Here is a 72089-nt window from a genome sequence, read left to right as displayed (position 1 = left end):
TGAACTATTATAACATTTGAACTATTTACTATTGTTGGATTATTACTATGCTTCCGCTACACTTTAAAACAATAACATGTTTTGAACACCTTTTGTATTGAACGGATGGTTTTCTTTTATCTTACTTAATACTATATGCATGTTCAATATGATTGGTGGCTTGATCCTGGTCAGTCACGCTCCCAAGCGGTGATACTCCGCAGGTGGATTTTGGGGGTGTGACAGATTGGTATCAGAGCCATTGGTTATAGAGAACTTGGTTTTAATATGGGAAAACGTTTTTATTAAAACCAGACTATAACCCGAACAGTGCTCTCAACGATCCACAACGACGCTTCGCTCCACGTGCAAGACTCAACTTCCTAGGTAATAAGGTTTATGTTTATTGCCTACATGCTAGAATTTGCATAGAACTTTGCTCATAGTATGCTTACATTACTTGCTCACAACTTGTCATTGCATGAGAATACTTATGTGCTTACACTCTTCTGTCATCGCACTATTCGCGAACCTTTCTCACTTATGTTGCCTTTGATGTGAAGATCAATGGCCGCACGAATTACCATGACTCAAGCCCAGCTAGAGGCTCTCGTTGCTGCGGCAGTTGCAGCCGCCCAAGCAGGTAGTATATCCTGCGGTATAGATTCATACAAGGATCTTTAGATCCTACAATAATTCTCGTATTTAACCTTGTCCTATTCGTACACAATAGGTCAACCCGCTCAGCAACAACCTGCGTGTACCTTCAAGACTTTCATGGACTGTCGTCCTAGCTCGTTCAGTGGCACGGAGGGGGCAGTCGGACTCCTCCACTGGTTTGAAAAACTCGAGTCGGTTTTCGAAATGTGTGAATGCCCTGAGGCTCGCAGGGTGAAGTTCGCCACTGGCACACTTGAAGGGATTGCGCTCACTTGGTGGAACGCACAAGTGCAGATCTTAGGGTTGGCAGCTGCTAACGCCACACCCTGGAATGAATTCAAAGAACTGATCAAGAGGGAATACTGCACTAGAGAAGACATTCACAAGTTGGAGGACGAGTTGTATAACTTGAAAATGGTTGGTTCGGAAATTGAAGCTTACACCAAGAGATCGAATGAGTTGGCTGTGCTGTGCCCAACTATGGTAGATCCTCCATACAAGCGAATTGAGTTGTATCTCAAGGGGCTCGCGTCAGAGATTCAGAGCCACGTAACGTCGGCTAACCTCAACAACATCCAGGAAATCCAGCGTCTCGCTCATCGCATCACAGATCAGGCAGTAGACCAGGGCAAACTGCCAAAGCGTATCAGTGCTACCGCTACCGCTACTGCTACTACTACACTTGCTACTCCCAGCGAAAGTAAGAGAAAATGGGAGGGGGATTCTAGCAAGGGATCAGCATCGGTACAATCACAGTCTCAGCAGCGAAAGACGGATAGTTACCAAAGTCCCAGTCAGCACTCATCGAGCAGCCACAGACAGGGAGGGTATCGAGGAAACCTTCCAAAGTGTAACAACTGCAACAGGCATCACAGCGGCCAGTGCAATAAGGGCCGTTGTCAAAGGTGTTTAAAGATGGGTCACGAGGCCAAAGATTGTAGAAGCGCTCGTCCTGCAAATCAGAATCAGCAGTCTCAGCAACCAGCTCCACAGAATCAGCAGAATCAGCAACAGGGCAACAGGGGGTGTTATAAGTGTGGGGCTGAAGGTCACTTCAAACGCGATTGCCCACAGTTGAACCAGAACCGTAACAACAACAACCAGGGCAACGGGAATAACAACAATCAGGGTAATGGTAACAACAACAACGGCAATGAAGCTCGAGGTCGTGCTTTTGTGTTGGGTCGAGGAGATGCAGTGAATGATCCTAACGTAGTTATGGGTAAGTTCCTTCTCGACGATATTTACGTTACTGTCTTATTTGATTCAGGTGCTGATACAAGTTATATGTCCATGAAAATGAGTAACTTATTAAAACGTACACCAACACCCCTAGACACTAAACACGTCGTAGAACTAGCAAATGGCAAAAGTGTAGAAGCCGCTCATGTAGTCAAGGGTTGTAGCATTGTTCTGGCGGGTCAGACTTTCACGATAGATCTTATACCCATAGTCTTGGGTAGCTTCGACGTCGTCATCGGCATGGATTGGTTATCTCAACATCACGCAGAGATCTTATGCAAGGAAAAAGTTATTCGTATTCCTCGCTCCAGTCAAGAACCTCTCGAAGTACAAGGTGACAAAAGTGGTGCTGTGGTTGGCATCATCTCTTACTTGAAGGCGCAGAAATGTTTACGAAAGGGGCATACTGCCATTCTGGCTCTCGTTACTGATGCATCAGCAAAGGAAAAGAAGCTGGAGGATATCCCAGTTGTACGTGACTTCCCTCAGGTGTTTCCTGAAGATTTACCAGGCTTACCGCCTCATCGTCAAGTCGAGTTTCAGATCGAATTGGCACCTGGAGCAGCGCCAATAGCCCGCGCACCATATCGTTTAGCTCCAACCGAACTGGAAGAACTGTCGAAACAGCTGCAAGAGCTCTTGGAAAAGGGCTTTATTCGTCCAAGCTCTTCGCCTTGGGGAGCTCCAGTGTTATTTGTGAAGAAGAAAGACGGTACGTTCAGGATGTGTATCGACTACCGTGAACTCAACAAGGTGACGGTGAAGAACCGTTATCCTCTTCCACGCATAGATGACTTATTCGACCAGTTGCAAGGGTCGTGTTACTATTCCAAGATCGATTTGAGGTCAGGGTATCATCAGCTGAGAGTCCGGGATGAGGACGTCTCCAGAACTGCTTTCAGAACTCGTTATGGTCACTACGAGTTTCTGGTCATGCCATTCGGGCTTACAAACGCACCTGCAGTCTTCATGGATCTCATGAACAGGGTGTGCAAACCGTATCTCGACAAGTTCGTCATCGTTTTCATCGACGACATTTTGATTTACTCCAAGAGTCAGGAGGAGCATGAGCAGCATCTACGTATTATCTTGGAACTTCTTCGAAAAGAGCAACTGTACGCAAAGTTTTCAAAATGCGACTTCTGGCTTCGTGAAGTCCACTTCTTAGGCCATGTGGTAAACAAGGATGGGATTCATGTCGATCCATCCAAGGTTGATTCGATCAGAAACTGGCCAGCACCACGTACACCGACAGAAATACGCCAATTCTTGGGTTTGGCAGGTTACTACAGGCGATTTATTAAAGACTTCTCCAAGATCGCGCAACCACTCACTATGCTTACACAGAAAGGTGTCGTTTACAGATGGGGTAATACACAGGAGACCGCTTTCCAGTACTTAAAGGATAGGCTTTGCAGCGCGCCTATTCTCTCACTGCCCGAGGGCACGGATGACTTCGTGGTTTATTGTGACGCATCAATACAAGGGCTTGGTTGTGTATTGATGCAACGGGATAAAGTTATCGCATACGCCTCTCGGCAACTCAAGGTTCATGAACGGAATTATACGACGCACGATTTAGAGCTGGGAGCTGTTGTTTTCGCGCTTAAGATATGGCGACACTACCTGTACGGTACCAGGTGCACGATTTACACCGATCACAGGAGTCTCGAGCATATCCTTAAGCAAAAGGATTTGAATATGCGTCAACGAAGATGGGTTGAACTACTGAACGACTACGAATGCGCCATCAAGTATCATCCAGGCAAGGCCAATGTTGTGGCTGATGCCCTCAGTCGGAAAGACTCTCTACCTAAGCGCGTGCGAGCGCTACAGCTTACCATTCAGTCCAGTCTTCCTGCACAGATACGAGCTGCTCAGTTAGAAGCACTGAAACCCGAAAACGTCAAAGCTGAAGCCTTACGCGGTTCAAGGCAACGCATGGAACAAAAGGAAGACGGTGCTTACTATGTAACGGGGCGTATTTGGGTCCCACTCTATGGCGGATTACGTCAACTGGTAATGGATGAAGCTCACAAGTCTCGCTATTCGGTACATCCAGGGTCGGATAAAATGTACCACGACATCAGCACTACTTATTGGTGGCCTAGTATGAAGGCTCACATCGCTACGTACGTTGGAAAATGCTTAACCTGTGCGAGAGTCAAGGTTGAATACCAGAAACCAGCCGGTCTACTTCAGCAGCCCAAGATACCGCAGTGGAAATGGGAAGAAATTTCCATGGATTTCGTTACGGGCTTACCTAGATCCCAGCGTGGGAATGACACTATTTGGGTAATCGTTGATCGACTCACAAAGTCTGCTCACTTTTTGGCTATCAAAGAAACGGATAAGTTTTCTACTTTAGCAGACATTTACTTGAAGGAAGTTGTTTCGAGGCACGGAGTGCCCACCTCTATTATTTCGGATCGCGATGCACGATTCACGTCAGAGCTTTGGCAAGCAATGCACAAATCCTTCGGCTCACGATTAGACATGAGCACAGCATATCATCCTCAGACGGATGGACAGTCTGAGCGAACTATTCAAACTCTAGAAGACATGCTTCGAGCGTGTGTTATCGATTTCGGCAACGGCTGGGAAAAGCACCTCCCTTTGGTGGAGTTCTCGTACAATAACAGTTACCATACCAGCATTCAAGCCGCTCCATTTGAGGCATTGTACGGACGTAAATGCCGGTCACCTCTCTGTTGGGCAGAGGTGGGGGATAGTCAAATTACGGGTCCAGATATTGTTGTGGACGCCACAGAAAAGATAGCACAGATACGACAACGCATGGCGGCAGCACGCGACCGTCAGAAAGCCTACGCGGACAAGCGTAGAAAGCCATTGGAATTTGAGGTCGGGGACCGGGTTTTATTGAAAGTTTCACCCTGGAAGGGTGTGGTTCGTTTTGGTAAAAGAGGCAAATTGAATCCGCGGTACGTCGGACCATTCGAAATCTTAGAAAAGATTGGCAAAGTAGCCTACAGATTAAACCTACCTCCTGAACTCGGTGCAGTTCACAATGTATTTCACGTGTCGAATCTGAAGAAATGCCTATCAGATGAGACCCTTATAGTTCCTTTTAAGGAACTCACTATCGACGAGCGGTTGCAGTTCGTCGAGGAACCAGTTGAAATCACGGACCGGGATGTTAAGGTCCTCAAACACAAGAGAATCCCTCTTGTTCGAGTTCGTTGGAACTCCCAGCGTGGCCCGGAGTATACATGGGAACGCGAAGACCAGATGAAAGAAAAGTACCCCCAGCTATTCGAACCCAATGCATCCACTTCTGAGGCTGAAGCTACTACTACTGAATTTCGGGACGAAATTCCAAATCAACGGGGGGATGATGTGACACCCCAGGAAAACCGGTGAACTATGTAACTTGCCTAGCTACCTCAGTAAGTGCGTACCAAATTTCGGGACGAAATTTCTTTCAAGTTGGGGATAATGTGACAACTCGAATTTCTAAGATTGATTTCATACGTATTACACGAGCATGTGTTTGACTAATTACTTAATTGCACATTGGATTGATATGAAAGTATATATATATGTTGATTGCTTGATTGTGCATAATTGTTTGATCGTGTATAATGGGTTCCATATTGTGAAACTTGTACTGTATGTTAGCTAGTTAGTGTGAATCATGGCCCAACCTACGAAGGATGTTCCACGAAACATGATGCATGAATCGAAGGATGTCGAAACATATGAAGGACTCGAAACATATCCTTCGCGCTCGAAACATATCCTTCGCACTCGAAACATATCCTTCGATATGTTTCGGCCCAGTCTTTCAATTTGGGCCTTGGCCCACTGCCGATTTAATATAAGTTGGATTAGAAACTTTACGTAATAACATTTTTGATCGGCGAAACCCTAGAGCTTTCGGTTCCCTTGTGTGTGTGACGGCATATAGCAGACCTACACTCTGTTCAAAGGATTTCATTACGTAATCCAGATTTCCGGTTAGTATGTGATGCTTTATGTGTATATGATCTCGTGATTTTTCCAGTTGTCTTGCAATATGTTTGTATGTTAAACAGACACGTATGTTAATCGAATATGAATGTTAATCGGATATAGATGCTAATCGGATATATTGTGATGATATTGATTATGGTAAACGAAAACGAAACAAGTGAACACGGCTTGGTTAGTTTAAACGCAAAGATCTAAACCTGCTATCAATTAGGATCTTTGGTATTCTGTTCGGATTATTAATCAATATTACAGATCGATTGTAGTGAGGAATCGTGCTTGTATGATACTCGTTATGTAGATGTACTGTTAAGAATTGGTACTTGTTGTGATTTGTTTGGACATGCATGATAGATGATGATTGTTATGATGATGACGGCTGTAGATGATTAGGGTTTCTGTTTCTGTATTTGGCTGCATGATATCCGTAACTGATGGTGATCAAACGTAACTGTTAATTGTCGAAAGATGTTGCTACCCGAAACATAGTTGTTGTCGAAGGATGCTTGTTAGTCGAACCATAAATTTGACCGAAAGATACTAGTTTGACCGAACCATTATTGGACCGAAAGATAGTTGGACCGAAAGATAGGTTGGCCGAAAGATGACATAGGATTCGGAACATAACATTGGTCCGAAGGATAATTGTGATTACTGTTGTCGAAAGATAGTGACTGGATTCGAAGGATGTTAGGGATTATGAACATACTTTGACTGATTGATTATATGCTGGATTATTTGACATGCCATGCTAGAGATGAATGTTAGCATCTGTATTCGTGCAAGGTGAAATAATACGTGTGTGTTGTTATGCAACTGACTGTTATGTGAACATTAACTGCATGCGTACAATTGTGAACATGAACTGATTTGTTATACGTGCATACACTAGGACGTGATTAATTACTTGTGAGTGCATAACTTAGCATACCGAGCAAACCGAGGTGAGTTCACACTCCTACTAAGGCATGGGATTCCCGGGTCGTGGGAATGGGTTAAAGGTTATTATTGAAAGGAACGTACTAATGCTTTACTAGACTATCACCTATCATGTCCTCGGATGTCAGGACGGTTACGTAGGTTGGGATAACACCTACGGGTTCACATGCCATTCTATCCTCGGTTACGAAGGATACGCACGTAAAACCTACGTGTACGCATTACTTACTCCTATCCTCAGGTTACGAAGGATACGTGCGTAAAACCTACGCACACTTTATACACACTTCTGTTCTCGGACGAAGAACAGGGATAATAATACGAATAGTCTAGTGGTAACTTAACATGGGAAGCCCCCACCAGCATAACTTACTATCGGCCCTGTAGAGCCACCTGTTACTTACTGTTACACATTTACTTACTGTGAACTCGCTCAACTAGTTTGTTGACCATTCTGTTACATGCCTTGCAGATCGTTAGGTACTTGGAGCTTGCACTGGAGAAGCGGGTCGTTGTGGACAAGGATTCGTGGTTTCTATGCTGAACTATTATAACATTTGAACTATTTACTATTGTTGGATTATTACTATGCTTCCGCTACACTTTAAAACAATAACATGTTTTGAACACCTTTTGTATTGAACGGATGGTTTTCTTTTATCTTACTTAATACTATATGCATGTTCAATATGATTGGTGGCTTGATCCTGGTCAGTCACGCTCCCAAGCGGTGATACTCCGCAGGTGGATTTTGGGGGTGTGACAGATCGCCTCCTGTCCTCGCCATGGGGGCCAAGGCGGGTATGTACCGGTCCTCTGGTGTGAGACCCGTATGAGGAATCATCCTCGTTGAGGGTGTGGACCGAACAGTAAGACGATCCCCGTTCTTCACGCCGGCTTCTTGAAGCCGGGCGTGAATGTATCCTGCCGTCGTATTGTAAGATACGCTCAACAGGGGTGTGCGGTGCTGGGGGAAGCCCAGCTCGTATGTTCGCTTCAGTGCAAGCGCGGTTGTATGCTGCAGTCAACGTAGCTGCTTGCTGCTCGTACCAGGCATGAATGGTCGTGCCTGGTGGGATCACAGATGGGAACTGTGATAAGTCATGTCCGAACATAAAGGAGGGGCTCCTTTGTGTGGACGTGCCAATGTGCCCGGGTTGGGAGGTCGAGGCATTGACCCCTACCGGGTTTGGGATTGGAGGATTTTGGTTATCCGCAGTGTTGTTTTGGTGATCAGTCATGATCGTGAGAGAGGAAAAAGGGATGGATTAGAAAATGCTAAGAGTAGCGGTGGGCGCCAATGATGAAACAATGGTTAACCGGGCAGGGTTAACACACTGGTCTCGTCAAGAAGGGTTAATCCCTTCCTCTCGAGGATCGCTGGCTGGATCACCGGTGGTTGATCTCCTGCACAAGGAAACAAGCCGTGACTCGTAACAAGGAGGATGGGGTGGGGGGTGCTCCTTGTTACCACTCTCCGGCGTGAGAATCAGTAGTTTGCTTGGGAAGCAAAGTAAGATAGTAGTAGTAGTGAGAGAGTTGTGAGAAGATACCTCAAACCTGGTTTGGGGTTGGTATTTATAGCCGAGGAGTGAAGGAGGATGATGATGGATGGACTGACGACGTGCTGCCCCTTTTCAGGTGTGTCAGGCTCGTCGGTTATGGAGGTTATGCCACGTCAGTCCATTGCTTACGTAGCTCTGACAGGTAACTGCCATTGGTGCCACTTGCACTGTGGTGTCAGTACCACTTGCTTGAGTACATAGGATGCGGTGCAAGCCGCATCGCTACGTGCGGTAACATCTGAAGTTACCGCGTCTCCTACTTGTGATCAAGGAATACGCGAGATGCGGTGTTAGCCGCATCGTCGTCTTGCCTGCATCCCTTGTCGTGACGAAAATGCCCGTATGGTGCGGTGTCAACCGTACCGCTACGTTCATCTTCTTCTATGCCTAAGGTAAGGCTTTCCTGTATTGGTAGAAGTGTTCACTGGATGCGGTGCGATGCCGCATCGCTGTGAATACTTCCGTTTTCATACACCAGATGTGATGCTATGTCGCATCACTCTACCGTTCTCATGTTCCATGTAAGTCCTTCTTTGTTACTAGATAGATTGGATCAACCCTTGTGTCGACGCGTTCCCGCATGGGCACAAGTAGGTTGTTAGTTAGTGGGGGTTTTGATAAGGGTAATGGTCACTCGCGGTCCATGCTGACGCGAGATCTGGGACCATACCCCTTCAAATATTATAGTGATTTTTACCGAAGAATAAATGTTTACTAAGACTATACAGAGTGAGAGGGTTGAAAACGAGATGAGGTGTCATATGGCAGCCACATCGTAACTGTCAAAAAGTGATGTGGTGCAAAAAAGGACAGGGTAGAATGGGGCGTGAAAGTGTGGCGTGGTGTGACACGTGACACACACTTTTTATTATTATTTTATACTTAGAAATTACAACAAATCTATTAAATTAAAAAACATCAATACTAATAAAATTCAAGATAGAGAATAGAAATTACATAATTCAACTTAAAAATTAAACATTACATAATTAAAACTAGTTGTACATCCGTGTGAATACACGGGTTTATTTAATAACGATCGAAATAAAATACTAAAAAACATATTATAATACATTATTTAAATTCTTTGTGTTTAGTTACATATCTTTATAAAACAATGTTAAAGACAATATGTGTTAGTGTACATGTTTGATATAGAAATAAACTAAGTAGTTTATAATGTGCAAAGTTTTTAGCTACATCTATATGTAAAATATGATGTGAAATTATTTAATGAATTCACATTCGCATTATAGTTATGAATTGACAACAACATCAGGCATATAAATCATAAGTTGAGCTACAAAACATTCAGAAACAAAAGTCCTCTGTCACTGTTTCAAGCCAAATATTGACCTTGAAACCATATCTACAAGTGGCGCTGAATTTCTTGATCTCAATACACAACCTACCTGAAATTGACAATTACTATCCCGTAAGTTTCAAAACCAAATTGAAAAACATATATAAGAACCTAAGTTTCGAGATGTATTAAGGAAAACCGTTACCTGAAATGTAAACGGAAAGAATGTGATGGCTCAATGATGGTTGCTGTCGTTAGGTGCATTGAGACCTAACGTCAAGAATTTAATGGCTTAAGTATAATTATAAGCTTATTAACGAATGAGACCAAATTATTTAAAATTTAACCTTATGATAACCAAAAGGCAATCTTTGTATAGTCTGAAACATAAGTCATCCTTGAACATGGATCATCAGCCAAATCAAATAATAAAAAACAAATTATATCCCTGCATGAAAAACAAAATGGATAAATTTAGGGAAAATGAGTTTGAAAAATGATAACCCAACAGTAGAGGATCTCATTCTACTAAATGCAAGGGTGTTCTCAAATAATGGTTCCTAGATATTTGAAAACCAACAAAGATCGACAAATGTTAACAGTACTTGTGACAACTCGTATTTAGAACCGTCTCTTGTATTACGTGTTAACTTGTATGAACGTTACGTGATTGTGTGATTATGTTAATAGAATGATTGTGTGATTGTGTGATATGTGAATGTGTATATGTGTTACATGAACCAAACGTTTATCCGAACATCAAACCTATTCGGGCCACGCATCCGACTCGAGACCAAGAGGGCAACCCGGTAAAGGGTTCGGCCCACTTCCCTTGATTCGCAAACACATACCCATTAGGGGTTTAGATTTTCATTTACTTGCCAAACATCCTCACACACACAAACCCTAGAACACACTCTCTCTCTCTCTCTCGATCGGAACCAAAGGCAGCCGAACATCCCTTTCCATCGAAGCTCTTGGATTCGGATCATTCCCTTTCTCATCTCAGTTAGTAGTATGTTTACCGATTTCAAGTTTTATATGTATGTTTAGATGATGATATTATTGTTATCTATCGGATTACATGATCTAGGGTTCTTGTTAGCATGATTTATTATGTTGTTGATTTTTAGTGTTCATGAAATCGGCTGCATGTATGATTGGCAATATGATAATTGGTCCGAATATATGCTTGTTAAACCGGCTGTGATATTATGATTTCGGGTTAGGATGGCATGATTAGTCTAGAATCCGGTTACATGATAGTTAGATGTTGCGGTTTATGTTTCGTATGATTATAATGATTAGCTGATGATGATAATATGAACATGTTTGAAGATGATATGAAACTGTGAACATTGTTGATTGATCTGATTTGAAACTGCCTAACTTGTTAGCTGAAATTACGGAATGATTGTTACTAATAATTAAGGAAATCTGTTACACTTTGTCTCGACCAGGGTTGCGAGTCGAGAACCCTTAGTCTCGACTCGAGACCACCTTACCAACACAAACAGCACAAACCGAGACCACGGTTGCGGGTCCGGTTGCGACTCGAGACCGTGTAGTCTCGACTGGACCATGATGACTCGAGATCTCCTTTGTTGCGACTCGAGACCCCGAAACCAGTACACCCCGAGACCGACTAGTCTCGACTCGAAATCGTTAGTCTCGACTCGAGACCGTGAGCACTTGGACACTATTGGACTTTCACTGTTACGAGCCCAATTGATTAGGCCGGATACTTGGACTTCGTTATTTACGTAACTGTTTCTGCTAAGGCATGGGATTCCCGGGGTGGGAATTGGGTTGGAAGAATTGATCTGGATAATTACTCGTACCTACGCTATTGCTAGACTATATACCATCGTCCTCAGGTTAGTCAGGACACTTACGTAAAACCTATGTAAATTAGTATCTACCACTGTCTCCCGGGTCGGGAGGACACTTACGTAAAACCTACGTAAACTCATACCTACTACTGTCTTCCGGGTCGGAAGGACACTTACGTAAAACCTACGTAAACCCCACGCGTACCACTGTCCTCGGGGAAGGGCACTCACGTAAATCCTACGTGACCTTGTACGTATTCCTGTTCTCGGATTAAGAAGAACACATGGTTGTGAATAGTCTAGTAAGTACAAATATGGGAAGCCCCCATTAGTAAGAATAAGCGTGGGAATCCCCCACTAGTAATAAATATGACCATGGGAAACCCCCACTATTAGTACATACATACATGGGAAGCCCCCACTAAATGAACATACGATATTGCTAATTTAAACTTACTTTATGTGAACTCGCTCAACTAGTTGTTGACTCTCTGCTGCATGCCTTGCAGGACCTTAGGTACATATGGAGCTTGCACAGGGAGGAGCAGGTCGTTGTGGGACATGGATCGTGGATGCCATGTTAAACGCTTAAACAATTGAACTTATGATTTACATTGGGTTTACATACTTATGCTTCCGCTACTCAAATTACGTTTTGATGAACACCAATTAAACTGTGATGGGTTGTGTTGTCTACTTTTAATATTTAAATGCTATGTTCAATATGATTGGTGGCTTGATCCTGGTCATGTCACGCCTCCAAGCGGTGATACTCTGCGGGTGGATTTTGGGGGTCTGACAGATTGGTATCAGAGCCAGGTTATAGAGAACTCGGTTTTAATATGGGGAAAACGTTTTTATTAAAACCAGACTATAACCAGAATAGTGCTCTCAACGATCCACAACGACGCTTCGCTCCACGTGCAAGACTCAACATCCTAGGTAATATGGTTTATGTTTATATTGCCTACTTGCTAGATTACATAGAACTTTGCTCGTAGTATGCTTAGATACACCTGACACTATTACATGAGAATACCTATGTGCTTACACTCTTCTGTCATCGCACTACTCGCGAACCATTCTCACTTATGCTACTTTTACTATGAAGATCATGTCTGGACGCGTTAACATGACTCAAGCCCAGTTGAAGGCTCTCATTAACGAACAAGTTGCTGCGGCACTTGCAGCCGCGCAAGCAGGAAGTATATCCTGTAGTTATAACTCACACTAGGATCTTTAGGTCCTACACTCCTAAACCAACTCTTGTGTTTAACTTTGCCCTATTCGTATACAATAGGTCAACACGCACCGCAACCAGTTTGCACTTTCAAGAACTTCATGGACTGTCGTCCAAGTACGTTCAGTGGCACGGAAGGAGCAGTGGGACTACTCCATTGGTTTGAGAAGCTCGAGTCAGTATTCGAGATGTGTGAATGCCCTGAGGCTCGCAGGGTGAAATACGCCACTGGTACTCTGGAAGGAATTACGCTAACTTGGTGGAACGCGCAAGTTCAGATTTTAGGGCTGGCAGCTGCTAACGCCACCCCTTGGAACGATTTTAAGGAACTGATCAAGCGAGAATACTGCACGCGTGATGACATCCACAAGTTGGAAGTGGAGCTTTATCACCTGAAGATGACGGGGTCAGAAATCGAAGCTTACACGAAACGGTCGAACGAACTGGCCATCTTGTGTCCAACTATGGTGGACCCTCCAATCAAGCGCATTGAGTTGTATCTCAAGGGATTAGCGCCAGAGATTCAGAGCCACGTGACATCGGCTAATCTCGACAACATCCAGGATATTCAGCGACTCGCTCATCGTCTTACTGATCAGGCAGTGGATCAGGACAAGCTACCGAAACGTATCAGCGCTACTACTGCTACCACATCAGCCGCTACTTCTGCTACCCCCAGTGACAACAAAAGAAAGTGGGAAGGGGATTCTAGCAAAGGTTCAGCAACAGTTCAGTCTCAGGCTCAGCAGCAGAAGACTGACCACTATCCCAGTCAGCAGTTTTCTGGTAGTCGTGGGCAGAGAAGGTATCAAGGAAATCTCCCAAAGTGCCACAACTGTAACAGGCACCAAAGCGGCCAGTGCAACAAGGGTCGTTGCCAAAGGTGTCTCAAGATGGGCCACGAGGCCAAGGACTGTAGGAGCCCACGGCCTGCGAATCAGAATCAGCAACCGCAACTACCAGCTCCACAGAACCAGCAACAGCAGCAACAACGAGGCAACAGGGGATGCTTTCAGTGTGGTGCTGAAGGTCATTTCAAACGTGATTGCCCTCAATTGAACCAGAACCAGAATCGCAACAACAACAACAATCAGGGAAATGGTAACAACGGTGGGAACAATAATGGCAATGAAGCTAGGGGTCGAGCTTTCGTGCTGGGTCAGGGCGACGCAAGGAATGATCCCAACGTAGTTATGGGTAAGTTTCTTCTCGACGACTTTTACGTTACTGTTTTGTTTGACTCGGGTGCGGATACAAGTTATATGTCTTTGAAAGTTAACCAAATGTTAAAACGTACACCCACACTTCTGAACACCAAGCATGTCGTAGAGTTAGCTAATGGTAAGAGTCTAGAGGCCACGCACATAGTTCTAGGTTGTAATCTTATCCTCGCGGGTCAGACTTTCTCGATCGATCTCATTCCCATAGTTTTGGGTAGTTTCGACATCTTCATTGGTATGGACTGGTTATCCCAACATCACGCAGAGATCTTGTGCAAAGAGAAGATTATTCGTATCCCTCGTTCTGGTCAAGAACCTCTCGAAGTTCAAGGTGACAAGAGTGGTGTAGTGGTTGGCATCAATCTCCTTCCTGAAGGCTCAGAAATGTTTACGAAAGGGGCACACTGCCATTTTGGCACTGGTTACTGATGCATCAACGAAAGAGAAGAGAATAGAGGACATTCCAATAGTTCGCGACTTTCCTCAAGTGTTTCCAGAGGAATTACCTGGTCTACCGCCTCATCGCCAGGTCGAGTTTCAAATCGAGCTAGCACCAGGAGCAGCACCGATAGCACGTGCACCGTATCGCTTAGCTCCAACAGAGTTGGAAGAACTCTCTGCACAGCTACAGGAACTCTTGGATAAGGGATTTATCCGACCTAGCTCTTCGCCTTGGGGAGCCCCAGTACTATTTGTGAAGAAGAAGGACGGTACCTTCAGGATGTGCATAGACTACCGTGAACTGAACAAGGTGACGATGAAGAACCGTTATCCTCTTCCGCGTATTGATGACTTATTCGACCAGTTGCAAGGGTCGAGCTACTACTCCAAGATAGACTTGAGGTTAGGTTACCATCAACTGAGAGTCCGGGATGAGGATGTCTCCAAAACAGCATTCAGAACTCGCTACGGCCATTACGAGTTTCTAGTCATGCCGTTTGGGCTAACGAACGCGCCGGCAGTCTTTATGGACCTTATGAACAGGGTGTGCAAACCCTACTTATACAAGTTTGTGATTGTATTCATTGACGACATTCTGATCTACTCCAAGAGTCAGGAGGAACACGAGCAGCACCTACGGCTTATCTTGGAACTTCTTCGGTCAGAACAGCTGTACGCTAAGTTTTCAAAATGTGACTTCTGGCTTCGTGAAGTCCACTTTCTAGGCCACGTGGTAAACGAAAATGGGATCCATGTCGATCCATCCAAGGTTGATTCGATCAGGAACTGGCCTGCACCGCGTACACCAACGGAAATACGCCAATTCTTGGGTTTGGCGGGGTATTACAGGCGATTCATCAAGGATTTCTCAAAGATTGCTCAGCCGCTTACACTACTGACACAGAAGGGTGTCACCTACCGTTGGGGCAACACTCAGGAAACTGCTTTTCAGCACTTAAAGGATAGACTTTGCAGTGCACCTATCCTCTCATTGCCAGAAGGCACGGATGATTTCGTGGTTTATTGTGACGCATCGATACAGGGGCTTGGTTGTGTGTTGATGCAACGGTATAAAGTTATCGCTTACGCTTCGCGCCAACTCAAGGTTCACGAACGGAACTACACGACGCACGATTTGGAGCTGGGAGCTGTTGTTTTTGCGCTTAAGATATGGCGACACTATCTGTACGGTACCAAGTGCACTATCTACACCGATCACAGGAGTCTCGAGCATATCCTTAAGCAAAAGGATTTGAACATGCGACAACGAAGATGGGTTGAACTACTTAACGACTACGAATGCGCCATCAAGTACCATCCAGGCAAAGCCAATGTTGTGGCTGACGCTCTCAGTCGAAAAGATACTACACCTAGGCGTGTACGAGCCTTACAGCTTACTATTCAATCCAGTCTTCCTGCACAGATACGAGATGCTCAGGTAGAAGCATTGAAAACAGAGAACGTCAGGGCTGAAGCCCTACGCGGCTCAAGGCAACGACTAGAACAGAAGGAAGACGGTGCCTACTATGTAACGGGGCGTATTTGGGTCCCACTATATGGCGGTTTACGAGAACTTGTGATGGATGAAGCACACAAGTCTCGCTACTCGGTACATCCAGGGTCGGATAAAATGTACCACGACATCAGAACAACGTATTGGTGGCCTAGCATGAAGGCCCACATCGTTACCTATGTCAGCAAGTGCTTGACCTGTGCAAGAGTCAAGGCAGAGTATCAGAAACCAGCAGGCTTACTTCAGCAACCAAAGATACCACAGTGGAAATGGGAAGAAATTTCCATGGATTTTGTTACAAGCCTACCTAGATCCCAGCGTGGGAACGATACGATTTGGGTGATCGTGGATCGACTCACCAAGTCTGCTCATTTCTTGGCAATCAAAGAAACAGACAAGTTTTCTACACTAGCAGACATATACTTGAAGGAAGTAGTCTCGAGGCACGGGGTGCCCACCTCTATCATTTCGGATCGCGATGCATGATTCACTTCAGAACTATGGCAAGCAATGCACAAAGCTTTTGGCTCACAGCTAGACATGAGCACAGCATATCACCCTCAGACGGATGGACAGTCTGAGCGCACAATTCAAACTCTAGAAGACATGCTTCGGGCATGTGTTATCGATTTCGGAAACAGCTGGGAAAAGCATCTCCCTTTGGTGGAGTTCTCATACAATAACAGTTACCACACCAGCATACAAGCCGCCCCATTCGAGGCATTGTACGGGCGTAAATGTCGGTCACCTCTCTGTTGGGCAGAGGTGGGGGATAGTCAGATCACGGGTCCAGAACTTATAGTGGACACCACAGAAAAGATTGCACAAATACGACAACGTATGGCGGCAGCACGCGACCGTCAGAAAAGCTACGCAGATAAGCGTAGGAAGCCATTGGAATTTCAGGCCGGGGACCGGGTTTTACTTAAAGTCTCACCCTGGAAGGGTGTGGTTCGTTTTGGCAAAAGGGGCAAACTCAATCCGCAGTATGTCGGACCGTTCGAGATCATAGAAAGAATATAGGCAAAGTAGCCTACAGACTAAACCTACCAGCTGAACTCGGTGCAGTTCACAATGTTTTTCACGTGTCGAATCTGAAGAAGTGCCTGTCAGATGAGACTCTCATAGTTCCTCTGAAGGAACTCACTATCGACGAGCAGTTGCGATTTGTCGAGGAACCAGTAGAAATCATGGACCGGGATGTTAAGGTCCTCAAGCACAAGAGAATCCCTCTTGTTCGAGTTCGTTGGAACTCCCGTCGTGGCCCAGAGTTCACCTGGGAACGAGAAGATCAGATGAAAGAAAAGTACCCCCAATTGTTCGCGAACAGTACAACCACTACTGAGGCTGAAGCTACCACGGAATTTCGGGACGAAATTCCAGATCAACGGGGGGAGGATGTGACACCCCAGGAAAACCATGCAACTTAACTAGCTTCCTCAGTGAGTACGCACCAAATTTCGGGACGAAATTTCTTTTAAGTTGGGGATAATGTGACAACTCGTATTTAGAACCGTCTCTTGTATTACGTGTTAACTTGTATGAACGTTACGTGATTGTGTGATTATGTTAATAGAATGATTGTGTGATTGTGTGATATGTGAATGTGTATATGTGTTACATAAACCAAACGTTTATCCGAACATCAAACCCATTCGGGCCACGCATCCGACTCGAGACCAAGAGGGCAACCCGGTAAAGGGTTCGGCCCACTTCCCTTGATTCGCAAACACATACCCATTAGGGGTTTAGATTTTCATTTACTTGCCAAACATCCTCACACACACAAACCCTAGAACACACTCTCTCTCTCTCTCGATCGGAACCAAAGGCAGCCGAACATCCCTTTCCATCGAAGCTCTTGGATTCGGATCATTCCCTTTCTCATCTCGGTTAGTAGTATGTTTACCGATTTCAAGTTTTATATGTATGTTTAGATGATGATATTATTGTTATCTATCGGATTACATGATCTAGGGTTCTTGTTAGCATGATTTATTATGTTGTCGATTTTTAGTGTTCATGAAATCGGCTGCATGTATGATTGGCAATATGATAATTGGTCCGAATATATGCTTGTTAAACCGGCTGTGATATTATGATTTCGGGTTAGGATGGCATGATTAGTCTAGAATCCAGTTACATGATAGTTAGATGTTGCGGTTTATGTTTCGTATGATTATAATGATTAGCTGATGATGATAATATGAACATGTTTGAAGATGATATGAAACTGTGAACATTGTTGATTGATCTGATTCGAAACTGCCTAACTTGTTAGCTGAAATTACGGAATGATTGTTACTAATAATTAAGGAAATCTGTTACACTTTGTCTCGACCAGGGTTGCGAGTCGAGAACCCTTAGTCTCGACTCGAGACCACCTTACCAACACAAACAGCACAAACCGAGACCACGGTTGCGGGTCCGGTTGCGACTCGAGACCGTGTAGTCTCGACTGGACCATGATGACTCGAGATCTCCTTTGTTGCGACTCGAGACCCCGAAACCAGTACACCCCGAGACCGACTAGTCTCGACTCGAAATCGTTAGTCTCGACTCGAGACCGTGAGCACTTGGACACTATTGGACTTTCACTGTTACGAGCCCAATTGATTAGGCCGGATACTTGGACTTCGTTATTTACGTAACTGTTTCTGCTAATGCTCATACGTGAATTGCCATGATTATACTTGTGTACAATACGTGTAGAACATGCGTGCTATACTTGAATACGAACCTAACTTGTATGATAACCATGCTAGGACGTGTTTGATCACCATATAGCTTGATTTACTTTCTGTGTATCTGCCGAGCAAACCAAGGTGAGTTCACACAGCCAAGGCATGGGATTCCCGGGGTGGGAATTGGGTTGGAAGAATTGATCTGGATAATTACTCATACCTACGCTATTGCTAGACTATATACCATCGTCCTCAGGTTAGTCAGGACACTTACGTAAAACCTACGTAAATTAGTATCTACCACTGTCTCCCGGGTCGGGAGGACACTTACGTAAAACCTACGTAAACTCATACCTACTACTGTCTTCCGGGTCGGAAGGACACTTACGTAAAACCTACGTAAACCCCACGCGTACCACTGTCCTCGGGGAAGGGCACTCACGTAAATCCTACGTGACCTTGTACGTATTCCTGTTCTCTGATTAAGAAGAACACATGGTTGCGAATAGTCTAGTAAGTACAAATATGGGAAGCCCCCATTAGTAAGGATAAGCGTGGGAATCCCCCACTAGTAATAAATATGACCATGGGAAACCCCCACTATTAGTACATACATACATGGGAAGCCCCCACTAAATGAACATACGATATTGCTAATTTGAACTTACTTTCTGTGAACTCGCTCAACTAGTTGTTGACTCTCTGCTGCATGCCTTGCAGGACCTTAGGTACATATGGAACTTGCACAGGGAGGAGCAGGTCGTTGTGGGACATGGATCATGGATGCCATGTTAAACGCTTAAACAATTGAACTTATGATTTACATTGGGTTTACATACTTATGCTTCCGCTACTCAAATTACGTTTTGATGAACACCAATTAAACTGTGATGGGTTTTGTTGTCTACTTTTAATATTTAAATGCTATGTTCAATATGATTGGTGGCTTGATCCTGGTCATGTCACGCCTCCAAGCGGTGATACTCCGCGGGTGGATTTTGGGGGTGTGACAGTACTGATTCTGTGGACATTTGTCGGTCTTCAAACATCTAGGAAGCATTATTTGAAAACACCCCTGAATTTATCGAGGCTATAGAATGAGATCCTCAAATACTGGGTTATCATCCTTCAATCACATTTTCACTAAATTTATCAATCTTGTTTTTCATACCTCATCGAGTCAACCTATTCGCCTGCAAATAGATGGAGAAAGCTTGAAGTATAAAATGTACTTAATTATATGGCACCGGATTTTCACTGATTCAAGAATCTCAAAACATCAGTTGACAACTTTGAACGAATTTACAAACATCTTAATACCAATCCATAATTCAGATTATTAACTTCTGAATGCACTAACCAGTTTTTCCTGAAGAATTGTTGTTTGGTCTGTGTGATGTGGTGTCAATTGTACTGTTACTCCGCTTCTTGGCTGTATTTCTCGTGTATCAGCCAACCAAAATAATTAAAAAACAAATCAAACACTACAACAAAATAAAAATCATTACCGCAAACAAAACGAATCAAAAAAGATGAAACATTTATCAAACTATAAATTCTTGAAATTACCAATCACGACTAAGAACAAACATACCAAGAGCATCTTCAGGGATGGAAAAAGTACCTTATCTTTCTGATTGAACAACAATCGAGAATTGAGAGTAACCAGCTGATCTGTAGGAGACAGTTGCTTCAACCTTAACATCTTCACCGTCACTGTATATCAATGGCCACACGAACCAATTTACAAACGATGATTCAACCAAATTCACAGTAAACTGGCCAATCAAACACCTGTAAAACAAAACACATGAATCGGTTACAAACGTCAATTTATATAACCGATCTACAAATGAAAAATTGGAAAACTTACCAACGTCATCACATACAACTAAATAGGCATCTCAGACCAACCAAACTCCATTTTTTTTGTATAGATGTAACAACAGTTATACACGATCCCTTTTCAAGAAAGAGAGAGTTGATATGATTACTTCTGATGTGCATTAAATGGCCAAACAACTCCCCATGCATTTTTCAATTTAATAACAAATAAAAAAACAGATTATATATACATAATATTATAAAAAATTCGGAATCATGACATCAGCTGAACCAATGTGGCATAGCTAATATAATGACACGTAGGCAATTCTATGTCATCATCTAAGCTCCCTTAATAGATAGTATAGATGGATAGATATATCACCACTCTGGGAGCAGCGCCAACCATAGAATTCTTGGAAAACAACATAAACTCATCTTGAAAGGACACTTTAATCTACAAAATCATTATATACAATAGTATTTTGATTAAATCGGAATTATGACATCAGTAAGAACTATGTGACATAGCTAAGAACTTGACACGTAAGCAAAATGAGGTCATCTCTCACAGGATGACCTCACTTTTCTTACGGGTCAACCTCTAAGATATCCCACATAGTCCATGCTGATCATATTATAAATACAATTTAATCAAAATAATATTGTATATAATAACCGTCCCTCGGTAGTAACATCACATGCAATGGATCTAACTGACCAAGAACTGTTGGTAAAATCACCAGAGCGACTCGACCACATGTAAAACAAAACAGGAATCAGGTCTAAACGTCAATTTATATGACCAATCTACAAACGAAAAATTGAAAATCTTACTGGCGTCCTCACAGCATCAGCGAAGGTCATTCATGGTGAAGTTGCAAAACATTTATATTGTCAGAATGCCAGGCTCAGATTGTGCATAAAGATGACAACACCATGGCTGCAAGAGAGGTTGCATGAACAACTACCATCCTACGACCTTGCCATACCATAATGCTACTTTCATTCAATTTTTACTCAGATCTACAAAATCATCATAGCCTCATGTTTAAAGGACAAGAAAATGTCACCATAATGCACTTTGCATTCATTTTTATTCATCATCACAGACAACACTAAATGATTTGCTAAAGTAATACAAATGATTTGAAAATGTCAGACCTCGCGTATATTCGGGCAAACATTTCCTTCATCATAGTTTTAGACTCAGGTGAGAAGCATCTCATTAACATCATTGACTGAATATACCTTAGGTAACATCGATCTAATTATCATCAACCAAACATCGATTACACCCAACGCTACCTAGAACAGCCGCGAACGGCAGCCAACAACGATTAGGGAATGTTGCAACAACACGCCAGATCTCACCATCATAGTCTCAAATGACAAAAGCATCTAAGGTGAACAAAACTGAACCGATCAATTTTCAAAATCAAAAAAAATCCTAATTGAATCTTAATGTAACAACACATACAGGTTCAATCAAAGCAGTTCAAAATTCAGATGATACAGCTTTAGGTAATAATCTGTTTTTTTAGGAGGCAAAATTTGAAATGCATAGGGAGTTGTTTTGGCCATTTAATGCACTCAGAACTAATCATATCTCCTTCCAACTCTCTCTTTCTTCTCTATTCATGGTGAAGTTGCAAAACATTTATATTGCCAGACTGTCAGGCTCAGATTGTGCATAAAGATGACAACACCATAGCTGCAAGAGAGGTTGCATGAACAACTGCCATCCTACAACCTTGCCATACCATAATGCTATCTTCATTCAATTTTCACACAGTTTGCAAAATCATTATAGCCTCATGTTGAAAGCCCAAGAAAAGTGCACTTTGAATTCATTTTTATTCATCAACACAGTCAACACTAAATGATTTTCTAAAGTAATACAAATGATTTGAAAATGTCAGAACTCGCTTATATTCGGGCAGACGTTTGCTTCATCATAGTTTTAGTCTAATGTGAGAAGCATCTCATCAACATCATTGACTGAATATCCCTTAGGTGACATCGATCTAATTATCATCAACCAAACATCGATTACACCCAACGCTACCTAGAACAGCCGCGAACGACAGCCGGCAACGATTAGGGCATGTTGCAACAACACGCCAGATCTCGGCATCATAGCCTGAGATGACAAAAGCATATAAGGTGATCAAAACTGAACCGATCAATTTTCACCATCAAAAAAATCCTAATTGAATCTTAATGTAACAACACATATAGGGTCAGTCAACACAATTGAGATGATACAGGTTCAGGTAATAAAAAGAAACCCTCTGGTGTAGAAGCAACCAGTGAGAGTGTTTTGATAGAATTTTTAGGAGGGGTCGGTGACATTGTCGAGGGTTGTCAGGAAATGCTATCACTTAGCATTTCCTGACAACCCTCGACAACGTCACCGACCCCTCCAAGTTTTCAACCAAAACACTCTCACTGGTTGCTTCTTCAACAGAGGTCATCCTCTAATCTCCCTTAATAGCTAAGAACGTGACACATAGGCAAATCGAGGTGATCCTCTAATCTCCCTTAATAGAATCCTGAATTCAAACCGTTACTATATAAAATTTGATAAACTAAATTTGATCAATTTAATTGATTTGAGATAAAGCAAAACCAAAACTGATACATTATTTACTAAATGATTTAAACTTCGAACTGATGTTAAAAGTGGCCATTTTTATGCAATGAAAACGGGCTGCGGTTGAAATGCACAATTTTTTTGTATAGTAAAAATCAACCATATTGGACAGGAATAGCTTATTAGCAACAACATTTCAAACAACGTCACCTCTGCAAGTGACTTCAACTTATAAGCAAAAACATTTCAAACAACGTCAACTCTAACCTGATGTAATTTAAGGACAACATGAGTTATCTCAAACTTACCGATATCAATTGCTCATGGATAAAATCCATTAACTGTTGGCTTGACATGCAATCCCTAAACACATGAAAGTAAAATAATTTAGTAATGATCCAAAAGATTAAGAAAGAATAATTGCATGGCATAAATTATAGTGCCATTTCATATAAACCCTTACCCGATACCAGCATATGTCAGCACAATAAACTCATCATCCTCACATAGCTGAAGCTAACAAAAAATAAAAATGCATGTCAAATAAAAATAATCCATAAAAAGTTGCATATTGAGTGTGCAGAGGGACTTACAGTGTTCACATCAGGATTATCCATATACATTTGTTTTTCAGGTTTCATAAAATTCCATGTCACCCGCCCAACCATCGCTACAATATTAAAAAACAATTAATAAGATGAACCAATCTATCTATCTCTCTATGCAGCAATTAGGTATTAAATGGCTGAATGTCTTCATCACCCTAAACCATAACAAACACTCAACCACCCCCAAAATCAAACACACAAATCAAAAGATATAAACAAAATACCAAAACCCTAAACACTTTGAGACATAAATGATTACCTGCAGGACAACTGCTGTAGAAGATAATGCCAACCCATTACCGATGACAATTGCAGCAGGTCCTAGCAGTCCGCATACAATATGAGCAACTAATCCCACAACAGCTGTCGCCAACACCTGTATCAGCGTATCACCAACAAAAATTAAAATAAACAGTAGCACAACACAAAATGTATAGACCAGATTATTTGTAGTTACCTGAGCAGAACCCAATCCAAAAACGTATTTCTTCATGGAACTCAGCCTTTCAACAGAAAGCTGTGAACAATAACAATACACAGTTTCAAGTTTCAACTCATGTAATACAAAAGAATAATGAAATTAGACTTATTTTCACACTCAAATTCGGTCAAATCATCTGCTAACAAAAAACTGTAAACTCAAATTCTGAAAAATAATCAACAGAAATTTAAACGTATCCAGATGCAGCCGTCACCCAACCTAACAAATTTCGCAAGAATCAACTGCTGTTCCAAATACAGTATCTAAAAACCATAAACACACAAATCAATCACTTAACCCATACCTTAACATGCGGATCTACAGAAGTTTAATCATACCTTCACTCTCACAACACGCCTTACACCCTAAAACATAACTACAACAATGGCTGCTTCACACAGATCTAAGTAATAAAGCCGGCCAAAAAAATATTGTAAAAACTGGAGAAAAAGTTCCAAATTAGATCTCACATTTCATGGCTGCAACGGTGGTAGCATCTCACACACCAGACAAAGGCTTGGACACCGTCATGGCTACAACGGTGGTTGCATCTCACACACCATCCGGGTTGCCCCGCCAATATACGGGCCAGATCTAACCCTTAGACTGATTATGATGTTCGAAAAACAATGCATACAGAAACTAACATTATCGCCATATCCAATCATAAGTTTCACAACATCTATACATCAAGAGAGAGAAAAAAAACAGAAACCGAAGTGATGATGATGCGGATTTCTTCTCGGCTGAAATTTTTCGTGTGGAAGCTTTGTAAAACAAAACCCTAGAAATCGATTAGAGAAGAAAAGAGAGAAGAAAGAGAGAAGAAATAAAATGTGGCTGTAAGTTTGAATCGAGAAGAGAGAAGAAAGAAAGATTGATATGATTACTGATATGCATTAAATGGCAAACAACTCCCTATGCATTTTCAAATTTTACCTCCTAAAAAATTGGCATAATCTACAAAAAACAGATTAATTCGGAATTATGATGTTAGCGAAGCCAATGTGGTATATCTAAGAAGATGACATGTAGGCAAAATTAGGTCAGCGTCTAAGCTCCTTTAATAGAGAGTATAGATTAAACATTAAACCTAAACATAATGAAACATTACATAATTAAAATTAAACATTAAATCTAAACATAAATTAACACCAATAAACGCAAAAACATAATTAAACAAAAAATCTTATTATTTGTCACGCCGAAACCTGTTTAAAGACACGCGGGACGTATGTTTGTAGTCGACGAGAGCCACTTGAATCACTCGTCTTCCGTGAGCTCATCATCGTCGTTTTCCACAGCGTTGAAAATCATCTCAAATCTTGAACTTTTCAAATGAATAGTCCTAAAACGTGAATAAAGTGCATTGACGGTCGGAGTGGTGTCCCCCCCCCCTAATGAATACAAAATTGTTGGAAAATCCGTTCCCAAAACAGAGCCAAGGGTTCACGAGACGCATTTGTTGTTAAAGGTAGCGAGCCAAGACGTAGCCAACGCAATGTCTTCTTCGGTCGTCCATGGAACCATTGCCAAAGTTTTTGAAGAGAGAAATGAGATGATAGTTGAGAGAGAGTTTTGTGTGGTTAAAAAGGGTAGAATGACTTAGATTAAATAGGAGGAGTTAATCAGGAGGGGGTGGCTATAAACCACCACCAACCAACCTTGCCACGTGGCCTCACCAATATTCACCACGCTAGTGAAAATATACGGCCTCCATCACCACGCCATACGCGGGCCAGTGTGCCCGGCGTGGAAATGCTTCTACGCCATAATCCAACGCCCACTATGTATGGTCTAAGTATTTGGACGTTTCATTTAGCGCCCCACAATAATGTATACGTACATAGACACACATGCTTATACATATACATATACACACAGTTTGTGTATACCAATTAATCCGACAAAAAAATACAACATTAATCACGAACATAACATTACAACTTTTAAAAACCCAAATATATTCTTGTTAAATTTGAAATGCTTAGAAACAGTGGCGGATCCAGCTCTGTTTTATGGGTTCACTTGAACCCACTCAGTATGGAAAAAATAGAAAAAAATAGTGAGAATCTTGTATGATATAGAAAAATTTAGTGAGAGTCTATCAAAACGAACCCACTGGAAAAAGTTTCTGAATCCGCCACTGCTTAAAAACTAAAAAAGTTTCTCCTCGTTCTATATTCGATATGTTCTATTTTTAGATATAATAATGTGTGACACGTATTATTTATTGGAATTATCTACTTTTTTATTTTCTCCTCTTTCTTTCCTTCTTATCTTATCTTATATTAAATAAAAAAATAATTTTAAATCTTATCCTACTTTTGAATTTTGAATATAATCCTTCTATTTTTTCAATAATATATTATCTTCAAGTTTGAATTTTAAATTTAAGATATTTTCCAATAAAACAAATCATCTATCACGAAAACCAACCTTTGTATTAATATATTATTTATTTTTTATTCATTATTATAATAAATTGTTATGTCGATTTTATTACATAATTTATAAATCAAATTGTCAGAATTGGTACAATATACTATTTATTTTTATTTCCATTATTAAGAAAATATTATATCGATTTTATTACATAATTTATAAATTAAATTGTTAGAATTGATATCAACATTTTATCACATAAAGGGCTGCTAATTTTCTTCTTGAATAACGTATATTTTATACAAGAACTTTTTTTAAGTGAAATTTTATTATTTTTAAAGATATAACTTTTTTATTATTTGAAATATAAAATTAGATTTATTTAACTCTTTTTAAAGATATAACTTTTTATTATTTAAAATATAAAAATTAATATGATCCGTTTAATAAAAGAAGTGTCTAAAGAAACATTGTTTTATTTTTAGAATTAGAATTATATTAATCAACACGTGTAATACACGAGATTCTAACCTAGTAATAAACTCAACTAAATCATTTTCATTTTAGACGTTCAACCAACCAATTAATAAATAAAAACTATAAACCAAATACAACAAACTTAACTTGTTTACGTTTATTTTAATATATTTAAATTAATACTATACAATTATCGATAGACACCGAAAACTGACTTTACATGCAATGATAAATACACATTCGACAGACTGTAACGTGTAGCGGTATAAACGGACCCATCCTCCTTGGACCGGTTTGGATCACAAATTCACTGACCCTTGGTCCCGGTTCGATCCTGCAACTGGTGATATATAGCAGCATAAATTGTTCCTTTTGGTTTCTGAATTAGCCAGTTTTCAGCAGCCACAAGTGTCAGAGAAGTGTCGCTAAATGGATGATGAAGGAGTCATCTTAATGGAAGGTTGGCTTTATCTCATTCGGTCTAACACTATTGGCTTCAAATACTCACGAAAGCTTTATTATGTTCTTCAAAATTGTCGTTTCAAGAGCTTCAGATCTATCTCACATTCATACAACAAGGTTTGTTTGTTTGTTTGATCGTGCGTTCGTTTTCAGCTCGCTAGCTTTGTTTAATCGTTACCATAATTAGAACATATGATTTGATTATTTATGTTAACTTTATAATTTATTTATTAGTAGTAAATAATATCTTATGGGGTTTTCATTAGCAATATGCTCCTTTCCGGCCCCTTTTAAGGATGATATTTAATAAATTTCGCCGTTTAGCTTAAGATTGATTTGTTGTTTGATAACCATATATATAATCTTTATCATAACTAAAAGATATGAATTATTAGTATTAAATAATACCTGACGAGGTTTTCATTAGCATTTCGACTGATATGCTGATCTCCCCATTTGTTCTATATGTGGGGATGTTTTTTAAATAAATTTTATGATTTTGTTTAAGATTGATTTGTTTATGAGAGCAACTTATGAATCGTTCTCCAGGATTTGCTGTAATATTTCGTGTGTTTTGATTTTTTTTTTTTTTTCAAGAAACATCATCCTTCATGTTGTGTTGAATGCTACTCATTATTATAGAACTAACCATTAAAAAGTAGCCTAGCCCGACTAAGCTTGGCTCGTTGACTCGCTCTTTAGGCTTGTAAACATCAAAATCCAAATTTTAATATGTAAATTATAAACTCTTTAATTTGTTCACAAATTCTGCATTATGTTTATTCGAAAAATATTATTGCTTAATTCTATATATTCAATATGTTAAGAATATAAAAATTAGTTAAAAATAAAAATAAACAAGACAGCTCCAGCTTTTTATGAGCCGAGCTCAAGCTTAATATTTCTAACTCGTTAAGATAATCGAGCCGAGCCAGAGCCCGCCAAATTGGTCGCTAAGGTACTTTGTGACTGATTTGCGACCGAACTTTTTAGCACAAAATAACTGTTTAACGACCCCCTTTGGCATTAAGATGGAAAATTCTGCTAGAAGAGGTCTTTAACACATACCTTGTAGTTAAGGTTCACCATCATAGTCATTGTTTAGTATTAAATTTCATTTGTGGGTGTTCTATAGGAAGAAAAGATTTGGACATTTTAATATTTTATATTGTAAGATGTGGACATTTTAATATTTTATATTGTTTAATAAGAAGGTTGTAGATATGTGTCAAACGTTGTTGTTGTTTGTGGACCGACATATTAAGTTTTCTACAAAGGGTTGGTTCACTAGATCTGCATTCCCTTTGGCATCATCTCGATCATCAATTATTCATGAATTTTAAATAAGTTTTTTAAGATATAATAAAACGATTTTAGTTTTTTTTTAAGTTTGTTTTTGGCACAGAGCAGAAAAATAATAAGAATTCTAAAAAAATAGTAAATTACTCTACTATAAATTACCAACATTGTTATGCTATATAGTGTTGTAATTCATGCATAGGGAGTTTTCCAAAAAAAATTTGATTTTTCACTCCAAACCCAAAGGTTTTCATCTTTTGTATTTTAACCACTTTGATTATTTTACATTTGACCCAAAGCTTTTTATTTTTTACAATTTAACCCCAACACTTTTTTATTTTCACCTTGGGTCTCCATACTTTTCATATTTCGCAAGTTTTTCGTTGTATGTCTCCTTTTAAATTTTGCGAGTTAAAACGCCACAACATATATGTGGGGTTCAATGTTTTTTTTCGTCTATTTTTTCCGTTTGACAGGCCTGTCGCAACGCGTCTATTTTTCCCCGTTTGATAGATTCGTAGCAACGTGCGGGTCGTAGATCGAGTTAGTTATTTTTTTTTCTACGTTTTTACGTTTCCGTCTAATTCTACGCATTAATACGCCGCAACGAGCGTGCGCGGTTCAACGTTTTTACGTCTGCTTTTCGTCCAATGTTATTTTTCTTTTCATGTATTTTATTTTTACGAGCTTTTCTGATGCTGGTGGTCGTTGGCAGTGGTGTGGCATTGGTGCAACTTGGCACGGTTTTATGGACATTTTTAACATATTAATTTTTTTACTAATAATTTGTTTCGATTTTACCCTATACTTCTTTTACTAAACAAATTATTTATGTGCATATTTTTATGTACGTGTCCGTATAAATTTGATTTCTTCTACGTTTTGATGTAAACATTTTCCGGAAACGAGTTACCTCAAATATAATACATTTTCTTTAAAAATATAATTTTTACGTGCATATTTTTATGTACGTTTTGGTATAAATTAGAGTTAGTCAACGATTCGACGTAAACTTTTTTGGGAAACGAGTCAGGTCAAATATAATATATTTTCGGGCTTATTTTATGGATGTTTCGAAAATTTGTTTCGAACCGAGTGAAGTCAAATTGTGATTTCCTTTTTTTTTCAAAAGCTCTAATTAATCGCTTTTGATTACACATGTCAGTTTTGTCTTTTATACCAGTTACATTTTCTATGTATGAATCGGGTCGCATACACGTGTTAGTTTTTTCTTTTATACCCGTTACGTTTTCTACGTACGAGTCGGGTCACATATAATATGTTATGATTGTACGTTATGATTGTACGTTATAAACTCGATTGACTTTACGTTTTGATACAATCGCAATGCTTATATAGGTTACATTGAGTTCAATTGAATACGTCGAAATGTGTGTTTTCATATGGTTAATGCATCGCATAACGATTGAACTAATCAATTCGATATTTATGATGTACCGTGCCGCAACGCGCACGGGTGTTGTTACTAGTTATTTTGAATTAATAAAACATTAAAGGGTCCTTTTATAGGGAATTTTAAATTGATAGGTATTATTAAAAATATGAAATAGACAACCAACAATTAATTAATTAATGAAATTAAAGACAAAAATAAACATGTAACGCCGTGGGGTATGGGGCGGGGTTGGGGCGTGGCTTTGGGGCGTGGCCCCAATGGCGTGGGTTTGAAGCCGGGCGTGGGGCGGGGTAGTAAATGACATGGCAAACTCTCAATGGCCAAACCAAAATCATGCCCCTAAACCTCAAGCCCCCAACCCAAGCCCCACCATACCCCTTGGGCGTGGGTTTGAGTGGTGGGGGACCTCCCATTTCACGTGTCAACAAATGCCCCAACCCAAGCCCCACCATACCCCATAGCCTAAATTAAGACAATGAGTGATTTGGGTGTCTTAGATCAAAAGGGAAAGAGTTAGACATGTCTAAAGCTGGGGAAAAGCCTTTACTGCTGAACTCGGAGCCTTAAATAATGGAATTTGGGCATGACAATTAGCCGAACCGCCCATGGCATTTGTCACATGATATAGCTCGTCAAAACCTTTTCTTCCATTGCTTATGGGCCCTATAACTTCACCCGTAGCCCAAGTTATATTCTTTTTATGTTAGGCATTTCTTGTCATGTTTCATTTTGTCTAGTTGGTCTAAGTTTTCTATGGATCAACTCTAACCCCATTGATCCAATTAAGATATGCATTCTTTTGATGATGCATGTTTTTGGTCTTTACGAGTAGATTCTGATTTTTTTTAAAGAAAAAAAAAACGAAAAGAAACAAATTTCATGTTTAACTCTTCAGTTCTATGCCACCTTATATTAAAAACCAATAGGAATTTGGTTCATCGTTCTAGGATCCTATTCAAAGCGCAGTTGTGGACTCCAACATTCGTGTAACGGACGATGGGAGGAAATGCATACGAGGAAAGGTATTGAACAATTTATGTATAGTATCATTATTAGATAACTCTATTCGTGTTCGAATGCTTATGGTATTTCTCATGTTAATTGTTACTCATTAAAAACAACATTATGATGTCTAATTCAGGTGTTCTTTGTTTTCACACTCAGTGATGCCTCAAACCATAATGTTCATGTAAAGGTACATTCTTTCCTTTTGGCAAATCAAAGTAAACTTAATTATAAAAGGTGTGTACATATGTTAATTATTGTTACATCCCATATCACATAGTTAGGGGCAAGCAATCCAGAAGAAGCTGCAAAATGGATTAAATCGTTTCGAGAATTGTCTCATAAGGTACAAATTACTTAACATTTAGAAATTAGCAACCATTTTTTATTGTTGGTCATGACTCAATTGCTTTAATAAATGTAGGTGAACCGGAATACTGGAAACCATTTGGAGTGTCCTAAGTATGTGTAAAACAATATTATCTTTGGAATTTTAACTGACAACAAAGTTGTAATAATAATTGTTTTCAAAGAGAAATCTTATCAAAGTAGATTTAGGAACTAAAAGTGGTAAATCCTTTATTCTTAATATGAATGGCTTGATGTTCAGGTCAAACTATTCTAGTAAAGTGTATGATAAGAACGACGTTGATGGCATCCTCTCTTTAGCCTCAATCATGGATCCCAGAACTGCTGCCATGTGTGAACCATCATATTGGACAATCCTCGGTTGTCGCAATGGTAAACATTAAGCAAATGATATGTTTCCTCAATAAGATCAAACGTAGACGCTTAAAAAAATCATTTGCTTTAGGTCTCAGGCTATTTAAACAAGCAAGATATGAAGAAGGTCATAATAAGGTTAGTACGATACTTACATCCTATTATCTTACACCCCCCTTTCTCGAAAACACCTAAGAATTTTAAATTTATATCGTGTTGTAGAGAGATGGGCGTCCGGCATTAGCAGCTGTTAGTGTGATAGAAGAAACTCCAGAGGCAGTTTTCCATACACTCATGTCTCTTGGTTCTTCAAGATCACAGTAACGATAAACATATTTTCCGTTTTTGTATGCCTGGAACATTGATTATATTCATATATAATCATAATAATGTATCATCATGTTATATTGCAGGTGGGACTTCTGTTTCCTGAAGGGTAGTGTGATAGAAAACATAGATAATCACACTGATATTATTCACAAGCAATTAGATGGTGATTGGTTGCCCTGGTATAAATGACTTTGACTTTGTCATAACAATATCTATGCTTTCTTGCCTATGAATCCATATATAAAATCCCTATTTTTATTTCCCTAATTTTTAGGTCTATGAAGCGACGAGATTTATTATTGCAACGACAGTGGAAGAGGGATGACAACGGGACTTACGGTACACAAATTTGTTGTTTATATATTATGGCTTTCGGATAATGTCTACTCAAGTTCTAGTGACCCAATAAAATAAAAAATGATTGCGATTATTTATTCCATTGCAGTTATTCTTTATCAATCTGTATTTCACAAGAAGTGCCCACATCAAAAAGGCTTTATTCGCGCATTCCTTAAATGTAAGTGTGACATATATTACGAATATAGAAACGCTGTTTTTCTTAAATTGATTTATACTTTTACAGGTGGTGGGTATGTGATATCACCTGGGAATCAATATAAACAATCAGTTGTAAGACACATGCTTGCTATTGACTGGAAATCCTGGAAACATAATCTTCGTAAATCTTATGAGCGACGCCTCACGATTCACATGCTTGAAACACTTGCTGGTTGCTCCTCAACATGAGTGCATTTTTTTCATTTTAATGTTCTTTCTTATTTTGGTATATTGAATCACTGTATATGCATATATTTGTAGCTTTGAGAGAACATTTCAAAATAAACTTCGCTGATTACTTATCACCTACATTCTCGTTACAAGAACCGAAGAAAGACAATATGTTGCATAAGACAAAAGATGTATCAGATGGCAGAATAGGTGATGAGTCAGATGAGTTTTTTGATTTCGAAGAACCACTGTTTGATGATGAATCAGAAGGTAGTTGGGCTACGGATAATAAATCTAGAATTTATTCTACGGTAGGTACTAAATATTTCTTTAAAATTAACATACAAATTTATCAAAGCATAATACATGATACATGCAATCAGTCATATTCCTTTTGCTTTTATATATATTTTCAGGATGCAAATGCTGTAGTAGAAAAGAAGCATGATTTCGTGTGTGAATTCACGTTTGATACAAAATCTATATGCACTGCAGCGCAGAAAAAAGGTTGCCCAGATTCAGAGAGAATTGTGTGGGAGGAATGTGTATCGCACAACTACACAATCTCTCTCCCAGAAGATCAAACTGGTGAGCTGCCCCACAGTTGGTCAACATCAGATGCTTCTTTATTTCAAATTCGAGGAGAAACTTTTTTGGAAGACCATAAGAAGGTTAAGTTCTGTTGTATTCATTAAATTGTTGGTTATTATATGTACATTGTTGTATAATAATGTTAATATTGGTCCTCCAGATTACAGCAGAAAATACATTGCTGCAAACTGCTGCAGTTGACTTGCTAAAATCCGACAAACGAGAAGATCATCTTGCTAGTAGACCAGGGAACATTGTTCAGGTTGGTCTAAAAATTTACGTTTCTTGGCTTGAAATAATAAAATTCACCGTATTTAATCATTCTGCAGAAATACGCAGCCGATGGTCGCCCAGAATTTTTCATTGTTGTTAACTTCCAGGTAGTCAAAATGTTAAACTATGTTTTATGAAGTGTTTAACACAACAAGAGTAGTTCTAACTCGAGTTCATTAATATTTTGTACGAATTGTGATTATTCAGGTCCCAGGTTCAACAAATTATAATCTTGCTTTTTATTATACAACGCGTACACATATCAAAGATGTACCGTTGCTTGAGAGATTTATAGAAGGAGATGATGCATTTAGGAACTCAAGATTTAAGATCATCCCCCAAGTAGCTAAGGTGAGCACACACCATTTTATCAATATATGATCAGATGGAGTAGACAAATATTAAATTCGTGTTCTTACAAGCGCGAAATTCCTTTTTAGGGACCATGGATTCTCAGACAGGCTATTCGCAGACCGACTCTAATTGGTCATATGCTTAAAATCAACTACATCCGTGGGGAAAACTACTTGGAGGTGAATTACCAAACCATTGAGTTATGTTTTTGACGCATATGGTCTAAGTTATAGTCTACTAACTCTTGGCTCAGAACCTTATCAATTTTATTATCCTTAAATCTAACCATTTGAAAGATGTTATAGGTGGACATCGATGTTGGTTCATCAGCATGTGCTAGGGGGTTGGCCGGCAAGACTTTCAGTTGCTTCAATAACTTAATAACTGATACCGCGTTTGTTATACAGGCATGTAAAGTTAAAACCAAATCTATTAAAAGTTTGGTACTAAATTTTGATGGTAGTTTTTTTACGTAAGGATTTATAAAACTTGTGCAGGCAAATACCCGAGACGAGCTTCCTGAGCATTTACTTGGAACATGTCGTTTAAGTCATCTCGATGTCTCTAAAGCTGTTTGGGTAAACCAATGACATAAACCGAACAAGTTCTTACATCTCAACCCGAAGGGTGTGCTATATTGTAGGTCCATACCGAAAGATGATCGTGGCATTCTACACTTAGTTATAAAAAAAGTAATTGAAATATGTATAAGGTTGTTTGTCTTTTTGTCCCAGTGGTCTATATAAAGTTATATGGTTTGAGCCTTGTAACAAATGCATGAGACTATAGATGGTAGTATAGATGGTTGGGATTTTGTAACTTCAGTTGTTTTGCATTCATAAAAGTTTCAGATTATATGTCATCCAATGATATTTGAAGGTTAACCTCTCTAGAGCCATTGATTAAGAAAAAAAAAATAACAATTAACCTAGCTACAAGTTACAAAATATGATCATTTTTAATCATAAACCTTTGAACAGATGAAAAACAGAACAAAGTTGGTTTCTTTAGTGTTTTAATAAAGCCCTTTAGATATTCTTTTGATTAAAAGAGTCATTAAAGTTTCAATATTATTCTATTGTTGTCAGAATCGGTGTTGGTATTCATTTTTATAATTTTCAATCGATATAAATTACGTGTCAATATTCTTTTAGGCACCAACTTTTTCGGTTGTTATATTGAGTGTCAATGTCGTACTAATATTGTAACAAACCGATACCATGGCAATGTGCGTAGAATCCCACTAATTTATAACAAAAATATAATTCTATGTCATTTTTTATTTTATCAAATAAAACTTTAATTTTCAAGTTTATAAATTTCCATTTCATCACAACAAATGCCAAATAAATTTTCGAACTTAAATCAAACTAGCAATAAGACCCGCGCGCGTTGCAGCGCTGGTACGTCGCAAACATCGAATGAATTAGTCCAAACGTTATATGATGCGATATGAAAACGCGTTTTTCGACGTATCCGATTGAACTCGATGCAACCTATATAAGCATTGTGATTGAATTAAAACATAAAGTAAATCAAATTTATACCGTATTATATGTGACCTGACTGAAACATAGAAAACGTAACACATGTAACGGAAAAGCTGACACGTAAAATTAAAAGTGATTAATTATAGCTTTTGAAAAAAGGGAAAAAAAAAAGAAACTCCGATTTGACTTCACTCGATTCGAAACAAATTTTACGAAACATTTATAAAATAATCACAAAAACATATTATATTTAACCTGACTCGTTTCCCAAAAAAGTTTGCGTCGAAACATACACCAATTTGAATTTATACCGAAACGCCATAAAAATATGTACGTAAAAATGATTTTTTTATTGAAAACGTATTATATTTGACCTGACTCATTTTCAGAAAAAGTTTACGTCGAAACGGAGCAAATCGAATTCATACCGACACATACATAAAAATATGCACGTAAAAAATAGTTTTTTAAGTAAAGGAGGTATAGGGGGTAAACTCGAAACAAATTATTAGTAAAAAACTTAATAGGTTAAATACGTTCGGAAAATTGTGCCAAGTGGCACCAATGTCACACCATTGCCGGCGACCACCAACATCAGAAAAGCTCATAAAAATAAAATAAATAAAAAATGAATAAATAATACCGAATGAAAAACAGGCGTAAAATTGTTGAACCACACGCCCGTTGTGTCATGTTAATGCGAAAAATTAGACCGTAACGTAAAACGTAGAAAAGAATAACTAAGCCGATCTAGGACTCGCACGTTGCAATGAACTGTCAAACGGAGAAAAATAGACGCGCTGCGACGGGCCTATCAAACGAAAAAAAATAAATGAAAAAACATTAAGGCCATGTTTGGATGAACTTATTTTACCTTCTTATGACTTATTGACTTCTTGGAAAAGAAGTTTTTGTGAAATGATGTTTGGGTAATAAGGTGAAAATGAGCTTTTTAGTAGGGATGAGCTCGGTACCGAAAATGTCAAAAGTCGGTACCGAAAAGGTACCCGGTTCGGTAAATTTGGTACCGGTACCAGGTCCATTTTGCTCATCCCTACTTTTTAGACATTGGAAAGGAGAAATGAAAAATTCACTTGGTTGTGACTTTTCCAGAAAAGGAGATAAGGAGGTTAAAAAGTCAATACGGAGAAATGGAAAAGCTCATCCAAACATGCCCTGAACCCCACACGCACGTTGTGGCGTGTTGAATCGCAAATTTAGAACGAAACGTAAAACAAAAAACTTGCGAAAGTTAAAAGTATGCGGGACTAAAGTTGAACATAAAAAAGTGTTTGTTAAATGCAAAAGATGAAAAAGCTTTGGGTTAAAAGTAAAAAATTCAAAGAGGTTAAAATGTAAAAGATAAAAACTTTTAGGTTGAAAGTGAAAAATCAAATTTATTTTTTGAAAAACGACCTATGCATAGAGTACAACAATATGAAGCAATTACATGTTCTTTATTTATAGTGTGGAAATGGTAACCACCAATAGGGTGATGGTTTATTGATAAAGACACAATCATTAAACACTTGTTATTGGATTCATCTCCACTAAGACTGCGCGGTGTGGGGGATGGCCTAAGGCCGGCTCGGTGCGGCGCCGGGCATGCACACGCCCCTAGGCCCGTCCGTGTCCTCTACGTTCTCTTTGCTATGCCCAAGTCGAGCCAAATTTCAAAGAAAATGCCGTTGTAACAGCTAGTTTACTAACAAAATATGATTTCTTTATAAATAATCACAATTTACCCTCGCTTTTTAAACCAATCCAACCCAATCTCTCTCTCTCTTTTTATAAAATTCTTCATCTTTTATAAAAATTTAGCAATGGATCCATACAACTGAACCCAAACCCAAACGTTTTCTCGGTACCCGGCTATTATCCGACGATGGATCCGAGTTGGTCGGCATCACAATTCTCATTTTTGGGTTTCCAACAAAGCCCCAACGCTTTCGCTCAAATGAACCAAATGCAATCGATGCAACAAATGTTAATGTGAAACCCGTTTAACTCGCTATTTCAATCGCAACCACAATCTTCACCGCCATCGCTAGAATCATCTCAACCCGTACAAGATAGGATTGAAGAATATGTTCCGGAGACGCAACCCCAAACCTCCAAAAAAAGGGAAGCAAGGGGTGCGTCTAGCCGGTGATCAACCTTCAAAACCGAAGGCGCAACGATGGTAAAAAATCGAGGAGGAGGCGTTAGCTAAGGCGTGGATTAGTACATCAAAATGCCCAAATGTTGGTATGTAAAAATATAAAAAATCTAAACTTTTTTTAATATATAAACTTTAACCTTTTTAATATATAAATTTTATTACATTTTAAAAAGAGTTAACTTCCGTTTTACTCCATGTGGTTTGATCATTTTAATGGTTTTCCCCCCAATTGTTTAAAAAGCGCCATTTTCCTCCTTCATGTTTCGATTTTGTTGCCAGTTTGCTCCACGGCTCTAACTCTATCCAAAATTATTGTTAACTAGAAGGGTATTATCGTCTTTTTATAGAAATGACTAATAAGGCTATTTATTTAATTAGAGAACCATATATGCAAATTATTTAAGTAATATTAACCTAACCCTTTCTTTTGAGTGAATTGCAAGTTTTGTCCTTTATCTTTAGGCCATTTTGCAAGTTTTGTCCTTTATGTTTACATTTGACGAGTTTTGGCCTTTATGTTTGAAAATCAAGCACGTTTTACCCTTTGGGGCAAAACGTGCTTGATTTTTAAGGACAAAACGTGCTTGATTTTTTAAACATAAAGGACAAAACGTGCTTGATTTTTAAACATAAAGGACAAAACGTGCTTGATTTTTAAGTCACAAAGGGTAAAACGTGTTTTATTTTTAAACATAAAGGACAAAACTCGTCAAATTTAAACATAAAGGACAAAACTTGCAAAATGTCCTAAATATAAAGGACAAAACTTGCAATTCACTCCTTTCTTTTTAAACAAGAACTCTATATTTACTCCTTGTCTTTTCCTCCAGCAACAACCACCACCTATAGTGGCTGCTACCATCACCAGCAACATTGGCATCACAGAGAACAACTATCTCTTTAGCTTTCTTGATGATACCAATATTTCTTTTAGATTACGCGACTTGTGTATTGCTTGTGTTATCTATCCACCCAATCTCAATACTTCCTCTTCCCATTATCTCTTTTAAGCTGCTTTCAGATAACAATGGGATATTTAGTGAATCTTCATAGAAAAGTTAATCAATAGAATTTCTAGAGAGAGTGAGAGAGATTTCTAATAATGGTTGGAAACAAGTTATTTTCCTTAAAACAAGTGAACAAACGTGTGTGGCGGCAAAGAAGGTGAACTGGCGGACGTCAAGATTTGAGGTGATCTGCGACAGTTGCAGTCACGGCAAAGAAGGTGGACCGGTTTTCACATCTGGTTGTTTTTGGGGAGAAATGCCCTTTTCAGATCTGATTTTTCTAAGAGAATCGGTTTTCAGACTTGCGAAGAGGAGGAGGAGGTAGTGATGGTGGTGTGGTGGGGGTCGATAGGTGGTGGGGGTCGATAGGTGGTGGTGGTTGGTTGTAGAGAAGATAAAGAGAGAGATTGGGGTGAATGAGAGGGAGATGAGTTTAATTTAGTAATAATATCAATAAAAAACAAAAAAAGGAATTTTAGAAACTAATAGTAAATTACCAAAAATACCTTTACTTTTGTCCTTAAAATTACGAAAATACCCTTCTAGTTAACATACAATATAGATGGAGTTAGAGCCGTGGAGCAAATTGGCGATAAAATCGAAACATCAAGGAGGAAATGGCACTTTTTAAACTTTTGGGGAAAAACCGTTAAAATGACCAAACCACAAGAAGAAAAACGAAAGTTAACACTTTTAAAAATACATGAAACAACTAAACCGGCGATGGCTTTTGGAAGGAAATACTAGCAAAATTCCTTTTGATTGTGGAACAAGGTCCGTATCGAGATCTCAATTCCGTCGCTTCAAAGTGGCGAAAGATGCATCTGGCCGTCAACTGATTTTGTGGGTATTATAACAATTTATATACTAATCGTCCAAGTGGGTGGAGTGACGAAAGTGTATTTAAAGAGGCTATGCGTAGATACAAAGACGAGCATAGGCAGGTTTTCCCACACGTCCAGGCATGGGAGGTTATGCGAAGCAATACGAAGTGGGTGTCGGTTCCAAACGAGCTTGTAAGCGCAAAAGGGACGAAACCTCGGAGACTGGAAGTTATAGTGCGGGGGGCTCGGACACACGATGTCAGATAAATATAAACGACGAAGATAATGTAGTTCGAAAGGGGAGCGACTGCAAAAAAACAAGCCTCGTTAGAGGGCAGTTCGAAAATGGACGAGTTGATGGCCTAGTTCAAAGCATGCACCGAGGTCACAACCCAAAAGGTAAAAGTGAAGCTACATGAGGTAGACTAACGAGTAAGGTTGAAGCAAGAGGCGACATAACTAGAGGAATGGAAGATAATGACAACCGATATCAACACGTATCAGGAAGAAGACCGTCACGTTTTGCGTAAAATGAAAGAAAAGATCTCCAAAAAATGGAATTCTTAGGCTTTTTAATTTTTAGCAATCTAGTATATTTTAAGTTAAGTTTTTTTAAAGTTATGTATTTTTTTTAAAGTTATCTAATTTTTTAAGTTATGTGACGATTTTGTTTTTATAAGTTATGTAATGTTTAAAAAAATGATGAATTTTTTGAAAAAATAAAAAAGGGAGTAGGCTCATCCTCCACACCATTGGTCCATCCTTGAAGGGGTATCTCCTTGGGTGTTGACGTGACGGGTGACGTGGAGGGTTATCTTCAAAAGACGGGGCTCAATCAAAATTCACATGCAATTCATTAAGTGAACCCTAAGGGAGTACGGGGTAGAAGCGACAATCCTTGTGGGGTCCGTGGGGAATTGTTTTGTCGCACGGTGAGTCCACCGCCATCACCAAGATTGCCGCGCGGGTAGTCGTTTTGCGGTGAAGTGTGGGAGAGGGGATAAAGGTGGGGCCCATTAGTATTTAGCCAATCAATGCCTTTAAAAAATAGTTTGAGGGAAACCACCCGTTGTGTTTTTGGGCAAGAGAGGAGAATAAAAGAGGAAATAACATTACATATTATGATTGGGTAAGTGAAAATTTTCCCCCAACTCATAAGGCATTCACCCTTATACCCCTAACACACTTGTCAACTATTTATGATCTGTTAGAAAACCCCCCTTTGATTAAAAAATAATCATAATTATAAATTCAACAATTAAATCTTACATAAATAAATTATATATATTTTATTGACGAATGAGGATAAACAATAACTTTATTTTTATAATAATATATAATTTTTTATTTAATATATTTATAATAGTTTATTATTATACTTACTTTTAATATCATATTTTTTATTTTTTCCTTTTTAAAGCCACATATTTACTTTACCATTTTTAATAATTCTTTTTTTTTCTTTTTTAGAACATATATTAATTTATCAATTAATTTGATAATTCTTTAATTATTTATGATTATAACTTTTTTTTCTAAAAACTTAAATACGTAGTTGTGTTTGATTTTTTTCTCTTTCCGTTATAAATTTTGTTAAAAACAAATTTGTTATAAAAATACAGTATTTATTTGGTATCATAAAACGGTTCAACGATAAACTAAACCGCTCTAATTGTCTGACTTTCTAAACAACATACTTTACTTTCAAATCACGTTTGTTTTACATTATTATTTGATCGGTTTCACCACAACACCTGACGTAAAAAAACTAGTAAATCATTAAATCTCATTGGTCCGCTAGGATAGTGACATCTTGGAGTGAAATAAAGTTTATGACCATTAGGTTCGATTCCGAGATTTGCCATTAAACAATAAAAAAAATCTCATTGGTCCATCGGTAGTCGGAATTAATGCCGGCCACTTCACCGTATTTCTTACTGTTTTTAGCCTAACTTCAACCCAGACAAACACCCTCTAACTAATCTCTCCGCCGTTGACCTGCCGTACCGCCGCCGTTGTCTTGAATTTTCTCCGGTGGAATCTCAGGATTCGAAGGTGTTTTGTGCCCCAGATCCTTCACCAATACGCTCTATTTGCATTTTAATTGCGATGAAAAACCAAACCCACAAAAACCCTAATTTTAGGGTCCTTTTTTTTTTGAAAGATGCTAATTATTTGGCTTTCACACTGAAAATACCCTTTGTTTCAAGATTGAATATTATTTGCAAAATGCTAATTATTTTTTATAATTGTTTTCAGTATTTTGTTGGATTGAAGTTGACTATTAGTGGATGGATAATGCATTGAGATTAGTTATGCTGCTGGTGCTTCTTGCCAAAGGTATATATATATATTAGTTATACAAAAGTTGTATATTTAGTGATGTTTTGCTGATTATGTTATGATACACAAGGACCACTTGGTTCTTCGAGTAAAATGAAATACTTTCCTGCCCACTTTACTGCATATATATGTTGGTAGTAAGTTTAGCATTATGTATGTATATAATAGTCTTATGTTTTGTAGATAAGGGTAAAGATCCGGTACATAATGTCTGTAGGAAACCGGGTCAAACGAACTCCGATTGAGCTCCTTCCAGCGGCGTTGGAACTGGCTCGTCGAAACCTAACCAAAAACCCTAACCCCTTAACCCTAAACCCTAAAGCTGAACCCCAAACCCTAATTCTAACCATGGTTTTAAGAAACGGTTGAGGTGTGCGCCTCGAGGCGAAACACCCAAAAAATGATTTTGAGGTGCGCCTAAGGGGGTTTCTATTGTACGTGCACTTCAGAGGGGCTGAGGCGCTAAAGAGGTTGCGCCTCGGGAGTTTTTGATATTTGTTTTTGATGTTTTTGACTTTTTGTGTCAATTTCAAGCAATTTATGTCTTTTTATGTGTGTTTTTAATGATTTTGATGAATTTAGTTAGTATTATTATTTTTATAAGATATATAATTTTATATTTATTTTTTAATTGCGCCTCGAGGCTAACGCCTCGTGAGGCGAAGGGAAAACGTCTCAAAACTCGTTTCCGTTTTTTTAAATTTTGATTCTAAACCCTATATATATTCGAATAGGATTGGACGAGACGGTTCCAACGCCGCTGAAATGAAATGAGGTCAATCGGAGTTCGTTTGACCCGGTTTCCTATGCTTTCTAGGTTAAGATTGTTTTGTAATTGATCCTACCCCATTTACATAATGTTGTGACATTGACATATTAAGTATATTAATTAGTATGTGTCTACCCCTGGTTTTATATCATATTGATTCATATCGCAGTTATGTAACATATGAAACAGCATGACAGTTACTTTCAATCGAATCATAAAGTTTCCCTCTTTTGTTCCCTCCAAACTCGCATACCATACTAACTACTAAGATTAAGAACAAGATTACTTACTGCAAATATGCCGTCATTCAACAAAGTAAGAGCTCTGATGTGTCGATATGATGGAAACAATGTAGTTTTATTAAATACGTGTCGGTATACATGTAATTGTCCTGGTAGTTACTATTGTTTCATTGGCTTTCAGTTTATCCATCCTCGAACGCACATGACTTTGAACATTGCGCGACTACCGTCAAGCAATGGGCGTCTTCTTCTCTTCACTCCGATAGCAAGGATGGACACATTCTAAAGGATTTGTTGTTTTTCCTTCACGTACCAAGAACAGGAGGCCGAACGTATTTCTATTGGTAAATTTTTCACCTTTTGTGTACCTGCCTTATATGGTTCTTTTTTTTATATATTTTACATCATGTGTACAGCTTTTTGAAGAAACTCTACTCTAGCTCTCTAGAATGCCCGCGTTCTTATGATAAATTACATTTTGATCCTCGGTATGCTTTGTAATGAACTAATGATTAAAACTTTATAGTTGTTTCTTTGTTCTTCGTGTTTTTGAATATTACGGCTACATGTTTTCGTGTAGTAAACGGAATTGTAGGTTATTGGCTACACATGATGACTATAGTATAATGTCCAAACTACCCAGAGAGAAAACGTCGGTGGTGACGTTGCTTAGGAGCCCCATTGAGCGTGTTTTTAGCGCTTACGAGTTTTCACTAGAAGTAGCCGCTAGGTTCTTAGTGCATCCTAACATGACATCAGCGGCAAAAACATCCGCACGTTTGCGTTTAAAAAAAGGTGTTATAAGCACACTCGAGATTTGGCCATGGAAGTACTTAGTTCCTTGGATGATGGAGGATTTATTTTCTCGGGTATGTTTGTTTCAACGCATACCATTGTAATAATCTTTTAGTGATTGTTAATGATTTACTAAATACTAATTAATCCGTTTATTAATCGTCATGAACAGAGAGATGCTAGAAAAATAAAAGGTCCGCCTTATACTTACGGGAACGACTCATATAATATGAAGGAAATCGTTATGCCATTACATGAATTTATTAATCACCCTGTAGCCCTCGACATCATTCACAACGGTGCCACTTTCCAGGTATAAGTTTTAGTAACCGGTCAAATTTGGTCACATTTCGACATAAAGATGCCAACTTTATTACATTTCCTTAAGAGTAAAATGTCATTTTCGTGAGGTTTGGTCAGTTCTGCGACTTTCGTCCAAAGGTTTGTTTTTCCGCATCTGGATCCAAAAGGTTTGAAATCTTGCCAATTTCATCCGGCTCGTTAACTGCATCCATTTTTCTCCGTTGAGTTAGGGGTAATTCCGGCGTTTTTGTTAACTTAAAGGGCAGTTCAGTCTTTTTCACGGGTATTCGGTCTTTTTACATAAAGTAAAAAAGACCGAATTGCCCTTTAAGTTAACAAAAACGACAGAAATACCCCTGACTTAGCGGAGAAAAATGTATGGAGTTAACGAGCCGGATGAAAATGGCAAGATTTCAAACCTTTTGGATCCAGATGCGGAAAAACAAACTCAGGGACGAAAATGGCACTCTACTCTTTTCTTAATCTTTACATGTTGGTTATAGCTAAATGCTGTTGCTAATAGGTTGCAGGTTTGACTAACAATTCTAATAAATGGGACGCGCATGACGTGCGCCACTGCGTAATGACACATCAGACTCTTGGAAAATATGTGCTTGAAGTTGCAAAGGTAATGATTAAAAGGCTAAGGGCCTGGGCCCGTAGTTTAAGCGTTGACTGTTTCTTTTTACCTTTTAATGCAGAAAAGGTTGGATGACATGTTATATATTGGACTTACCGAAGAACACAAAGAATCTGCTGCAATGTTTGCAAACTTAGTTGGTTCACAAGTCATTTCACAGTTAAGTGCATCGAATCCGGTCACTGAAGCAGTAAGTAAAAACGGGTAAATTTCAGAAAACCGCGACAGTTGAATGTTTATCTTCAAAATCTGTTCTAAAGTTACCTGAATTTGCTTGCTTAACAGGGTAACAACACTTTAACTGCTGAAGCACAAAGTGAAAATGTATGCACACCCTTATTCTTTTTACAGTTTTTAATACTTAATGTAAAGAGTAAAATGCCATTTTCGTCCCTGAGGTTTAGCCAGTTATGCGACTTTCGTCCAAAGGTTTGTTTTTTCGCATCTGGATCCAAAAGGTTTGAAATCTTGCCACTTTCATCAGGCTCGTTAACTCCATCCATTTTTCTCCGTTTAAGTCAAGGGTATTTCCGTCTTTTTTATTAACTTAAAGGGCAATTTGGTCTTTTTCACTTTATGTACAAGTATTCAAAAGACTGAATTGCCCTTTAAATTAACAAACAAGACGAAAATAACCCTGACTTAACGGAGAAAAATGGATGGAGTTAACGAGCCGGACGAAAATGGCAAAGATTTCAAACCTTTTTATCAAGATGCGGAAAAACAAACATTTGGACGAAAGTCGTAAAACTGGCCAAACCTCAGGGACGAAAATGGCATTTTACTTTAATGTAAAACATGTTGACTAAGAGGCCTTTATCTCCATTAGATGACTGTCGAAAAACTCATGGAAACGTATGGAACTTGTGTTTCTAAGTTACGATCATCTCAGTCAAAACGACGTATTAACTCTTTCAAGAGAATATCTCCGGCAAACTTTACAAAAGAGGTACCCTTCTACATACGTTTTCATCCACTTTTAAGTTATCTAGTTTCCATGTATATGATTTGTAAACCGACGTAAAACTTGTGTTGTATCTTGTATACATCAGGCACGACTTCATGTTTCTGAAGCGATTCTAAAGAAAATCACTTCGTTGAACGCTCTAGATGTTGAACTGTATAAACATGCTCAGAAAATTTTTGCAAGACAGTATCAAGTTATGGAGCTAAAGTTGCTTGATTCTGACAGGCCTGTAAGTTCCCTTTTTTCTTAATCACCTGGTTGCTCTCAAAATAGTTCATTTGGGCCGGGCAGGTTGGTTAATGGGCCAAGTTTAGTTTGGGCCAAAAAAGTTTACTTTTTGATACATCCCAAAAAAAAGTCTATCCAAAAACTTATAAATTTTCATAGATAATTTAGGAAGTTATGTGCTTTAAAATTGTAGTTTTGGCAACTTTTGGTATGATCGACTGCTTCCTTTTAAGCTTTCTTTTGTATGTTTTACACTTTTTGACCCGTTTGAGATAAAACATAACATATATAAGTAAATGGGTCACAATTACCTGTGTATAAAATGACTTTTACCGAATTTGACCCCAAGCTGAGTTATCTTTTTGCATTTCTAAGTAGGGATGTGTATTTGGTACCAGGTTACAATCATTTTCGGTACATGTTCCCATTTTTCTTGTTTTCCAGGACCGGTACGGATATTTTGGTTGATTTACCAGTAAATAGGTTAATACCAGTATTTACAGGTACCATACCGTAACTGATTATTTTCGGTACCGGTACCCATTATTGCTCCTTTTCGGTACCAAAAAAGTTTACTTTTTGGTACATCCCTATTTCTAAGTACCCATTAGTTTCTTGATTAAATACTACATAGCAATAGTGCTATTGTGATTTGTACCTTGTGGGTCAAAGTTGTACCATGTTTTGTATTTGATGATTTGTGTTGACCGGTCAAATTTGCATTATTTTCAGGGGAGGTGGCAGAGTAAAAGCTACATTAGTTTTACATGGGAAATCCTTTACTTGATCTTGTTCATATCTTTACTCTTCTTCATTTACCTTTATGTAAATGCAAAAAGAAGAATGTCAAAACTTAAAATATAATTATTATGATCAAATCTTAAGTTATAGTGATACAGAGCTAGGAGTTCTTAGAAGTTAGGAAACAGATGTATCAAGAGATCCTTGACGCTAACGTCGATTGAGCTGACCTGGACTTTTGTTAAAAGAATATGTTCTTGCTTATAAAACCATGTTTCATTATCATACATTCTTTTAACATGTGTTCTTGGATTGTGTCATATTATTGGTACCGACAGGCGACATACGAACATCCTATGATACAGTCAAACCTTCAAGTCTCTCTGGTTATGTATTTGTTTTGGATTGATCTTGTTGTTTTATAGCTTACTCGTCGGTTCTAATCGACGAACGATATTATGATCATATAATGAGTGGCTGATCAATAAAAAATGAAAAAAAAAAAAAAAAAAACTATACCAACAAAAATAAAAAAAAAAACAATCTCAGACGGTTTGATATTATTCTCTTTGTTTTTGATAGAATAATATCTAAAACAAAAATATACTCTTAATCATCTATATGGTCTTTTTTACTTTGGTTTTCTTTCATACATTTTTCTACTTTTGAATTTGTTTTTGTGATTCTTATTTTGCTTTATCTACTTCATTTTCTAGAGCTAAAACGTCAAAACCAGATGGAAAAATGGATTTTTTTTTCTCTAGCTAAAAAAGAAGAAAAAGAAAGTGGCGAATTGTTTAGGGGCTTTTTTATATATTTTGTTTTTGGTAACTATGAGAATCTGTTATTGAAAAATTCACGAGAACTTGTTAATACTCTATTAACCAATAGGACCAGAAAAGTCACATTTGTGTTGGGCATATGGCCTTCAAAAGGTAAATGATAGGATGAAAGTGAAAACACCCTTCGATCATAAAAATAAAACTAGGTTTAAATAAGTTCGCCGCGTTGCGGCGAATTTCTTTTGTTATTTAGTCTGTGTTTACATGTGTTTTGAAATCACTACGAGCGTGTTACGAACAGAACTGCTGCCAAGAATAAAAGGAAAGTGTAGAAAAAACACTAAAAGATAACCGAAAGAAAATCAACCAAAAAAGTTGTATGGTAACAATGTTGTTCGTATGAAACCCATGGTCCGAGATGAGCACATTGTTCTGGGTACCGGTACCAAATTTGCCGAACCGAAAGATCTTAAGTACCAATTCGGTACCGACTTTTGACGTTCCTGGTTCACTACCGTTTTTTCCCTTCATATACTGGTACCGTAACCGGTATTTTCGGTATCAATACCGATTCTGTATCGGTTGGCACGAAGCCCATCCCTACCTCTGAAACTAAAAAAGAAAAAATTAAAAGTCGAAGAAAATCAATAAAAAAAAAGTTGTACGATACCGTTGTTCGTACGGTAACCGTGATCAGGGATGAGCAAATGGTACCGGGTAGCCGCACTGAATTTCCCGAACCAAAAGATTTCCAATATCAATTCGGCACCAACTTTTGGCGTTTTCTGTATTAGTGCCGGTTTTTACCTTCATGTACCGATACCGAACAGGATCATACCAGTATTTTCGATACCAGTACTGGTTCGATACCGGTTGACACCAAGCTTATCCCAACCCCTGATATTAAAAAAAGGATTAAAGTTTAAAAATAAAGAAAATTACTATTATTATAATACTAAAATAATAAAGGTATTAAAAAACATATATATTATTATAATATTAAAATTACTATTCATTTCAGTAATAATTGAATGAACATGAGTAGATGCATGTTTGTTCTCTTTCATTTTACTTTAATCGAAATGAACATCATTCATGATTGTTCGTTAAAAAACTAAACGAACACTTCATGAACGTAAACTAACACAAACAAATATAAATGAACACAAATGAACATAATTAAACAAACAAAAACGAATTGATGAACACAAACGGATATACACACGCACACACGTACACGTATAATATACTGAAAATTTTCTAAATTTTGTATTAATATTTAAACGAACATAAACATCATCATCATCATACTTAGTAAATCCCACCAATAGCAAAGCTAAGGTATGGTCTGAGGATGGTAAGAAGTAGACAACCTTATCTCTACCTCGTAGGAATAGAGAAGTTGCTTCCAGTGAGACCCCCGACTTGATAGTAGTATTGCGTCAAGCCTTGGACAGAACGCACATAACACTCAACAAACAATCGGGACAAAGGCCTATTAGTACATGTACCCTTTTGTCTTTCGCCTGTCAACGCCACCACATGATGCATGTTAACCGTCCACCGCTTTTAACGTTATTTTCACGAAATTAGTAAAACAACGTTAAAATTAGTGCAATTCACTTTTGCCCCTCCGAGGGGCCCACACATATACATTATATGTGCACACCGCACAGTGGCGGAGCTTGACCAAAAATTTCGAGGGGGCGTAAAGCAATGGGACCCAAAAAACTTTTTTCCTATCGTTATGTTTAGGTTCGGGTCGGGTCGCGTTGGCTATTCGATTCAAATCGGGTCAAATAATAATAGTTCCAAATTAAACAAAGTGTATATTTACCAAACTACCCATCATTTATATACAAAGTTTATAAATATTTAGAATATACAATTTAGGAAAAATAATATGGGGGGCGATCCTATATAATTTTAAAATATTCGGACGAAAAATCGAAACTTGTACACTTCAAACCGAAATATTGGAGTGGGCGGATGCACCTCCGAGCATCCACTATCCTCCGCCTCTGACACCGCAAACGGAACGTTTAAACGAACATAAACATAAACGAATATATAAACAAACAAAGATAATCTCAACAGGTTTTAAAACATACAAAGATCAAACACAAAACATGTCTAGTTGAGAGACCATTATCACAACAAATATCTTATTCGTAAAGAATATGGAAAATGATTAATAATAATAAAAGTGGGAAACAATGTGGGGTGTCGGTGAATGACAAACAACTGCGGGACCCGATCCATGAAGTGGGGGCGTTGCATGTGACACTGGACCCCCTTTTCTTTTTCTGTTGTAACGTAACAACAACAACAACAATAATAATAATAATAAATCGCTTCACATTTACTACTCTCTATGTTCTTCTTCTTCCCTTTTATCTCCTACAACGCCCCCCACCACATGGTCCCATGCACCATCACCCCCTATTTACTCCATTTCTGATTATCCCCCTTTTCTCCTCTTTCCCCCAAGTTGTCAATGGAGTCGCAGGTCAGTTGCTGTTTTGCCGCCATTTTGTGTTATGGGTTCGGTTAGATTAAGGTTTTGGTTGTATCGATTTGTGTGCAACATGTCTTCTTTCAGTTTGTTATGTTAATGTGTGGGTTTGGTTTTATGTTGTTGTTCTTCGTCGGCGAATGGTGGTTGGTTAAAGTTTTGTGGTTTTTAGGGTAAGTTTGATGTGGTGTTACGACGTCGTTTTGGTTGCCTTTAGAAGAAAGTTGGAAATATTCGGTTACTAGCACATGTATAGGGGTTTAATGTATTTCCTTTTTGAGTATAGTGGGAAATGGTCGGTTTGGTCACTTTTGTCACTTTAGTTCAAAACATCAAATCTTTTGAAGCTGGGTCTATATAGTTTCAATTTTGTTGCTATTTTCATCAAAAAGCAAAATTTGGTTAAATTTTTCAATTAACATTCAGTTTTTTTGTCTTTTTCCTCCATTTTAATGAAAGGGCAAAATTGTTGGATTTTTTTAGTTTGTTATAATAAAACGTTAAAATACTATTTTGCCCTCCATTAAAGGGGAAGAAAAAGAAAAAAAACTGGATGTTAACTTCAAAATCTGACCAGATTTTGATTTTAGATGAACATGACAACAAAATTGAAACCAGACTTAAAAGATATGAGTTTTGGACTAAAGTGACAAAAGTGACCAAACATCAGGACCATTTTGGCAGTTTACTATTCCTTTTTATATATGTTTATTTTGTTGTGTTACTACATTTTTTCATTAATCACATGTATAGATAGACGGATGTATATGTATTTACACATTACTCACCCTTTTTTTACTTATTTATTTATTTTTTTACTTTTTCTGTTTCTATTCAGGATTCCTTGAGCTGTAAAAGAAATATTTTGAAAGAGTAAATTTTTGAAAATTAAGTTTAAATAAAAATTTCTTTTTACTTGATTTTAAAATTTTAAACCCTCACGTTTGACTGTCAAATGGGTCAATATGTAACGGTAAAATTAATTTAAATAGTATTACTCTTCCCCATAATTTAAAAAATATTATCACGGCATTTTTAATATTATAAACAAATGTCATTGGATTCATGAAATATTTTTTAAAAAAATTGTTAATTTTGAATTTGTAAATGAAAAGGTTGACTTTCTAAAATAAAAAGAAAAATCTTTGATGGAATAGTTAGGTATTTTTGTCCCTGGACATATAAAACTTATGAAAAGGGTGCAAGATTTATCAAAGTCCAAATCTTTGTGATTATCTCATATGGGTTATTTAGTATTTGAAGCAATAATCTTTTTTTTTTTACTTTTCTTGACAGTTTGCACTTTGCAGTATACTTGTATTGGTAGTGACTGAAATTTATTTTCCAGGATAAGAGAATGTGCAAGACTGAATCTGGCATTTCTGCTGTGACGATTGTCGATTATAACAATAATAATAATAATAATAATAATAATGATCATCGTGTGTACGATGAGGATTGTTTCGGTGACATTTTGAACATGTTTGATTTACCAATGGAGAGTTTGGATGGGGATGGTCTTGCTGAAGATTGGGCAGCTAAACTTGGGCCTATACCTTCTGAGGTTTTCAGAGAGCTTGTGCCACCGGCTCCCCAAACTAGTGTCGGTAGTAACTTCGGTTACTCCATGCCTTCGCCCTTCGAGTATCCTCTGCTTGTAAGTATCTTCGCATATGTCATGTTGAGAACCGCTTAATGCATTTGTCTCTATGGCTTTAAATGTGACACATAAGACACTTATGTAACAATTGCATTATGCAGTTCTCGCAGTTCTCAATATGTTATTTTATTGGTTGTGAAACAAACGAGCATTGTATCAAGAATGAACACAAACGCGGGCATGTTCGTGTTTGTTCATTTAACTGAACACGGACGTATAATCGAACACATTTTTATGTTCATGTTCGTTCATTAAGAAAATGAGCATGTTCGTGTTTGTTTATATTCGTTCATTTAAAACCTAAACGAACAGTTCATGAATGTAAACGAACATACACAAACAAACTTACACAAACATTATTTAATAAACATAACGAACATAAATGAACCAAACATAAACAAACATAAAGTAGTTTTTTTTATATAAGTTAGTGATTCATTACGATAAGTTCAATTCAAAACCCAATTTTTATTATTAGAAAGCCCAATTACTAATTAGTTATTTTTATATGAGTAATTAGAAATCCTGTTTAATGCTTATATTTATATAACTATAATTAATTATGTGAAAAACTTAAACGAACGTAAATAAATGAACGAACAAAGCGTGTGTTCATGTTTGTTCGAACATAAACGAACTTCCTGTCAAACAGTTCACGAACGGTTCGGTTATAGGCCTACTTATGTATTATATCAACTAAGTCCATGTTTTTCTAGTCCCTATATATGTTGAATCTTTTTACCTCAATCTATTGGCATTCTCATATTGATTATCCTATTTTGTAGAATAACAAAACTTCTCAACAACAATATCACCTAAAACAACAGCCAGCTTTTGATGAAGACAGAAAGCTTTATCCTTCACAAGCATCCTTTCACGCACCGAGCCCGAATTCAGTCCTCGAAAGCCGAACCTCCAGCTCAAACACCAAAGGCGTCTCATTCGGAATCGAAATCTCAATCCCCATAAGAACTCGAAGCAAACGTTTAAGACCAACTGCTAATCCGTGGTTAACGTCCCCAATCATAGTACTTCCAAACAAAGACAAAAAGAGGAACAAACCATCTAAAAATCCTGTCACCATGGAAACAAAAAGATCTCTTGAAAAACCAGAACTTGTGGGGATCAAGAAATGTGCACATTGTGAAATAACCAAAACCCCACAATGGAGGGAGGGCCCAATGGGCCCTAAAACACTTTGCAATGCTTGTGGGGTCCGGTACCGGTCCGGAAGACTCTACCCTGAGTACCGCCCGGCTGCTAGTCCGACGTTTGTACCCGCTTTGCACTCGAATTCTCACCGGAAGGTGATAGAGATGAGGCAAAAGGCTGTTAAGTAATCTTGTTTGAAAATTTTGAGTCATGGTGGTGATGATATTATTGTTTGTGTACAAAGATGAATGGAAACAAGGGCCCATTTGGGGGGTGATTAGTATTAGGGGTTAAAATTTAAATCTAGTATATGTATGGAGGTGAAGTAGGTTACAGTTTTGAGTATGTAGGAGTAGTTCCATTTGACTATTTTAACATTTATGTTACTTATCTTTGTAGGTTTTATGAATGATCATAATCTCTTCATGATCAAGATCTTGATTTTTGTGGTGGCTTTTTTGTTGAATGTTTTGTGAAACATTTTGTCTAGTGTGGTGTCATGTAACACCACAAGGGTTGTTCCTGACCATCCATCCTTCGGGTCAACATGGGTCGTCCTGGTCAACAAAAGTCTCGTTTTACCTCATGTTTACGCTATTTATGTGGATAATTGAACCGCCACCATTACATGGTCTAGTCAGGTAGCCACTTGGAACCTGTAATTACCGAGCCACATGATGGAAAGCGGTAACCACTGGTTCGCAAAATAACAACATTCAATCCAACAATGAAAGAAGTTCAACTGAATTTCTGATGGGTCAATTCAACAATGATAACTAAATGGTCCCCATGCATGTGTATTGTACCTTAGATATAATATATGTACCATGGAAGATGTATAACAGGTCAATTTATTCCTAGTACTTCAGGGTGACATAGATGGATACTTGAGTGTTCATGTGTGGATCTGTTTTATTTCCGGACCGGAAGAGACCCAACGCTAGGATAATAACGTTTACCAACTTGTACTTTTTTGAGTAAATAAGAATATTGTAAGTTGTTATGGATTTGGTGGTTTCTGATGTCGAAAAACATTTAAAACGGAATACTTCGTTTGCATACAAGATTTAGATGAAGTAACAAAGTTAGTAACAAACATATGATTGCGATGAGGTAAGGTCTTGCCGTGACTGGGACATAAGTCCCTTTAAAGAGGGGCGGCTCAACCATTTTGAGGCCCCAAAGCGAGATAAAAATACGGACTCCTTTTCCAAAAATGGGTCCCTTCAATGAGTCGGGTCAAAGAAAAAAAACATATTATAACAAAATAAAATTCAAGGAAGTACCTTAAACACATGAATTGTGCATGCATTATATGGTAAAGATGACGTTCCATCACAAGATAGACAATTCGACCTATAAATCATCCGAATGTGTGATTATATATAAAATGAAGGAACGAAAATTAGAAAAATAATCAAGTTGAATTTGATATCTGCATTTTTCTATAACATGTGTAGCTTCTGGATTTGAATTAGGTTTCAAATTTACAATTGAAAATTGCTTGTTTGGAAGTTGGAACTCTCTATTCTATCTAGCTTCCAAAATTTGGATTTGTTGGGCCAACTTTGCATAACATGTAAATAGAAATGGATTATTTTGGGCCTCAGGGCTAATGGATTATTTTGGGCCTCAGCCTCAGGCCTCTCAAATTTGCATAGAAGAAAACATGCAAAAATATACGCAAGTGTAGATAGGTTTGAGCAAGATCTAATAAAGCCTCAGTGTGGATTAGTTGCCAGTTGCCACTAATACAATGACATTTTGTTAAAAGACTCCTAATATATAAATTATACAGATATTTCACTAAATAAATTTAATAAAGTTAAGCATGATCATGGGTTCAACCAAAACTAACCTATAATTAATCGACTAAACTCAAACTCACGAATCTCACTTTAGATTCATATCATCTCAAAAAATAATAAACTATACAACAAGAAAGGTTTTCGTAAGGTGACTCGGTGTGGGGGGTCGTCCAGGCCCGGCGACGCCCCCAACACCATTTCCATAGAGGCGGCGGCGTGCTGAGCGGCATGGAGGAGACGTTGAAGATGGGTCTCCTTCCTCTCACACACACATATACATACAACACATACATATATAAATATTAGCCCTATCCTCCATTTCCTTAGGTCCATCCTTGAAGGGGCATCCTCCTTGGATGTTGATGTGGCGTTGACGTGAAGGCTCATCCTCCATTTCCCACACCGAGTAGCCTAAAGACCGGACGATACCTCATTATTTTTTTAACACTTCTAAACTTACACTAAATCTACACACATGTCCGCAGCAAGATTTGACCCTCTCAACCACATTTGGGGGCAACTTGATTCTTAGACCACAACTCACGTTAACACTTAGGGGAGGCGGGGTGGTCTGTTATGGACCATCCATCACGCGTTAAACCCAAACGTAACACCGCCGCCGGTAAATATTCAACGCGTTATATATTGAACGCGTTATACACATAACGCGTGAAATTTGTTCTGCATGTTTGACTTAAGTTGTATGTTCTGCATGTTTGACAATAAATTGACACATGTACCTTGGACACATTGCATATTTTGACACCTGTACCTTGGACCCATTGCATAGTAAAAAACAGAAATCAATGTAAATTAATTGAAGTTGGCTTTTTTTTTTTATCACTAGTGTACCACCCCGCCTACATTTCTATCACTAGTGATAGAAATTTGGTTGATGACATGGCATGATGTGATTGGACAATGGGAGTGATAGTTTCTATCACTAGTGAACCACCCCCCTCCTCTTTAAGACTTATTAACTTCAACTTTATTCGTTACATTATTCGTAAATCACGTCTCGTTAAAATATAGTTGGACAACATACTATGTTGATAATCAATGAACACATAATATCACATATATCCCCATCAAATCAAAACTTGTACAAAAGCATCTCTTCCTTAACGAACAAAGTATCAATCTTCAAACCCAGTTTTCTCCCAAATTGCATTTCTAACTCTACTCAAATCTCTTCCTTTCAAAGTCCTTCCCATCCCTTCGTGAACCGAAAACGACGCCATTCTCTTCCTCGCCAGAAACTCATGCGGCGGAATCCGATCTTCAACAGAATTATTATCACTATAATCACCATATCTCCTCCTATTCTCTATGTAATCCTCTTGTACTATCTTACACCAGCCCGGAACACTCACTGGTGTTCCTCGCTTCACCGCCATCACCGACGAACTCTTCGTGATATGTGAACTTGTTTTACGCAACTCTGGCGACATGGACACGTTCCAAACATCTGATTCGTCGAGCTCAAACGACGAATCAGATTCGATGAAGCCATTCATTACAACATGAGAGTAATTCGGCCTAGTAAAGTAGCTATAGCTATTTGTTGCCTCCATTACAATCACTTGTATTATTTAAATTTATCTAAGATTTGTTACACACTTGTTGAAGAATAAATAAAGTGATCGTGTTTATGTGGTTTTATAAAGTCTTGAAAGTTAGATATTTGTTTTGTTTTCCAGTCTTATCCAAATTAGATTGATGTGAACCATGACACGTGTCATACTTGCTAGCTAACTGTAAGGGGTAAAAATGTAAAATAGGGATATTTATGGTTATAGGTTTGTCGCGACTTGTGGGGCCGGGTTGGGTTCTCTGGCACATGGAACAAAGTGGTCCTGTTTAGATAAGGATCAATACACGTGTTAGTTCGGTTATTGTGCCACGTGGATGATGACATTGATTGAACAGTTTTTATTGCGAAAGGCACGTGAAGTGAAGGCCATTGGGTTTGGCTTGCGACAGCTCGTCTTTACTCTAAGAAGTCTAGTGAGAAAGGTCCACAAACAATAGTCATTAGACCCAGGTGCTGACCCACACGATGTGGATTCTCGAACCCTAATATTTTTTTAAAAGAGTAAACTGTTATTTTGGTCTATTTTAGTCTATGTGGTTTGGCCAGTTTTGACACTTTAGTCTAAATCTCAAACTTATTACATCTGGGTCCCTGTGGTTTGTATTTTGTTGCCATTTTAGTCCAAATCTCAAATCAGGTCAGATTTCAAAAAAAAAAACCTGGATTTTGTCCTTTTCCTCAGGGGCATGTTGGTCTTTTTGGATTTTATTTAAAGATCTTCATCCCTCTCTTTCTCTCCATCTGCTCTCTCTCTCTCTCTCTCTCAACATCTGCTCTCTGTCTCCCCCCTCTCTCTGAACTACGTACACCACACCACCACCACCCCCACATCATCCCCAACCTCCGCCACCGTCGCCGCCAACACCACCGATCTCCGGCCACCGCAACCACCATCACTCTCCACTCCTCCATCTCTTACACACACACAGACACCCACATCCTCCCTCTTCGATTCAGCCGGTAACGACACCACCAAACAACCTCATTCGCCTCGTTTTTCCAGCGACTGGTTATCCGGTGAACCACCACACGCAACCACAACAATCAACCACTATCCCTTGCCCTTCGCCGTCCCCTCCCGATAAACAACAGCGGCAGCACCACCACCACTTGGTGGTGGCGGACGGTACGACATCAGCAGAGCCGCCATGAGCGGCGGAGAGAGAGAGAGAGAGAGAGATGCATGAGAGAGAGGAGATGGAAGAGACGGAGCCGCGTATCAGCAGCGGCGACGGCAACCCTGTTCCGTTCGGGTTGCTTCTATTTGGGGCAAGGTCAGTTCCGTTCGGGTTATACGGTGGTGGGGGTGATGATATGGTGGTGGTTTGTTCTTGTTCGAATCTTATGAGGGTTTTATGAAGATGGGTTGTTTGTTCTTGTTCTTGAATTTGTGGGTTTAGGTTTTGGGTTTGGTTTGGAGTGATTGGAAGTAAAGGGGTTTTGATTTTTGGGGATTCTTGGTTTGGATTCTTGTTTGATCTGACATTTGATTGGAACGACGGATGGCGGTTTCTGCTGCTGCGGCGGTGGATAAACGGAGAGGAGGTGGTGGTGGTGGTGTTCTAGAGAGAGGAGAGAGAGAAGAGAGAGGGGTTGTTTAGAGAGAGAGAGAGTGCAGAGATATGGGGTGTTTGGGATTTTGTTATATTTTTTTCATTTATAAAATATAAAATGACCAAAATGCCCCTGAGGAAAAGGACAAAAACCAGGTTTTTTTTTGAAATCTGACCAGATTTGAGATTTGGACTAAAATGGCAACAAAATGCAAACCACAGAGACCCAGATGTAATAAGTTTGAGATTTGGACTAAAGTGGTAAAACTGGCCAAACCACAGGGACCAAAATGGCAGTTTACTCTTTTTAAAAAGTTAGTAGAGACGGTATGTTAAATTTTGTACGGAACCCATAAAAAAGAGAGTAAACTTCCGTTTTGCTCCCTATGGTTTGGTCACTTTAACGGTTTTGCCCCAAACCTTTCAAAATAGCCATTTTACTCCCTGATCTTTGAAGGCCTTCATGATTTTGCTCCCCGCCCTTAACTCCATCCAAAGTATTCGTTAAGTAAAAGGCCATTTCAGTAATTTTATAAATGTAAGTATTAAATTATTTGTTATTAATTTCTAAAATCAATTTGTTTAATGATAAATCTATTTTTGTCTCTTATGTATCATCAAACCCATTCTTCATTCAAAAAAAGAAAATCAAACCACCAGTACATTACCATTCATCACCTCACCATTCATCACCTGCAACCTATCCCCTCCCTCTGCTGCTAATCGACTACCACCACTGCCATTTCCACTAAACCGCCATCACCATTACCACCAACCCGCCACCGCCATCACTACCAGTCCTCAACCACCATCGCAAACTCCACAGATCTGGCCACCACCACAACCTTGGTTCGAAACCCTAGATCCAGTTGAGAGGCTGCCACCGGCGCATTCATCTGTTTTGGTGAAACTATTGGCAGATCAGACGCATTCATCTGTAAGAATCTCCTCACGTTTTCATCAATTTTGTTGAATTTCTACAATTTTATATGTCCATATCGCAATGCTCTTATGTTCGTTGAAGAAATTATGTTCCAGTTAGATCTAGATTACATTCGTCGTTGATTTTAGTTCGTTTTTCTGGATCGGTGTTTCGATTAGGACTTTGAATGTTGTTTAGACTTGATTTGGAAGTTTAATTCGGAAAATGTGAGGTTATTAGGTTAGGTTTATTGTGAATTTATGAGAGTTTGTGAGGATTTAGCATAGGAAGCGAATGTAATGATTTGAGCTCCGTTTTGGTGAGTGTATAGAGTAGAAATTTGTTTAGATGCGAGTTATTCGGATGAAATTATTAGATATGAGTTTGAGGAATGTATCGTCTTGTTCGTGGAGTTATTGTGTGAAATTAGATGGTGTTTCATTGGCAAATAGTTGATTGATGTATTGTGATTTTCATTAGTGTTGCAGGCCTGAAGCAAGTATACATTATTTATGACGTGTGTTAGCGTGAAAACAATAATATTGCAGGATAATCATGTATGTTAAGAGAGAGAAGATGAATCTGTATTGTTATTATATATATAATATAATCTTTTATTTATAGTTTTACTAAAATACTCTCAGTTTTATATTTGAAATTACCAAAATACCCTTTCAGTTAATAAATAATTTGGATGGAGTTAGGGCCAGGAAGCAAAATCATGAAGGCCTTCAAAGATCAGGGAGCAAAACGGAAGTTTACTCTAAAAAAAATTAAATGACTTGTAACGAGGTGAAGGTTAGTGTGGTGGTTGATTTGTTGACTTGTAACTAAAATTTCATGTCGTCATGGGTTTGATTCTCAATATAGTTTTTCTACTTCACATTTATTATGTCCATCACATCAAAACATAAGACCCTTTCAATCTTTCTTCTTACTAGCGTAGCAGGTGGATCAAGTTTAATATTTAGTTATTTACCAATAGAATACTATAAAAAATTAATAATCTGAACTGGTATGGAAAATAAAAGGTAATACTAAAATTTATAAAGTTTGTTTAAATGTATTAAAAACATCCAATATCAACTTACTTGAGTTAATCTATTCAGTTTATTTGAATTTTATATTATTTAAACTTAATTCGAATTAACAATTTAACTGAATTTAAAAGTCGATTTGAGTTCGGCTTGATTTGATTCGAGATGATAAAAATATATAATTCAACTTAAAAAGTCCGTATTATTAAAATTATGTTGTCGAACCGTCTCCCGACCCAACCCGAAAAAGGGACCCCAATGGAAAAAACTCCTGGATCCGCCACTGATTAGACCCATAATATGAGCATGACAATGAGTGGTTTGTATTTTCACGTACATTGACTTGGAAGGTAGGAGCGCATACGTGGAAAATAAGGCTAGCAAAGAGAAGCCCATGGTCGTTTGTTATGGATTATGCATAGGAGAAGATAAAAAGTATCGTTTTACCTCCAAACGTCTTAGTTGTTTCAACTTTATCTACACGTTTAACGCCATCCATTTTCTTGTGAAGTTTTAACCCATTTGTTTGTCAAAGTGATAGATTATACGGGTAGTTTCCCCTACCAAACTCAAGAAGCCCTATACAAAATCACTCGCGTTTCCATATTTTATTGAAGGAAATAAATGGAGTTCAACGGGCAAAACTAGTAGGTTAGTCACATAGTCATTGTTATCACATTCATATATGTTTTCTATCAAAATGTTCAAAGATTGTACTTAGATTTGTGTGCAAATAAGCTTATTGAGTTTATCTGACCTCACTATGCAAACAAAATCTTAAGCTAGTTGGGAAGTAAACGTTTCAGTTAGAAGTATATAACATATTGAGTTTTCTTTTTTGATTTCCTTGCTAGGGTTTATTAATTTAGTGTTTCTTTAGAAATGATGCTTGTTAAATCACAAAATCATATTCATCAATGATTGCCATTTGTATGATATCAATTATCAACATAGCGAAGCATCAATGGTTTGTACTTTTTGTAGTTTTAGTGTTATCCGCATAGTAGGTTCTGACTTGCAACCCCTCTTGCAGCCATGAATTTTGTAAACTTTAAGCCGAACCCTTCGGGTTTTAAGATCTATGATGATTTTGGCTTTTGTTGTCTGTTTTTCCGTATGAAAGTTTGGGTTCTTCATTGCTTTTGAATACTTTTTTTACATTCTGGCGACGATGATGATTAGCTCGTCCTAGTCCTCCTCATCATCACTAGTTCACTACCACTATACACACCCCCTTGTTGTTGGCCCAAAATGGATCTTTGATCTCTAGACAATCGAATAACTTGAAATATATAAAATGAGAGTTTGAATACAATAGAATACAATTGATGAGTGATTTACAAATGAGAAATCTATCCCTATTTATAGTTTCTAAAGGGTGCGATCCAATAGACGCATCTCTTCACGAACGGGTGCGTCTCTTGAATATGTGGAAGTAAATTAAACATGAAGCGGTGTGTCCTTTGATTGAAAAGTCATGTCACTTCCTTCTTGTGGGTGCCAATCGACCAAGGGGTGCCTCCCAAGGGATTTCGCCACCCTTGGGTGGTGGTTACCAAGTTCTGATTTGTCACAAATAGTCCCTCAACTTTGTAACCGCCACTCTTTTCTTTAATTACCATAAAACCCTTGAACTTAAGGATGTATAGTGTCATGACCCCCGACCACACCCTGGACGGGAGCCGCGACCAGTCAAGTGGTCCGGTGGTTATTTTGAAAAGTATTGCAGCGGAAATTTCATCAGGACCGTGAGTTAGAAAAAATATCATAGTTTAGAAAACACCGGATTTTTATTTATTAAATAGATGGTATAAAACCCAAGTTCTACAAAGGTAGCTTTAATAAGGGATAAACCCGAATATATGAAACCAGGTTTTCTTAATTTAATTTAATTGATAAAATAAGCCACTTCTTTAAGCCTTTCGGTGCCGTATCATCACTCTTGTTCCAATCTACTGTAATTACCTGAAACGCGTTTTAAAAAGATTTGGTCAGCAGGAAATACTGGTGAGTTCATTCATTTTTATACAAAATGACACATTGTTATAAATTACAGCATAAGAGCGATTACAATGGCTACTATCTTATTTTTATCTGGCGCCGTGTCACCTCCTGGTGACGATGGTCATACCACCATTGGGTCCTTTCACCCAAGTAGTGATGATTGTCACTGTTAGGTTTGTTAACCTAACCGTGAGAAATTAGTAATGTGCACAATACCCCACTTGCCAGTGATTCAAGATAACCAAGACTTAATCCTTGTAATTATAACTTTCGAAAATAATTTGAGTATTGTAAAACTTTGTTGATAAAAATAGAATGAATCACAAACTGTGAGAAAAGAGAATGGACTCACCTTGTTAGCATATAGTCTTAATTAAACAAGCATCTTGATTCTAAGCATCTACTTTGTAGTTCTGTATCTTCTGATGATTAAGCATCTATTTTGATTGTATAGCGCAGAGTTTGGGGTAGTTAAACATTGATTTTAACAGAGGGGAATACGTATTAGTGTTAACTCAATCAGACCTAACGATAGTCACGATATCCGGACCATAACGAAATTCATAAAGTATAGTCTTATTTAGACAGCCTTTGGCATTCGTCCGTTGGTCTCCGAATCGATCGGACAGAATATCGTGTTGGTGATTATCGGTTAGAACACCAACGTATAGAGAGAAGAATAGAAGAAATGAGCAAAGAAAAATGAATCCTAAGCTTCCTATTTATAGGTAGGAAATATGAAATTTCCAGGAAGTTTCCTATATACTTTTCTAGGAAGTTACCTATACATTTTCTAGGAAGCTTCCTACCCACATATATATCCTCTTACACCTTCCCTGCACCTTCCTTTGATATTATCTATCTCATATATATTTATTTCCATGTATATCTATCTAGGTGTTTAATTTACTTAATTAATCTTGCTTAGCTTAATTAATCTTGCTTAGCTTAATTAATCTTGTTTAATGGTTTAATCAAGTAATTTACTTAGTCGATTAATTAGATAACGTTATTAGCTGATTAATTAACTTACTTAATTAATTATTCTCAACTGGTTAATTACATCATTTACTTAGTCGATTAATTAACTTAATTAGCTGCTTAACTGCTAAGTTCTACTTAACCATTAAGTTTACTTAAATACTAAGTTTACTTAATTGCTAAGTATTCTAGTTAAACAGCTCCCCGAGTATGAGTTCTAATTCTAGATACAATGGAACTCGTATCAGTGTATTAACTCAATTCAACTTTAGCGATAATCACGAGATCAAGACTCACAACGAATGACAAAGTATAGCCGTATATAGGCAACACTAAAACATCCGTTGGATCAGTTTCAATCAATCGGATTTATACCATGTCCGTGACTAGAGTTGTTACCCTGATAGCGAGCAGAGTTTCGGGGTTTTAGGGCGTTGTGCAAAGAAACGGAGATACGAGAGAGTAAGTTCGTCAAAATTTGATCGAACTGGTGCACCGATTTCAGTCCCACTGCTGCCTATTATATACCCCAAACTGGCACCCCCCGTGGGTCGCGACAGCCTCCCGGGATTCTTCCGCGTATCGCGGGAGACACCCGCCTAGCCTGGACCTGCCACGTGTCCAGTATAGGCCTGACACGTGGCGCCTTACGGTGACACGTGTCTTTGACCGCCTTTTTTCGTCCAATCACGTGTTTTTCTCGATTCTCGTGCTAATACTTATCCCGTAAGCTCGGGTCTTGATTCCATTTGGTTTGGTTTATAATTGCGAGTTTAATAAAGGTACTTTTGTGCGGGTTGGTTCATCAACCATCAGGTTTTCAAGTTTTATCGTGCATACTTCGGATTTTGTTTGTGGATCTTTCCGAGGGTTGTTACATCCTCCCCACCTTGTTTTAAATCTCGTCCTCGAGATTTGCTGCAACAAGTGTGGTTACTTTCGTTTTATCTTCGATTTCCAAGTATATTCTTGTCCACGCTTTAAAATCCTACTTCATCTTGACCAGAACTAATCTCGTATGTTTTGGGTATTCTCATATTTTGCTTGCATGGTCTTTCAGTGAACATAGATTTTCATTTATTTTTATATCTTGAAGAGGTACTACTAAAGATTTATCAGCAAAGCATTTCCTTAAATCACTTACATGAAATATATCATGTGTACCTACCATTTTTTTATAGGCTACCGGTCCACTTTCTTAATGGTTTGACATTCCTCAGACTTAACTTTCCTTTCTTACTGAATCAGACTATTTCTTTTCATGGAGAGAGATTTTTAGTAGTATTCTTTCTCTGATTTGAATTTCTAATGGTTTGCCGATCTCATGGCCCGATAGTTGTTTTTTTTTCTCATATTTCTGCTCCACATAATGGATGGTACCTTCATCCATAAAGTGTTTCAAACGGGCAACACTAATACTTGTAGGTTAGTTATCGAAAAATCTTATGGGTGATAAGTGATAGTCCTATTTTTGCATATGTACTTAGCACATCTTTCTATGTAGTGTTCCTTCATACTACTTAAAACAAGTCGGGTTAAAATTTCCCCAGAAATGAAAAGTGAAATGACTATCTTGATTTGATATAATAAATAACGGGATTCTCTGTAATGAGACCGTTTGATCCCTAGATACTTAACTAAGCGTTTTATACTAAAGGGTTTCCTTCCTTGGTAGGAATTGAGCAGACTTGGTTAATCGATCCACAATCTCCCAGATTGTGTCGTTACATTTTCTTATGTTGGATAATTTGATAACAATATCCATTTGTTATCAATCCTCTTTCCATACTGACACTTCTAATTATTGAAGTCAACCTAAATATTTCTTACATTCAGCTTTAACTTGTTAACATATTAAATACTTAGAGGCATAACTTGCTATCTATCAGTAATTTTTATAAATCTCTTGATACCTCATATTACTTACACGATGCAACAAATCCTTAGTCCTTTGAGCTCCTTCAAGAATTCTTTCTCATAGGTTTCCTTGATTAGTACCCAAATTCTTTTCTTATGGAATCTCCAATTCCATTAATTCCTTTTTACGATTCCTTCATTATTCCTTTGTAGGTGAGGGTATAGGATTAAGGTTAAGGACTTGTAGGTGAGGGTATAGACGTGTTCTACCTTTTCCTTGGGAGACGGGGGGTTAGATTTCTATTACACTGTAGGTAGACCAACATATGATGTTTTCCTTGTTTATATGCATATATGTTGCTTACTGATGATTTATCTGCCTACTGCTACGCGATTTACTTGCCCGTTTTTCGTCTATCTGTCTGTTGGTTGTTTTGGAGCCGGGGGTCTCTCAGGAAGCAGCTTCTCTATTCTTGAATAGAGGAAAGGTTTGCCTACATCCCACCTCCCCCAGACCCTACCAATAGTTCTGCTATTTGTGGGATTTACTGGGTATGATTGTTGTTGTTGTTGTTGTTCATTATTCCTTTGTAATCCTTCAGCATCATTTTTGATTGCTGTGTTCTTGGGTACTATTTAATTATTTCATTAAATCTATTCGTATTTTAATCTAAGAGCACATACTTGTTTTAGCTTCTTATGAAACTTATGACTTAAAGCATCAACTACTTCCTTTTGTGAGATAACAAGCGGTGTTGTTTCTAGTCACAGACAAATTCTGAGTTTCTCCTCACGATCGGGTGATAGTCCAAGTAGATTCTCTGGAAAACGTCAGTCGGACTTTCCTTCATTTCCATGCCTCTAGTGAACTCTGAGACCATATACGCTATGTCTTACTTCCGTGCATAACTCGCAGCTTTCATTACAGGGACGAACTTTGCCGGCTGGTCTGTCTTGTCTTCTTGCGGTCACTTCTCCAGTTGGCTTGCAGACCTAAGTCATCAATCACCTCAGGAATCATTGTTGCCATTTTATTCCTTTTTATGAAGCAGACAGATCATGTGTTTTGAAGATCGGGTCTCACTATCTTAATGTCTAAATTTTGAAGCATACATTACTTCATTTTTCTTAACATATATACTAGTGGTTAGGACAACTTTAGTCCTTTGAGCTCACGTATTGTTGCATCAATTCCTTTGTTACTGAGAATCTTAGTGGGATTATAGATGAAGAGAGTCTTGATAAGTGCATCAAGTCATGGTTACTTTTATCTTCGCAAGAGTAGAATTATTCTTATTAGCATAAGTTTCGAGGCGTTTCTGTGCCTAGCACAACTTTAGCTACAGGTTTCCTAATGCGTTAATAATCTAAGGTAGCGCAAAGGGAATTCTGATACTTTCAATGGCTTCCCAACTTAAAGGGTTTACATTGTTTATCTTGTTGCGCGAGTTACAAGAAGGATGATTAAACGGAGTAATGTTAGATATTAGAATTATGGTTGTACACAAGAGATTCCTGATAAAGAAGTCTAGAATTATTATTGACACACATGCTCGTGATTTATTCTAAATTGTCAATCCTTATGGTTTGTGGATTTCCTTATAGATATACATATCTATATAATCATATTTTTCACATACTGTAATATTCATACCATTCATAAGGTCAATGTATTTAACAGATCCATGTTTTCAAAAACAAGTCAGACATCAGGTCATGATACTATTTAGGGAATTCTGTCACTTGTTTGACATATCCTATACCCCATCTTACCCGGTTCTCGCCGGAGAGGTAACCTCATCTTACCCGGACAAGCTGGAGAGTCTGCTACACCATGCCCAGTCTTGCCGGAGAGGTAATTTGCATTTCCCATAAATAGATCTTTCTTAAATCATGATTTTGAAAGTGCATATTTTATTATGGCTTGCATCAAGAAGCATGGAAATTAGTATTCTCATGATGGATCATATTCTAGAACCAAGCAGTACCAATAAACAAGAAATAACAATGGCCAAGTGTTATAGCTTATTTACCATACTTGCAACGTTCTAGTTATCATCCTCACGGCATACCAATACCCATCACACTTTATCTATGCAAGTAATTAGCTTATCTCGAAGCTTGTACTAAGGCATTTTCTTAGGTTCAAGTCTAAATACTATCTTGGGTGCTACCAGTTAATAACAATTTCCTAACTCTTTTATTCAAGCTTAGGTATTATTACAACACCCAATTGCTTAAACCAGTGGCTTGGCTCTGATACCACCTCTGTCACGACCCCCGACCACACCCTGGATGGGAGCCGCGACCAGTCAAGTGGTACCAGTGGTTATTTTGAAAAGTATTGCAGCGAAAATTTCACCAGGACCGTGAGTTAGGAAAAATATCAGAGTTTAGAAAACACCGGATTTTTATTTATTAAATAGATGGTATAAAACCCAAGTTTTACAAAGGTAGCTTTAATAAGGGATAAACCCGAATATATGAAACCAGGTTTTCTTAATTTAATTTAATTGATAAAATAAGCCACTTCTTTAAGCCTTTCGGTGCCGTATCATCACTCTTGTTCCAATCTACTGTAATTACCTAAAACGCGTTTTAAAAAGATTTGGTCAGCAGGAAATACTGGTGAGTTCATTCATTTTTATACAAAATGACACATTGTTATAAATTACAGCATAAGAGCGATTACAATGGCTACTATCTTATTTTTATCTGGCACCGTGTCGCCTCCTGGTGACGATGGTCATACCACTATTGGGTCCTTTCACCCAAGTAGTGATGATTGTCACTATTAGGTTTGTTAACCTAACCGTGAGAAATTAGTAATGTGCACAATACCCCACTTGCCAGTGATTCAAGATAACCAAGACTTAATCCCTGTAATTATAGCTTTCGAAAATAATTTGAGTATTGTAAAACTTTGTTGATAAAAATAGAATGACTCACAAACTATGAGAAAAGAGAATGGACTCACCTTGTTAGCATATAGTCTTGATTAAACAAGCATCCTGATTCTAAGCATCTACTTTGTAGTTCTGAATCTTCTGATGATTAAGCATCTGTTTTGATTGTATAGCGCAGAGTTTCGGGTAGTTAAACATTGATTTTAATAGAGGGGAATACGTATTAGTGTTAACTCAATCAAACCTAACGATAGTCACGAGATCCGGACCATAATGAAATTCACAAAGTATAGTCTTATTTAGACAGCACTTTGGTATTCGTCCGTTGGTCTCCGAATCAATCGGACAGAATATCGTGTTGGTGATTATCGGTTAGAACACCAACGTATAGAGAGAAGAATAGGAGAAATGAGCAAAGAAAAATGAATCCTAAGCTTCCTATTTATAGGTAGGAAATATGAAATTTCCAGGAAGTTTCGTGTATACTTTTCTAGGAAGTTACCTATACATTTTCTAGGAAGCTTCCTACCTGTAACACCCCGTGTTTCGGAAGTCAAATTCAAGGTCAAGATTGAAGTCAGAAAAGATAGCTAATTGCGATCTGTCTCTCCTTGCTCAATTCCTGTTTTGACTTCTTTGACTCGTAGATTAGTCAATTTTATTGTATCTTTAGTTGTATTATGTGGAGTATCTATTAATAATCGCATTGTAATCGCTATTTATCGCTTGTTTAATCGCTTTATCTCTATCGCACTCGTAACTCGAATTACGCATTTTGGTTATTACGATACGTGTGTGTGTGCCTTATGTGTTATTTGTGCATGTTTATTTATGTCATGTGTGGTAATCAATCGAAACGCAATCGAAACTCAATCACAATCGAATCACAAATGCTAAACGAATATGAAATATAGATGCTTGTATGTTGATATAGTAGTTGGGATTAAAAGTAATTTGACTAGGAAATTCTATCGCATCGCAACGCTCGCAGTCGCAATCGAAACAGCAAAACTCGTCACGCCGAACACTCGAACCAAGCGACTGATCGATCAGGAGGCCAGCCAATCGACCAACCGTTCGATTGACCAGCCGATTGATCGGACAGCTGTTCGACCGGGCTGCCATCCGATCGACTGGCTTCAAACAGTTCAAGGCATGCGGACCGAAGGAGTTCACCGGAGAAGAAGGCCCTACAGCTTTGTTTCAATGGTTTGACTCAATTGAAGTTACCCTGCGACAGAGCGGATGTCCTGATAATCTCCGCACATTGAATGCGACCGGCGTCTTCTAGTCCCGCGCTCTAGACTAGGTGGACCACTGAGAGGAACAAGCGTGGAAATGATGCAGCCTTTCGTCTGTCATGGGACGAGTTGAAGAACGTTATGCTCGAAGAGTTCTGCCCTCCCCATAAGCGCCAAAAGCTGGAGGATGAGTTCTAGCACATCAAGCAGAAAGATGGTGACAACGCTGCCCTGACTTCTCGCTTCAAGTAGCTCAGTATCATATGCCCCGATCAAGTGAAGACTGCTGATATGACAATCAAGAAGTATATCTGTGCTTTGTCCGACTGTGTTGCAGATTTTGTACATGCCGCAAAGCCAGCAACGATTGAAGAAACCTACTTGCTTGCCGCCGAAATCAACGACAAGCGAGTAAAAGCTGGTTTTTGGGATAAGCCTTCAAAATCCCTGCATCAAGCTACCACGCTGCCTACACCACCTCCACCACATCTCAGTCATCGAAGTCCTCTCGACGCAAGAGGAAGAACAAAAACAGCAGGTCCAGCAACAAGAACTGTGTTGTCACTACCACTGCTGCTCCACTGCAAGCCGTACCGGCCCAGCAGCAGCCCCACCACCGTCCAGCACCAGTTACCTATGCACCGCCTGCCAAGCGTGCATACACAAGCCCCCACCCTGTCTGCCCAACATGCTCTTATCATCACCCGATGGGTCTTGCCTGTCGTTTCTGCGCTCACTGCAATATGTCCGGCCACTTCACTGCTAACTGTCGTACTAGTCCCCGTCAAGCCCCAGCTCAAGCCACTGCTCATCAAGCTCTACTCCCAGCACCGCAAGGCCAACAAGCGGCTTAGGCAACCGCGGTCAACGCCCGAGTCTGCTTCGCATGTGGTGATCCCAACCACTTTGCGAACATGTGCTCGAACAGGGTTGTGAAGCAAGAGCCCCAGCAGCAGCCTCAGCAGCAACAGCAAGCCGCACGCGCCAGAACTTTCAACATCAATGTGTGCCAAGCCCAGGCTGACAACAACGTGGTCAATGGTACGTTCTTTGTGAATGGTATTTATGCATCGTGTTTGTTTGATACTGGAGCCGATAACTGCTTTGTGTCGTTCGAATTCAAAAAGCTCCTTAATCGAAAGCGCTCCCATCTCCCCTCAATATTCGATGTCGAAGTTGCCACCGGAAGGACTGTAGTCGTTAATTCTGTTATCCGTGATTGTACCCTTAAGCTCAACAATCACATCTTCCCAATCGACCTTATTCCGATGCGACTCGAAAGTTTTGACGTCATAGTAGGCATGGAGTTTATTCGCGAAAACCATGCTGAAGTTGTGTGCTTCGATAAGATGATTCGATTCTTGCTCGCGAATGGTGATTTATTGTGTGTTTATGGCGAAACTGCTTCGAAAGGCCTTAAGCTCAAGTCGTGTGTCCAAGCTAGCAAGTATCTCCGCAAGGAATACAGGGCTTTCTTGGCTAACATTGTAGTAGCGGAGGAGGAAAAGAAAGGGAAGACAAAACTAAGCGACGTCCCCGTGGTGTGTGAATTTCCTAATGTGTTCCTTGAAGATCTCCCAGGTTTACCCCCAAGTCGTGATATCGACTTTCGTATCGACCTCATTCCTGGAGCCAACCCTGTTGCCAAAGCTCCGTACCGACTTGCTCCATCCGAGATGCGTGAACTCTCGAGTCAACTCCAGGAATTACTTGAGAAAGGCTTCATTCGCCCGAGCACCTCTCCTTGGGGCGCGCCAGTCCTTTTCGTTAAAAAGAAGGATGGGTCGTTTCGGACGTGCATCGACTATCGGAAACTGAATAAGTTGACTATCAAGAATCACTATCCCCTGCCTTGCATTGATGATTTGTTTGATCAGCTACAAGGTGCTACGTGTTTCTCGAAGATTGATCTATGTTCAGGCTATCACCAGCTACGCATTCAAGAGGAGGATATACCCAAAACCACTTTTCGCACTCGATACGACCACTATGAGTTAGTTGTTATGCCTTTTGGTTTAACCAACGCACCCGCGGTTTTCATGGATCTGATGAATCGCGTGTGTAAACCATATCTCGACCGTTTTGTCATCGTGTTCATTGAAGATGTCTTGATCTATTCCAAGTCGAAAGTCGAACACGCGCAACATCTACGTTTGGTTCTCGAGCTACTCCAAGGGAATCGACTCTATGCCAAGTTCTCCAAGTGCGAATTCTGGCTGGAGGAGGTTCAATTCCTCGGTCACATTGTAAATAGTCAAGGTATTTACGTCAATCCCGCAAAGATTGAAGCAGTTATGAGTTAGATTACACCAAAGAACCCGTCTGAAGTCCGTTCTTTTCTCGGACTAGCGGGCTATTGACGGGTAGTCAGTAGGACAACCCTTAAGTGGTATAAACAATATTAAAATCCCACATTTAATCGGGTAATTGTCTAGAATTAGATAACTACGGTTGCTTGTGTTTCAGGTACATTTGGGGCTTAAAAGTGTGGAAATGAAGCTTCGAATAGGCGCGACTGGATTGGAGTTTGAAAGACGGAGAATAAATGAAAAAAATCAATTGTTGGTATGGAAGAATTAAGAGGATAATATTATAGAGGACGAAATTACGAGAACGTAGGCGAAAACGGTGAAGAAACGGAGTTGAAACGAAAAAGTTATGCTGAAAACAAAATTACATGCTGAAGCCTACCGTAATATACGGTAGCTACCGTAAATTACGGTAGCCCCCAGCATTTTTCTTCCACCGTAAGGCAGTAGAGACCCACCGTAAGCTACGGTGGCCACCGTAGCTTACGTTGGAGGCCAGCGAGAAATGTGTAACTGCCCTAATTTATGATGTTTTATGGTGTCTTTTCAAATCCAATCATTCCCAACCGTTTTGAGCAGTCCTTGAAGGCGAAAATAGGTGTTCTTGTGTGGATTTTGGAAGATTCTAACATTCGGTTTGTTGTTTTAATTCCTATGAACAATATAATTGATGTAATGATGATTCACCACACTATGCGCGGCTAATCTCGTTGGTGATCATCCCGAATGTAAGGTTTGCTCGTGACACTTATGTTTTGTTCTTTAATTTCTGGAATAATAGACTTTGCATGTGTTGTTTAGTTTATTATTGTGTTTGAGTGATTATTTGTAAATTGTTAATGTGTGTTTGATCATAGTTCTAAACCATACGTTCTTGGTGCCGTTGGCAATCGAGATATCATGGGAGGGATTAGGGTTGGATATATGTTGATTGGTCATCGGGTAACAACCTCGCGTTCTAGGAATCTGAGTACTTAGTTCCCTTTCATCACAAACAATTGATCTTACATGAACCATGTCTATGTGGTTCTTTCCAGTTGAACATAAACATTGGTTGTCACTTAAAACTTGAAACTTGGGATGATCGCTACCTTCT

The 72089-nt window shown here is 38.6% G+C and overlaps 4 protein-coding genes and 1 long non-coding RNA gene across 6 annotated transcripts; 3 read left to right on the top strand and 2 right to left on the bottom strand.

The window, feature by feature from the left end:
- The first annotated feature begins 27258 nt into the window (after positions 1-27258).
- On the top strand, positions 27259-35046 carry LOC110868382 (protein ENHANCED DISEASE RESISTANCE 2). The gene is made up of 20 exons (XM_022117532.2): positions 27259-27558; positions 31105-31179; positions 31299-31352; positions 31443-31508; positions 31587-31624; positions 31773-31903; positions 31977-32023; positions 32108-32205; positions 32299-32394; positions 32490-32554; positions 32661-32732; positions 32799-32945; positions 33035-33255; positions 33361-33615; positions 33696-33797; positions 33865-33915; positions 34016-34159; positions 34249-34341; positions 34468-34569; positions 34660-35046. Exons 1-20 carry the CDS (start codon positions 27409-27411, stop codon positions 34750-34752), a joined length of 2100 nt encoding a protein of 699 aa, XP_021973224.1. The 5' UTR covers positions 27259-27408; the 3' UTR covers positions 34753-35046.
- A 6456-nt stretch (positions 35047-41502) lies between these two features.
- On the top strand, positions 41503-46959 carry LOC110868383 (protein-tyrosine sulfotransferase). The gene is made up of 12 exons (XM_022117533.2): positions 41503-41699; positions 41904-41984; positions 43180-43342; positions 43415-43486; positions 43579-43867; positions 43966-44106; positions 44620-44724; positions 44798-44926; positions 45022-45060; positions 45566-45685; positions 45789-45932; positions 46664-46959. The coding sequence occupies exons 2-12, from the start codon at positions 41936-41938 to the stop codon at positions 46793-46795; spliced, it is 1383 nt and encodes a 460-aa protein (XP_021973225.1). The 5' UTR covers positions 41503-41699; positions 41904-41935; the 3' UTR covers positions 46796-46959.
- A 2824-nt stretch (positions 46960-49783) lies between these two features.
- Positions 49784-53186, top strand: LOC110868384 (GATA transcription factor 11). 2 transcript variants are annotated; one of them, XM_022117534.2, is made up of 3 exons: positions 49784-49963; positions 51318-51626; positions 52415-53186. In XM_022117534.2, the coding sequence occupies exons 1-3, from the start codon at positions 49952-49954 to the stop codon at positions 52967-52969; spliced, it is 876 nt and encodes a 291-aa protein (XP_021973226.1). In that variant the 5' UTR covers positions 49784-49951; the 3' UTR covers positions 52970-53186. The 2 variants fall into 2 exon arrangements, with proteins under 2 accessions (XP_021973226.1, XP_021973227.1); XM_022117535.2 differs by lacking the exon at positions 49784-49963 and adding an exon at positions 49978-50142.
- A 2368-nt stretch (positions 53187-55554) lies between these two features.
- LOC110868385 lies at positions 55555-56232 on the bottom strand. The gene has a single exon (XM_022117536.2). It carries the CDS (start codon positions 56161-56163, stop codon positions 55726-55728), a length of 438 nt encoding a protein of 145 aa, XP_021973228.1. The 5' UTR covers positions 56164-56232; the 3' UTR covers positions 55555-55725.
- A 4730-nt stretch (positions 56233-60962) lies between these two features.
- LOC110867289 lies at positions 60963-62376 on the bottom strand. The gene is made up of 2 exons (XR_002551486.1): positions 62052-62376; positions 60963-61660 (listed from the first exon to the last, which is right to left on the bottom strand). It is a non-coding gene; the product is annotated as an uncharacterized LOC110867289 (long non-coding RNA).
- Between the last annotated feature and the right edge of the window lie 9713 nt (positions 62377-72089).

Source organism: Helianthus annuus, chromosome 7, assembly GCF_002127325.2.
Source record: "Helianthus annuus cultivar XRQ/B chromosome 7, HanXRQr2.0-SUNRISE, whole genome shotgun sequence".
Classification (NCBI taxonomy): domain Eukaryota; kingdom Viridiplantae; phylum Streptophyta; class Magnoliopsida; order Asterales; family Asteraceae; genus Helianthus; species Helianthus annuus.
This window is presented reverse-complemented; position numbering and strand designations above follow the sequence as displayed.

What these genes read in the sequence shown, in the direction of transcription:
- LOC110868383 (XM_022117533.2), top strand. Translation starts at nt 41,936, where the DNA reads ATGGATAATGCATTGAGATTAGTTATGCTGCTGGTGCTTCTTGCCAAA. An exon ending in GGCCGAACGTATTTCTATTG is followed by an intron (nt 43,343 to 43,414) that starts GTAAATTTTTCA and finishes TCATGTGTACAG; the next exon opens with CTTTTTGAAGAAACTCTACT. An exon ending in TGGAGGATTTATTTTCTCGG is followed by an intron (nt 43,868 to 43,965) that starts GTATGTTTGTTT and finishes CGTCATGAACAG; the next exon opens with AGAGATGCTAGAAAAATAAA.
- LOC110868385 (XM_022117536.2), bottom strand. Translation starts at nt 56,163, where the DNA reads ATGGAGGCAACAAATAGCTATAGCTACTTTACTAGGCCGAATTACTCT.
- LOC110868384 (XM_022117534.2), top strand. An exon ending in CCTTCGAGTATCCTCTGCTT is followed by an intron (nt 51,627 to 52,414) that starts GTAAGTATCTTC and finishes CCTATTTTGTAG; the next exon opens with AATAACAAAACTTCTCAACA.
- LOC110868382 (XM_022117532.2), top strand. Translation starts at nt 27,409, where the DNA reads ATGGATGATGAAGGAGTCATCTTAATGGAAGGTTGGCTTTATCTCATT. An exon ending in TTCGAGAATTGTCTCATAAG is followed by an intron (nt 31,509 to 31,586) that starts GTACAAATTACT and finishes TAATAAATGTAG; the next exon opens with GTGAACCGGAATACTGGAAA. An exon ending in GGATGACAACGGGACTTACG is followed by an intron (nt 32,555 to 32,660) that starts GTACACAAATTT and finishes ATTCCATTGCAG; the next exon opens with TTATTCTTTATCAATCTGTA.